This window comes from Lygodium microphyllum, chromosome 26 (genome assembly GCF_053477565.2).
Source record: "Lygodium microphyllum isolate KBCC chromosome 26, Lygodium_microphyllum_v1.1.10, whole genome shotgun sequence".
In the NCBI taxonomy this organism is placed as follows: domain Eukaryota; kingdom Viridiplantae; phylum Streptophyta; class Polypodiopsida; order Schizaeales; family Lygodiaceae; genus Lygodium; species Lygodium microphyllum.
This window is the reverse complement of record NC_141160.1, coordinates 110,887,887-110,959,975: the sequence shown is the minus strand read 5'-3', so window position 1 is coordinate 110,959,975 and position 72,089 is coordinate 110,887,887. Positions and strand designations below refer to the sequence as shown.

The 72,089-nt window shown below is 40.6% G+C and overlaps 1 protein-coding gene across 1 annotated transcript; it reads left to right on the top strand.

Annotated features, from left to right (window-relative positions):
* The first annotated feature begins 31,993 nt into the window (after positions 1 to 31,993).
* LOC148013677 (putative adenylate kinase 6, chloroplastic) lies at positions 31,994 to 62,843 on the top strand. The gene is made up of 4 exons (XM_087668131.1): positions 31,994 to 32,444; positions 32,871 to 33,011; positions 62,006 to 62,278; positions 62,398 to 62,843. The coding sequence occupies exons 1-4, from the start codon at positions 32,094 to 32,096 to the stop codon at positions 62,539 to 62,541; spliced, it is 909 nt and encodes a 302-aa protein (XP_087524257.1). The 5' UTR covers positions 31,994 to 32,093; the 3' UTR covers positions 62,542 to 62,843.
* Positions 62,844 to 72,089: the final 9,246 nt, after the last annotated feature.

Sequence of the window (72,089 nt, the reverse complement as noted above, 5' to 3'; positions counted from 1 at the left end):
AGTCCCGAACCCTAGATCGCCACTAGGAGAGAGAACTAACATGAAAAGCCAGACGTATGGAAGGATCAACACCGTTGGAGGCACAACACTACCTGACTTGATCAACCTCATCAACAACTTGGTGGAGCAAAAGGCCATAGACATGGCAGAAGCCAGTACGAACCACAGAAGCGACGAGCTCGACTTGGGAGATTTCCCAATTGAAATCTAGCATTCCAATCTCTTCTGCATGCCACCATTTCCAAAATTTGGCTTTATTGGAAGACTAAATTCTGTTGCATGCATTTTTCCATCTTTCCAAAAGACTAACCTTTTCGCTTCTGCTTCACGGTAGGTTGTACAGTCTCGCTTTTCATGCTGTAAACTATCACACCAAATGCATCTCCTCTTGTATCATTCTTTGTATGGTCTTTGCGTTATTGCTGACCCTTCTCTTCTACCTTGACATCCAAATTTTTGACATTTGCATAGATTTCTGTCAAATTCAGCCTCAAATTGCGCATGCCTTTGATTATTTCATCCACAACATCACCTTTAAGACCTAGACCAACAGGTATGATCGGTTGTTCTGCCATAGCCACAAGCACATTGGCTACAATTTCATACCCCTTCTAAGCATTGGCAAGTTGGTGCATGTACCTTATCTTAATTTCATATGTGCTCTCTTTACCAACATATGCACTGCTTGAGTTACATTAGCCCAATTTGATTTCAGCCTTGATTCAAAAGAGGCATCTTCTAAACGATTAGTCAGCTTCTCCTGCAAGACAAGATTTGCAGCCTTCAGAAACAAATTCATTTTTTGACTCTCTAATGACTGTTGCTCATTGGCATCCAATTGCACGTACTGACTGTCAAATTCACAAAGCAAAGCTGTAGCAGCCAACCCTTTATTGGGCTTTTCAATCCAATCTGTAAATGTCTTTTTAGTTACTAATCCTACATCTTCCAAGAAAAACTCTTCTCTCAAATCTTTCTTAAAAGCTGCCCAATTAGCATCTCTTCTATGTAACTCATCAATCCGATCATGCAATGCATGCATGGCCAAACGAGAGAAATACCGACTCCATGCATAATGCAATACCTTATGAAACAACATCTTTTCTTCATACAACCGGATGAAGGTTGAAACGTTTTGACCCTTAAACTGCTTCAATTCCTGTCCCACTGTGCCTGCAATGCATTCATAGCTAAGGAATCAATTCTTTCTATTTCTTGTAGAGTTTGCATCTATTGTTGTAACAACAACTGCTGATGTTGTTGTTGCTGCAACAAATCAATCATCTGTTGTAAAGCATTACCACTACTTGAACCTATAGAATCCCCCATCTTTACACCCTGCTTGTCGACTTTCACGTCGGGTTCACCACCATTGTCGGAGCATTTGGGGTCGAAAGTCTACCACATGGGTAAGAGACAGTAGGGTGAAGGGAGATTCGAGGAGAGCAATTGATGAAAGAGAAGGGGTTCGAAGAAATATAAGATGTAGAAGAATACTCATGGAGGTGAAGCCTATCAATTTATTTCTATATCTTGAAAAGATAAATCCCTTACAGACCAAAAACATGCATCAAATAGTAGCTTCTTCTCTGCTACTCGGACTACCAATTTGCTGCTTTCGTTAGCTCCGAAAGGGGGTAAAATACAAGGACATCTGGTCAGAATTCTCCCATATCACTCCTTCTTCTTCTCCCAGTTCGAAGTGTTGTTTGCTGCTTGTAAATTGCGATCGCACGTTGCGCGATTTCGCCAATCCTTATTTTTGTATAAAATCCCCCAAAAATGGCTAAAAGCCGCTTACTTTTTTTTTTACATGTCATCCTATTCTAGAAGTTGTCTACATCTTTTGGATATTTACAATAAATAATATCAATAATATCAAAAATATGCTAAACTTGTCCAAAATTCTAGTAATTTTGAACCATCCACACTACGGACACTGACATTAATAACTAATATGGCATTTACTCTCTAGATCAATAAGAAAGTCGAACGACGATGCACTCTAGAGTTTTTCACATTGTATTCGCGTAGCAGGACGATGACAACTCTTGTGAGCCTTCGCATTTTTTCACTTCTCAAAGTTGATGCTTTGTAAATCTGCCAAAGAATCTATTTGCATATGCTTTTTTAAGGCTAAATAAGGGAGGTACCTCCTCCCATAACATTGACCTTGGATACATCTATAATCTCACTAATAGAACTATGGGACTTTGCAAGCCAATTAGATAGTCCTAGCTCATTAGATCTTCTCTTCATATGGGATTCCCTTCTCGGGGAGGATGTGTTGAGTATTGAAATGACTTGTTTTTTGGCTGATTTTTGTTGTTTTTGAGAGCTGAATGGTTGATTTTATGGGATGATTGATTGATTTGGAAGAGGATTGAGAGTGTTTTGGATGATATTGATTGTGTTTTGGAAGTTCATGATGTTTGTTGGTGGTTTTGTGATGTTCTGATAGGTTCTGAATGGTTCTGTATACCTTCTGTTTTGTTCTGTTTTGGTCTGTTTTATTCTGATTGTCTTCTGTAAGGAGGGAAGGAGTATTGATTGATGAAGAATGAGATATTGTGAAAGCTTATTGAATGGTTTGTGAGAGTTTTGGAATGGTTTGAGAATGAGTTATGTGATTTTGATGACCTTCTGTAACCTTCTGTAGGTCTTCTGTAGAGCTTCTGTTCTGTTCTGTACTGTAACTGTTCTGGTACTGTTCTGTAGACTGTTCTGTAAGTGTTCTGTGGAATGTATGTGTGACTTTTGGGAAAGTTTTCTAGCCTTGGAAAGAGGTGAATACAAGTGCAAAAGAGCTGAAGGAAGTGGAAGAAGTAGCTGCTGAAGACTCAAGAGAAGACTAGAGTGAAGTGACAGTAGTGAGCTGTGAAGAGACACTGTAGTGGCTCTGGTGACCTTTCATATCAGACATACCTCTTGGGAGGGGTATCCACGACCTAAGAGTGATTATTGAGAGTAATTTTTGAGAGATTGTAGTGAGGATATGATGTATTATTGATGGAGTGTGTGAGAGAGAGTCAGAGATAGCCAATTCTACTCAAACAGAGTGATTGTATATGAGAGATTGAGAGAGAAGACTATGAAGATATTGAAGATGAATACTATGCGATGTATTTCCATTCAAAGATGGTGTATTCTTTTGCTTTCTTTGTTCTATTGATAGATTTTGTGAAGATGTTGAAGAATATGGTTGATTCTATTAAAAACCGTGGGAGATTTACATGATGCTGCATGAAGATTTGTTGTGCCTGGTGTTCTTTTCTTCATTGTGATCATATGAAATATGATAAACAAGCTTGTTGATGTTACAAGATAGATTTTCTTGCAAGAGAATTCCCTTTTCCTTAGTGTTCCTCTTGGGGCTCCATGTTTTTGGTGCGCAGCCGGGGAACCTTGCCATCAACAAGCACCGGAAGAGGCTGAAAATGAAGGAAATGGCATTGCCAAGAAGAGAAGAATTCAATGGATGTTTGTAAAGTTCCTTCTTCCACTGAAGAGTTGGAATTTCTCATAATCAAAGCCACTTTCCACAAGAAGTTCATCCCACAATGGCGGAAACACATCACCATTATGATGCATGCTCTATGTAGTGGACAGTTTCCTCTTCCTGTTGAAGCAGCAGAAACTTGCATCTTGGTGGCAAACTGTTTGGGAACAAACTGAAGAGCAGAAACAGAGAGGATGACCATCCATGGAAGATTTGGCATTCATTGAAAAGTTTCCAGACAACATCAAGTGGGAGATTGTGAAGAAGCTTCAGGAGTCTTGGTCTGTAGAGGTTCACAGGGACAAGAAGGAAAAGAGTTGGAATTTGTTCGTGGATGCTCAACAGCAAGATACATGGGATGCTTGGTGTACTGATAATCTCCTGTTTGTTCAATTAGCAACCCACTGGAAGTTGGTAGACAGAGTGTTTTTCACAACATACACTATTGAAACCATTAGAAGCTGGCATTACTATGATGATGGCACCACCACAATGCTCAGACGTATGCATTTTGACACCTTCAGAACCAAATACCTTCCTCTGTGCAGTGGCATGAAAGCAGAATTTAGGGACGTTGAGAGGAAAGAAGTAGAAGAAATGTTGGCAAGAGAGTCCTCCAGAGACTGAAGCCTTCTGTTAACCCTCTGTGGAGCACTAACAACATAGTGGAGTCAACCCCCTGATGAATGACCAATAAAAAGGCAAGCGTTAGAACGAGTCCAAAGGTACGTGAGAAGAGAGAAAGCAAGAATCAGAGCCGAGAGCGAGCTCGCAGCAGAAGCTGCCTTTGACGCCCTTGCGGAACTCTTTACAGAAGTCCCAATGGCACATCAAGCCCTTCCTCCTCCTGCTGGAGGTCCACTTCCAAGCCAAATCCGTCCTGGAAATATTGATGACAGACCAGCGAATGTAGTCCCATTGCCAGTTTTTAAGGGAGAGTACAATGAAGACCCCGATCTTCATGTAGCAGAGTTTATGGTAGCGTGTGTGGCTAACAATGCCAGAACCCCTGAGCATTGGTTAGCAATATTCCCCGCCACTTTCAAGGGCGCGGCGTTTCAGTGGTATGAAAGACAAGCAGCAGGAACTTTTGGCACATGGGACGACCTGAAGTTGGCCTTCCTCACTAAATTCAGGCGTGAAGGTTTTGAAGAGCGGATGAGAGAGGAATTTATGAACCTAAGTCAGTCCTCTGGAGAAAGAGTGGAAGCATATGTCTCACGAATGGAATCCATCCTGAAGAGGTGGACTAACCATAATCTAGATGATGGCATTCAGAAGGGAGTGTTTCTCAGAGGATTACAACCAGAAGTCCGTAAGTTTGTGGAGCTGCAAAGACCAGCCACCCTGCAAGCTGCAACAGAAGGTGCCAGACTGTATGATGAAGTGGAAGCTAGATTAGCAATGAATACAGGAAGAGGAGTCCTACCTCCTTTGATGCCAGGAATGATGTATCCACCAAATGCAGTCCCAGGGACTGTTCCCTATCCCTACCAACAGATGCCCCCGGTATCACAGTACAGTGCACCAAATCCACAATGGCCACAATCCATGCCTCAAATGGTGGTTCCACCACAACAACCATGGTCTCAACCAATTTCCTCAATGCCAAATCAACAGCAACAGTGGAATCCTACCAACTGGAGCCAACAGCCAACAGTTCAAACAGGAGCACTGAATCAGAACCAGAACAGAGACCCCTCTGTACCAACCCAACCAGTTTATGCAGTGATTACAGAAACTCCTCAAAACCCTCCTGCCAGTACGTCCGGAGGAGAAAGCTTGAAGGATTATTTATCCAACTCAGTTGCAAACATCAAAAAGAAGTTGATGGATGTGATTACAGAGCAACTACAGACGCTGAAAGTGAACACAGCGAGCATATCCAACGTTGCAGAGTAGGAAGAGATGTGATGCGGTCAAATACTTGGTGTGGTAAGTGTCATCAAGCAGGCCATTTAGCCACTAAATGTACACAGAAACCAACCATCCCTGGAGCCTTCTGTTCCTACTGTTTGCGGAAGAATCATACAGAGGACATTTGCTCCCTGAAGGGGATGCATGATAGGAGAAGAAAGGAAGAAGACGCAAGATTTAACTTGTTGGAATCCAAAATGACAACACAAGATATTGGACCCAAGCCTAGAGAGTTTGGTCCTAATTTCGGACCCAGAAGATTTCCTTCTCAAAGTTACAGAGGAAGACAGTCCGGCGGTGGTCAGAGATCAGAAGTGGAGTGTTACAGATGCGAGGAAAAGGGCCACATCTCACCAAATTGTCCAAATCCTCGAAGGTCAGTGGATTACAAGCCCTTATGCAGTCGATGCAAAGGAGAAGGCCACACTGCAAAAGACTGTCCAAGCCCAGCCCCAGTGAAAGACAGTGCTACTGATAGTCCGTCCAAGGCCCAAGAGCCTACCTCCAATTTGGTAGAATTGGAAGTTGCTGCCATCACGCGTGCAAAGCAGAAGGAACCACCTTTCCAGAAAGAAAATAACCCTCCTGCCAGAACAGTGAAGTTCAATCTTCCACCAGAAGAACAGAACAGAACAGAGCCTAACAGTGCCGTACAGAGCACTACAGTGCCACAGAGAGTTACAGAGACAGTTACAGAGGCAGGACCAGAGGTCCAGGATACAGAAGAGGAGGAAGTGCCACAAGTGGCAGAAGAAGCTCCTGTAATTCCTCTGATGGAAGAAAGAGGGAAAATGAAAATGGGTGTTGCCCCATTCCCTAATCGGTTAGAGAAGCCAATGGATCCTATTAAGGAATACGATCTGGTTAGAGATCTAGATACCTTTAAACCAAACCTCACATTCCGACAATTATTGATGTTGTCTCCCAGTTGCCGGAAAAGGTTCAAAAGTATACTGACAAAAAGACGTGGCTTAAGGATTGCTCCCTCAACAGTAACAAAGTCCAACAAGGCTCCAGAGCCTGTAAAAGAAGTGGATGTGGCTAACGCTTTCCTAGATCCAGGTACTCCAGAGACTGGCGTATGGATAGAAGGTTGCTTCATTTCAAACGCACTGATTGATGGTGGTTCGTCAGTGAACATTATGACGGATGTGACAATGAAGGATCTAGGCCTACAAGGTGTGCAACCAACCCAATGGCTCATCAGACTGGCGGATCAGAGTAGAATCAAGCCTTTGGGCATTCTCCCATATGTGAAGACTACTGTGGCTGGAAAAGATTATTGGCTAACCTATTTGGTGGTGAAGCCAAACTCTTATGGTACATCCTATCCTCTGTTACTGGGCAGACCATGGCTTTTTGAAGCCCGAGCAAGGACGGATTGGTTTAAAGGAACCTTGACCTTGGGCAGAGGACCCAACAAAGTGGTGCTGAAACTGTATGGTTCTCAAAAAGGACATGGATCCACCTCCTTGGAATTATCTTCTGACTCCCCTAACGAGGCTACGGATGGAACATCAGCAGACGAAGATGCTGTCAAACAGATCCTTCCCAAGAAAACAGTGGCACATTCCTTAACAGTGGATACTGTAAGCCGACTTCCAAAAGATGCAAAGCCATTATCAATGGGTGAATACTTTCTGCCTGAATCAGGAATGCCGTCTGAAATCACTTCTGACAGTGAGATAGAAGCATGGATGTACTGCTCTCCCTGTTATATGGCCACAGCAGAAGCAGAAGCAGAAGCAGAGACAGAGGCAGGAGAGGAACCAGAGAATCTGTTCTTCTGTTACAGAGCTCCTACAGAGACAGAAGCAGAAGCAGAAGCAGCAACAGGAACAGAAACAGAGACAGAAGCAGAAGCAGAAGCAGAGACAGAGACAGAAGAGGATGAATATGAAATGGACGAAGAAGATTATGAAAGTGAGCCAGAAGAATCTATCCCACTTGAAGAGGATACATTTGAGGAAGAAGTTCCAGAAGCATCAGAAGCCGATGAGCTCATGCTATGGGACAGAATGGCAATGGTACCATTTGGTTTGGTAAATGGATCATCTCATATGCAAAACCTTTATAAGAAATGGATTAAGAAGAGCAAGCCGTCTTTTAAGTGTGGCTCCTGCCGTCCTACCCCATCCTTGCCAAAGAAAGATGATGATGATGCACCGTGCCAACAAGCACCAGTCCGACAAACCCAACAGGAATCAGAGGGTCCCTGTTATGTGACGTTCTTGGATGTGTCATCTTCAGAAGATGAGTCTTCAAGCCAAGAGGTAATTAATCTTGAAACCAAACCCGAAATGGCTCTTATCCCATTCCAACATCTCAAGGAGCAACCTAAGTCTCCACCAAAAGAAGAAATCGGTTCTAATGGGACATCCGAAGAGGATACTACTCCCTTGAAGGAGTCGGATCTGTATCCAGAAGCAGTCCGCGGGACCTTTATTCGTGAAGTAGAAGGTGAAAGGCAGTTAACCTTTGTGGATGCAGAAGGCACTGAACGCCACTTGAAGGTGGGTAGCAGCCTCCCAGACGAGGAGTTGTCAACCTTGTACAACTTGTTGAAAGAAAATTTGGACGTGTTTGCATGGTCTTACAAAGACCTAAAGGGGATTGATCCCACAATATGTCAACATCATATTGACTTGGAGCCTGATGCCAAGCCAGTACGGCAACGACAGAGGCGAATGAACCCGAATTATTCCACATTGGTGAAAGCGGAGCTGCTGAAGCTTCTGGAAGCCGAGTTCATCTATCCAGTGGCAAACAGTGAATGGGTTTCACCCATCGTGGTTGTACCCAAGAAGAATGGCAAATTGCGAATATGTGTGGATTTCCGAAAGCTTAATTCCAAGACGAAGAAGGATCACTTTCCAATCCCTTTCACAGACCAACTGTTGGACACGGTGGCAGGACATGAGCTTTATTCCCTTTTGGATGGATTCAGCGGATACAACCAAGTCCAAATCGCAGAAGAAGACCAGTCCAAAACAACCTTCACCACAGAATGGGGGACTTACGCTTATCAAGTGATGCCATTTGGGCTCTGCAATGCCCCTGCTACTTTCCAACGAGTCATGATGGCTGCATTTCAAAATCATCTGCATGACTTTATTGAGGTATATTTGGATGACTTCTGTGTCTATAGTTTGATCAGTGAACACTGGGGACATTTGGAACAATGCTTTGACCGATGCCGGGAGTATGGGATTTCCCTCAACCCCGACAAATGCATTTTTGGGGTCTCTTCTGGAGTCTTGTTGGGCCACATTGTCTCTGCACAAGGGATATCAACAGACCCTGCAAAGATCGAAAAGATTGCAGCTCTGACAGCACCCACCAACCTCAAACAGTTGAGGGGATTCCTAGGCCATGTGGGTTACTACAGAAGGTTCATAGCCCATTTTGCAACAAAGGCAACCTCCTTGCACAAGCTTCTGAGGAAAGATGCAGAGTTTACTTGGACGGAAGAATGTGACAAAGCCTTCCACACTCTGAAGCAGTGTCTGATAGAGGCGCCCATCCTGCAACCTCCTGATTGGACGAAAGAGTTCCACGTACACACTGATGCATCAATTGAAGGCTTAGGCGCTGTCCTCTGCCAAAAGGGCTCCTCGAAGCTGGATCAACCGATCTATTATGCAAGCCGAAAAGTCACTGATAGGGAACGGAACTATACAGTGACCGAGCTGGAGTGCTTGGCAATGGTGTTTGCCCTGGAGAAGTTTCGCCATTACCTCCTATCTACTCACTTTAAATTTTATGTGGATCATGAGGCCCTATCCTTCTTAATGAACAAAGCAGATGTGAAAGGACGATTGATGAGATGGCTCCTTTTATTCCAGGAGTTCGACTTTGAGGTGATTACTAAGCCTGGTCGTTCCCATGTTCTGGTTGATCATCTGTCGCGTATCCCACAAACTGCAGACGAGGAGCAGGATGATCCAGACCTCCCTGATGCTTCCCTATTCTTGGTGGAAACTGTAACTCCTTGGTATGCAGACATTGCCAATCTGCTGGCAACCCAACAGTACCCTCCTGGTATTTCTAGTCGGGAAAGGAAGAAGCTTATGCTAGAATCAGCCCCCTACACCCTGCTCGGCGGTGCACTGTACAAGAAAGGCAAAGATGAAATGCTCAGACGATGTGTTGCAGGAGATGAGATTGGGATTGTTCTGAAGGCTTGCCACGACGAGCCATGTGGAGGTCACTTTGCAGGAGAAGCTACAGCCAGGAAGGCTCTGCTAGCAGGATATTGGTGGCCTACCATTCATAAGGATGCCTATGATTACTGTAAAAGATGTGATGCTTGTCAAAGAATGGGAAAACCCACGAAGACAAGTGCCATGCCACTGCAACCTATCCTTCCTTTGAAGCCGTTTGAGAAGTGGGGCATTGACTTCGTAGGTCCAATCGATCCTCCTACCAGAAGGAAACAGAACAGATACATCCTCGTATGTACGGATTATGTCACAAAGTGGTGTGAAGCTAAAGCCCTTAAGCGGGACGATGGTAACAGCATGGCCCTGTTCATGTACGAGAATATCATCACCCGTTTTGGCAGTCCCTTAGAGCTGGTAAGTGACAGAGGCACTCATTTCCTTAACAAAGTCATGGAAGAGTTGACAGAGTTGTATAAGATCCGCCATCGCAAGTCCACTCCTTATTACCCTAGAGCCAACAGCCAAGTCGAAGTCACCAATCGCATCCTCTGCTCGGTTCTGACAAGAACAATTGCTGCACATCGTCGTGATTGGGACGATCGACTTACAGAGGCCCTCTGGGCGTACAGAACCTCCCATAAAGCAGCAACAGGACAGACACCCTTCCAGCTGGTGTATGGAACAGAAGCTGTTTTTCCTGTTGAACTAGAATTACCCTCTTTGAGAGTGGCCATCAAAGAGCGTTTGGGGGAGGATGATTCACTGCAACACCGTCTCCTGCACTTAGAATGTTTGGACGAAATTCGTAGGATGGCTCTACAGTGCATGGAAGCCACGCAAGCTCGACGCAATGCTTACCATGACAGTTTCATCAAGCACAAGGAGTTCAAAGAAGGTGATTTGGTCCTAGCCTATGATTCACGCTTTGGCAAGTTTCCTGGCAAGCTCCAGCAGCGGTGGATGGGCCCCTATAAGGTACTTGCCGTCAACCCGAATGGTTCTATTCAAGTGCAGACCGTGGATGCCTCTAATGATCCCTTTCTGATCAATGGATATCGCCTGAAGAAATACTTCCCTCCTTGGGGATCTTGACAATTACGGTCCCTTGATCTTTTCCCTCGTTGGTGCGGCACTGTACTTCTTATGATGCTACTTCTGATAGCCGTTCTTCAATCACTCCTGCTGAAGTGGATGCAACCCTCTGTCCCCTCACACCCCCCTTTCAGCCTTGATCTCTTATCTTCTATTTTCCACCAGCGACAGTGGCGAGGTGGGTTCTGACACATGGTAGTTCTGCCATTCCCTTGCTCAATATTGAAAAAAAAAAGAAGAAAAAAAAAACAAAAAAACAAAACATATCGGTTATGGGAGAAAAGGACTTAGGTCCTTGTCATGCCGACCTATTCTTCGAGAAAATGTGGAAACACCCTCGGGAATAGGGAAAAAAGAAAAGAAGAAAAAAAAAAACAAGAAAAAAAAAAACAACAAAACAAATCTGTTATGAGAGAAAAGGAAGCAATTCCCTGTCATAGCGGGCCTCGTTCCAAGAAAAGGTGGTAAACACCCTTGGGCGAGAAGCTGGCTGTGGAAAAGGTGGTAACACCCAGCAGTCCAGAAAGTGGATTCATTAATTGATATCCCTAGGATCCAATTCCGACGCTGCCTCCCTTGGTACGCTATGTCCTGGGTCTCTTTGCAAAGTGACTACCTGTCCTCTAGCAGACGACATGTTCCTGTCCAATACAACATTCGATTTGATGGCTACCTCCCTGGGTACGCCTCTTCAACAACTGATGACGCGATCTTCATCGACAACCCCTTGAGTGATGTGAGCTTTCATCCTAACCGGATGGGGAAGTGAGTATGGTTGCCCTCTGTAATTATCAACAGAGAGTGAGACAGAGGGTGGGTTGAGTGTGACTGGAGTTTCTTCAATCAATTACCGAGAGGTGAGATTGAGGGACGTTACGACATTTGGAGTCAGGTATGTTCTCGTTTCCCTATGTACCCACGGGATGGGTTTTTACCGTCATCACAAGACACGTCACCCTGTTCTGTACACGGCACCATAAGGCTCCCTTGCCTTCCTCCTTGCACCTATGCCAGCCGGGTTGGACGCACAACTGCACCATCAACTGTGCACCCTGGCATACTCTTTCTGCACCATTCCCCCTTGTTGATTCCTCAACCGGGTATGAGATATGGGTTTCAATCATTCTTCTGCGAGTGATATTAGTCATGGGGCGAATGACTGTTCTTTCATTTCGTTTGAGTGACTGTGAGTTGAGTGCAATATCCCTCATCATCGACGAATTTCCTGGGATTCCTTCCATCAGTTACCTCCCTGGGTGCTGCCGCGTGGTCCCTTCCATGACGGACGTGTGTGCTGTAGAGATGCCTTGGTTCCTCCAGCGCCAACAACCACATTGGACGTGCCATCGATACTCAACCTTGATTCTTGACGAAACGGGCCAAGTTTTTCTAACCCTACACCTTTTGTTTCTTAGTGATGGTCATGTTTTAAGTGTGGGGACGTTAGTGGATGGTCTATGGCGTGGTCCTAGGTCCCTGTTGTTCGGTTAACCCTATCCGTTAAGGTCTTAAGTGTGGGGACGCGTCCCTGCGCGTCTACCGTGCATATCCTTTGCATATGCCTTATCTTGCTCATGCATGAATGCCATGCCTTGCTTTTACCCTAATGGGGACCCTTCCCACCCACCCGGTTATGTTCCACCCACCCTTGGGGCTGTTCCCTTGCAGTTTTCCTTCATTCCCTGATTTTGAGGTCCTCCATGTGAATGCATCCTACGTTCACCAAAATCCAAATCCAACCTTATAACCCTGTTCCTCCCATTGAACTGATCATTTTTCCTTTTTACTTTCCCCTGTTCCGGTGCACGGTTTTTGAGTTATTAATTTTTGAAGCATTTTATGAAATTTAGACGGTTTTCCGTGTGAACGCGCTTTCTTTGCTTCGAAACCGTGATCTGACGTCATAGCCCTGACAACCGCTTTTCCCCTAACATTTTTCCTTTTTATTCTACATCATTCCGCTACATGGTTTGTCCGTTATTAATTTTCCGGGTTTTGACGACTTTTTCATGCGTATTTTTGACATTTTTCCATGTGAACCTGCCCTATTTGCATCGGAATTCCAATTTGACTTGACAGCCGTGTTCCCTGTGCCTTCCCCTACCTTTTTCCTTTTTCCTCCACCCTTTTTCGACTTCCAGATTTTTACTTATTAAATTTTAAATGAGTTTTCGAGCATATTTTTGGAGTTTTTCACATGTGAACCCCTCCTATTTCCGTCGGAACTGCGGTTTAACGTGATAACCCTGTGCCACTCCTTCCTGCGGACATTTTTTCCTTCTTACTGCATGTCATTCCGGTGACCGGTTTGTCCGATATTAATTTACGATCCCATTTTCGGGTTTGTTTTTTGGGTTTTTCCCATGTGAACGCGTCTTATCTCAGTCGGAATTATGTTTTGACGTGATAGGATTGTCGGACACATCTTTTTGTAAAGTTTTCCTTTTTTCTGCACTTCATTCCGATGCACGGATTTTTCGATATTAATTTTTAAATTGCGTTTTTGGTTCATTTTTTGTGTTTTTTGCACGTGAACGCCCTTTACCCCTCCTGGAACCCCCGTCCCGTATTTTTCTTGTTTCCCCCCTGTCGTCCTGCCCACTTTTCGATTTTACGATATTTCGTTTTGACATCCGGATTGGGAGTTATTAATTTTTCTTTATTTTTTCCATTTTTCTTGCGCTCGTTTTACGCGTGAACGCGCCCGTTTTCGATTTAACGCGTCTCCACGCGCCCCGGTCGTGTCCGTGTAACTCGTACCGTCATCCCAGCGTCGTTTCAATCCCGTCACGGCAAATTTTTTTACCCCGCCCCGCGCACGTGCGCGGGACGAGGATACGTCCGCCATTGCCCCTACCCATCCATCTTCCCCCCCGCCCATTGCGATTACCTCAGATGAAAAAAAACTATAATAAAAATAAATACAAAAATTTTCCCCAACGGCCACCCTTCCCCCCCCGACTCTCAACCACCTCAGTTGGTTAGTGACTGTGCCGGTTTTGATACTCAGATTTCCAGAAGAAGGGGATGGAGTTCGGATGATTGCCTTACAGGACCGCAGATTAATTGGCCAGTAATTCCAGGGGAATGGACAGTTTCAAGTCACGCTTATCAAAACTATGTTCATTTTGCCCAACAATATTCACAGTCTGCAGATCCCTCAGTGAGATTAACTGCTCACTTTGCTTGGTACCTGGCGTATATGCATAGGCACTCTCATACTGATTCAAAGCCTATCCCAAAGTTGTGCATGAATGTCAATGTTAGCATTGATTCCCAACAGCTGGAGATACTGTATTTTCATGCCCTCTGTTTGCCTAGCAGATACTTGGTCCTGTTGGAAAGGATGTGTTGTCTCCAATTTTTCCAAAATCCTCCTAAAAACTTTGTAGATGAATCCTTATCTATGGATCGATTCCGACAACATCAATCTTTTAAGAGGGATCATCTTCATTGATGCCTTTCCAATGTATGGTGCAAGCTATTTAATGCCAAACTCTTCTTAATGAGGAAGTCATTCAGATGGTTGTGTTGTGTATTTGTGTTGTGAGTTCATGTATGTCAAACGAACGTGGTGGTTTCCTATTGGATTTTGTGTACGAGCTATGTTTTGGAGATTTGTAGAGATGGGGTCATGGATGGAGTATTGAAGATGAAGATGAAGAAGAAGAAGCAAACTCTTATATCCTTTATAAATTTGTTGTGATTTTTAGTTTGATAAGAGGTGTTAATGTCAAAAGAGTTTTCCTTTCTTTGTATTTTCATATCAGAAACAGGTTATAAGATGGGGTCGTGTTGGATGGATTCTTTTTGAAAAGATATTGAAGATCAAAGTTGAGCTTTTTCTTGAACTTGTATTCCCTTTTTCCTGGGTCGCGAGGACGCTTCCTTATTAAGTGTGGGGATATGTTGAGTGTTGAAATGACTTGTTTTTTGGCTGATTTTTGTTGTTTTTGAGAGCTGAATGGTTGATTTTATGGGATGATTGATTGATTTGGAAGAGGATTGAGAGTGTTTTGGATGATATTGATTGTGTTTTGGAAGTTCATGATGTTTGTTGGTGGTTTTGTGATGTTCTGATAGGTTCTGAATGGTTCTGTATACCTTCTGTTTTGTTCTGTTTTGGTCTGTTTTGTTCTGATTGTCTTTTGTAAGGAGGGAAGGAGTATTGATTGATGAAGAATGAGATATTGTGAAAGCTTATTGAATGGTTTGTGAGAGTTTTGGAATGGTTTGAGAATGAGTTATGTGATTTTGATGACATTCTGTAGGTCTTCTGTAGAGCTTCTGTTCTGTTCTGTACTGTAACTGTTCTGGTACTGTTCTGTAGACTGTTCTGTAAGTGTTCTGTGGAATGTATGTGTGACTTTTGGGAAAGTTTTCTAGCCTTGGAAAGAGGTGAATACAAGTGCAAAAGAGCTGAAGGAAGTGGAAGAAGTAGCTGCTGAAGACTCAAGAGAAGACTAGAGTGAAGTGACAGTAGTGAGTTGTGAAGAGACACTGTAGTGGCTCTGGTGACCTTTCATATCAGACATACCTCTTGGGAGGGGTATCCACGACCTAAGAGTGATTATTGAGAGTAATTTTTGAGAGATTGTAGTGAGGATATGATGTATTATTGATGGAGTGTGTGAGAGAGAGTCAGAGATAGCCAATTCTACTCAAACAGAGTGATTGTATACGAGAGATTGAGAGAGAAGACTATGAAGATATTGAAGATGAATACTATGTGATGTATTTCCATTCAAAGATGGTGTATTCTTTTGCTTTCTTTGTTCTATTGATGGATTTTGTGAAGATGTTGAAGAATATGGTTGATTCTATTAAAAACCGTGGGAGATTTACATGATGCTGCATGAAGATTTGTTGTGCCTGGTGTTCTTTTCTTCATTGTGATCATATGAAATATGATAAACAAGCTTGTTGATGTTACAAGATAGATTTTCTTGCAAGAGAATTCCCTTTTCCTTGGTGTTCCTCTCGGGGCTCCAGGATGGGAGTCTATAGATGCAGTTCATGGCAATGTGACATTAGGATCTAAGGGGTTATCCTGCTATTCAATGCTTATTCCAACAAAAGTAGTAGAGCTATGACCTTCACTTGATCTATTTGGAGGAGGATTACTATTCAATATGCTAATCAAGTAGTAGAAGTGAAAAAGGCTTTCTCCTCTCGCCATTCTCTCTCTCTCTACTTCTATTTCAACTAGCAAGCCAAATGGTTTATCATTTTTTATTTATTCATAGGGAATCCTTTTGTATAATATTTGCTATATAATTTTCTCTCGAGGGTAGCACCTCCTCACTATCAAATGAGAGGGGACGCTCCTCCTTGAGAGCTAAATGTGAATTTTTAAATGTATAATATTAGTGTTGCTGAATTGAAATTGTTCTCAACCATATCTAAGCAAAATGAAATGCTTTTTTCAAAGTATAAATTAGATGAACAACACTCATAAGTTTTTGAACCTAATTAGATTTCACTAGAAGCTTGTCATATGGTCCGAGATGTAATGTTGATGAAGTGTACTTTGCAAAACATAAAACCAAAAACTAAAAAGTTGCTTGGTCAAATATTGAGATATGGTGGCATTCACTTTTCACTATTTTTTTGGGTTAATAATTAACTTATTACTTCATAAAAGCATGACAATAACACCAAAAGGAATAATACAAGTAGGATGTTGAGGAGTTAGCACATGCCTCTTCATTGTTTTAAATTTATGGTGGAAGGTGCCATTCCCTTGACTTTGAAGAAGATATTCACTTTTCTTTACTATTGATTATGATAAAAGGGAAAAATGTTGATTCTAACCTTGTGAAAGATTGTATGTATCAAGATTGTAGTTGTCTTTGCCAAAATCAACCTACAATGATGACATAAAATCAAATGAGAAAAGTACATGTAATTACAACACAATATATTCTCAAAACCCTAGTCCTAGTGCAAGACATTCTCCTCTTAACAATCTTTCTTTCATGAATAGCCTTGTTCTTGGCTCTGTGAGCTTCAAACTGATCAACAAGAGTCTTCTTACAATCTTTCTCATCCTTTGATTTGTGAATACTCTCCATAAGCACATGTTTATTTTTGAAACACTACCCTTAATCTTCATATATATCTCACGATACATGTGCTTACCAATCTTTTTCACTTCTCTATACTTTATTAATAGATGTTGAAGGACATGCATATGCCTCAACTAGAGTATTTTTCAATAACAACCTGGCCATATTGTACCATGCCCTTAACCATATGCACAATGATGACTTTTCCTTTTGGCAAAATCATAAGGTAGAAAAGCTTTATAAAACAAGGCTCGTTGACTAATTCATGACCCTTTCCAGCATGGCTAAGGAGACCAAACATCATCAAATAGGAGCTCGCATTGATGTGGAATCCAATGCCATAAAGAAAAGATAATTGATATGTTGTGACAGCCACATTGTGGCTAGAGATTGGTGGAGCATGTGACTTGAGGAGACTAAGCTTCTAAAGGCAATGATCTAGCTAGCATTAGTTGAAGAGTTGCAAGATAGATGGCACTATTGAGGTACTAGCTTCGTGAGAAGGTAGTGCTATAAACCATCATTAGAAGGTACTTGTTGTCCTTTGAGGAGGATATGATACTTGAGAATGTTGACTACACAAGGTACTTCTACAACACTTCTACATAGCCACATAGCTCCAGTGACACCATCACTCCCTCCCATTGATGCCGTTAAGTTCCAAATTTTTACATCAACTTCCTTAGTGACTTGTCAATTTTGAACTATCCATAGTAGTCTGCCAATTTTGAACTCTTCATGTTCTATCCAACAAGGCATCGCAAATGGAAGGGAGCATCAATGATATGATACTTGAGAACATTGACTACACAAGGTACTTCTACAACACTTCCACATAGCCACATAGCTTCAGTGACACCATCACTCCCTCGTATTGATGCTCTTAAGTTCCAAATTTTTACATCACCTTCCGTTAGTGACTTGCCAATTTTGAACTATCCATAGTAGTTTGCCAATTTTGAATTCTTTGTGTTCTAGCCAACAAGGCATCGCAAATGGAAGGGAGCATCAGTGATGGAACCTAGGAAAGAGTAGAAGAGTAGCATGGCATTTATTGTTTCACTAGAAGGGGGAAGAGACAACCAACATGACAATTGTCATTTCAATTGCTAGCTCCTAATTTCTGCTCTATAGCTTAGACACAAAAGAGAAGACCATTGCTCCCTCCTATTGCACAAGCCCTCAATAACCCTACACACACTCTCTCTCTCCACAGAGTGACTAAAGTTTCTTGTGTTGACGTTGGATGGTGCTTTTGCTTGATATCCTTGCTTGAGGATGGCAGAGATTCCAACACATCACCATAACTCCCTCCTACCATACAAGCCCCCCCCCTCTCTCTCTCTCTCCAATGCCTATAGCTAATAGGACCTGTGAGTTTTGGATATATTCTTAGAAAAAACAAAGCACAAGAAAAAACAAAAGTAATACAAGTTTTGTATTGAATAATTTTGTTTCAAGAAAAGGAGAGAAAACACAAATAAAAATTGGTCATTAGCTGCATGTGTAAACACAAGAGACGACTATGTTCATGAGAGAGAGAGAGAGAGAGAGAGAGAGAGAGAGAGAAAGAGAGAGAGAGAGAGAGAAAGAGAGAGAGAGAGAGAGAGAGAGAAAGAGAGAGAGAGACATGCAATAGTGCCAGTGAGCCAAGTTCCAAGTTGAGCAATGTTGGTTTGCTAGTCGAGTTGAGGAATACAAGTGCACTATGATATCTACTTGTCAATGCTCGTGCATTGTGAACAACATGACCCGCGAATGACGTGATATGTGTAGTGCATCATGGGTTCAAGGTTCATGTGTTGTGGGCTCAGAGTTCAGTGGGTTTAGAGTTCAATTCAATGATGTGCTTGGAGTGAGTTTGATGATGTGATGTTTGCCATGAGTATAGTCCTCACTGTTTACGAGATGATGTCCTTTGATGGCCTACCATGGTGGTCCATCTAGGTTTGTAGATCATATTTACTTACCAGATGGCAGCAAGGATAGCATTTGTTGCCATAGATGTAGCCACATATGGGTTGAGAATTGAAAGGACCGAAGAAGCTCGTAAAGGAGGCATGGCTGAAGCAAAATCTCGTGTTTGGATGCATGCATTAGATTGCATGGAAAAAGACAAAACAACAAAGTCTGAATTGGCTTATGCAAGTCAAAATATACGAGGGAGAAGAGGATGGAGTGCACCAGTGGCTCGGGGGGGTCACTTATAGAAGCCCTCTATATAACGTGCGTTCAAAAGATAGTTTTAAAACCCCTTTTTAAAGAAATTTTCACCATTTTATGTACCCCTTTTGTGAATTTTGAAGGTAATAGTTATATCCCTTCTATAAATCTAAAATTTGAATGGAATGTGCATTTTCATGGCTCCTTCTATATAATTCAAATTAAAACATTATACTACAGTATTTTAGCCATGGAATTCTCACAATGATCCAAGATGGATATCCAGACACAATGTTAATATTATGAAACTTTCACAATAGCACTACAACATAGAGCTATACGTAAAAGACTCTAAGATCCACATATCCAAAGTATATCTTATACATTTGGATTGTGTAGCATGATAAAGGTTGTATACTATAAAAAATAATAATACATAAGTATGTTGACTTCATTGCTTCCATCACTAGCGATCTCCATGCATTATACTGCTTGAGAATCCCAAAAGATCGAAACGCCACAAAATTGGTCTGAAATCAAAACAAAAACAAATTCATTGCGTCAAGCACTCACACATCAACAAGTAAGTTTATTTCACATATGAAGGGGCTCATGGCACAAGTGGCCTTCGTTCAAGCACCAATTCATGATGAAGATGCCATTGCCATCCTTCTGAAGTCTGTAAAGAAGGTCTTCCCAACCCTTGTTACTACCCTTACCAATATCCCTAATCCAACTTTTGCAAGTACCATCCAGCCATGTTTGGATGAAGAGAAGAGGAACCATAACGAAGACACTTCAGCATCTACTTTCCGTGAGCAAGTGTTAGTCCATACAGTTTCTACAAAGTGCTCCTTTTGTCATAAAAAAGGGCATATTGTAAGTAATTGCTAGAAGAGGTACCCGGAAAAAATGAAGTGCAATAAATGCAAAAAGACTGGGCATGAGCAAAGTATATAGCATAACTAAAATCAAAAGAAAAAGATTGGATATTACTTACAATATATGCACCATATTTCAAGCATGATGCAATAGTGATACATCACCTTAATACTTCAGCTACAAAAATATACTTCTATCAATGTAGCATGTTGCCGTATGACTAGTTTGAAGAGATCTCAAAAGAACTCTTCGGTTGCAATACTTCAATTGCAAAAAGTATACCCCAACCTTGCCAAGTTCTAGCTTGAACGCCATTACCTACAAGAAAGAAGACACTACAATAAAGGTAATGACCTTATTTAGAAAGTCAATAGAAAGCTTATCATAGATTAAAAGCACTTACTTTAAGCATGAAAATGATTACTCAGTGCACTTGAGAAAGTCATTAAGTATCTTATAATCATTCTCATCTAGTTGGTATCTATCATTTGATGCATTGCATGCTAAATTTGCCAATGCGATGGACTGACTCTATAGCAATCATATTCAAGTTAGTTAAGTTATACATGAACATGCATTGTCCTTTCACCCTCTAGTACCAACCAAGTTGAACTTCTATTCCTTGTGGTCGATCTGTCAAATCAAAGCCCCGTTTATAATCCGCATATCTACGTCCTACTTTCTTCCTCATCTTTTGGACTTGGCCAAGATACCATGTGCCACGAGACTTATCCATTTTATTTAAGTTTGTGGCTTTTCCATCTCTCTTTGGATGCTTGCTACTACCTTGATCTTGCATGTTCAATTCCGATGACTAACACAAAATTTGTGCTTAATGCAAGCCCTCTTTCAAGGCATCAACTATTACATCATTTGAAGACACACATTCATAGTTACCTAAATCTACTTCTACAATTCCATATTTTTTATTCAAGAATTTCCATATATTCTCTTTTTTTAATGATCCCTTGAGAAAATCAGCCCATTTGAACTACATTGATGCATGGCAATCTTATTCAAAGTACCAACACTATGCATCAAATATCCAAAGTCAAAGGCTCTCTCTTGTCCCACCATACCTCCAATTTTACTGAAATAAATTTCAACTGCATTCAATCTAGTGAGATGTAATGGACACTTGAGAGTAGGATAAAAGTCACGAAAAACCTTTATGAGAAGCACAACAAAATGGCATGAGAGTTGAATATCTATGTAGGCCTCTCTACTTGTGATCCTTGCCATTGATTAGTTGCTCAATCTGAAGTATGTTCATGTGCGCACTTCATTGATCATGGTGGCCTCCAGATCAACAAACACAACCCATGGTGTATGCTTTCTTGCCCAAAACATCGTTTAAAGAATTGTTAAATAAGGTTAAGAAAGTATCACAAACTTACAAGGCACTTACAAGTCACTTGCTAGACTTGAAAGAAGTTTAGCAAGCCCCTCGCTGTACGAACTCCAATCCTATGCCTTTTCACTCTTCTTCTTTTTCACTTTTCATGAATTCCTCATGGAGTCCTCATGCTACATGATAGTTTTGGTTTTACAAAACTTTTATATTCAACAACCTAGTCAACAACCCTAGGGATCACATAGACTATATCTTGCACTACATCCTACACAAGATGTTCATCAAACACTTCCTGTGCTTTTGTAAATATGCCACACTTAGCATACATATCCACTAGAGTATTTCTAAGCACAACATTTCCCTCCAACAACCTCGTCCTAACAATCTCTTCATGAATTTCTTCATCCTTGTCAATGGCTCTTATGTCAGCACACATGCTTTCAAGGTGCTCAAGAAGGTGATTGCATTAGGAATGTGACCCTCCCATTGTGGCTTGTCAAAACATTTTAGTGCTTCCTTACATTGTCATGTTGTGCATTACCTACGATAAGTGAACTCCAAGAAACATCCCCAATAGGGAGCTACTCACTCTGCTTTTGCAAATGCACTACACTTGGCATACACATATTCACCACAGAATCGCTAGGCACACACTCTCTCTCCAACCACCCTAGTTATCTCATCATGAATTTCTTCACCCTTTACTCACCACCCTTTACAATTGTTTTTACATCTCCACATGCTTTCAAGGCACAAGTAAAGGGAACTATAGTGGGGTAGTGCCCCTCATATCGCAACTTATTGAAGCATTTCAATGCCTCCTTCCCTTGCCCGTGTTGTGCATACCCTACACTCACCCTACAATTCATGCACTCCAAGACCCTACATAGTGCACATGAAGCTTGTCTAAGAGATCGTGCACTTCTAAAAGTGTACCACATTTGGCATACATGTCCACCAAAGAATTGCCAAAGCACAGCATTTTGCCCCAGTCACCCCAATCTAATGATTAAATCACAAATTTGTTCGCCCTTGTCAAGTGCTCCTACATTGGCACATGCTCTTAAGGCACAAATAAAGGTGACTAAAGTGGGGGATTGTCCCTCATATTGCATCTTATTGAAACATTCCAATGATTCCTTGCCTTGCCCATGTTGTGCATATATTGCAACTATTGCATTCCAAGTGACTACATCTTGGATAGGAAGTTCATCCAACACTCCGCGTTTTTCCCAATGCACCACAAGTGGCACACATGTTCACCAAAGCATTACTGATGAGTACAACATATTTATTCTCCAACAACTTTGATCTGACAATCTCATCACAAATTCATTCACCCTTATCGAGTGCTTCTACACAAGTATAGGCTTTCAATGCACATGTAAAGGTGACTAAATGTGGAAAGTGACCTTCATGCTGCATCTTATTAAAGTATTTTACAGCTTCATCATCATGGCCATTTTGTGCATATCTTGCAATCAGTGCAGGTCATGAGAATCTATCCATGAACAATACCTTCATTAGGTACTTGTTGTGCTTTTGCAAGAGCACCACATTTAGCGAGCATTTAGCATACATAGTTATTAAAGTGCTTGTAGCTTAGGGGCTTCTTTCAAGTAAGCGTCATTTGCAAGTGTCCTCAAGTAGCCTTGTTCCCTTGAATAGATTGGTTTGCTTTGCACAAGCCTTCAAAAGTCCCACAATATGAGCAGTCTTCTCTCAAAAGATAGCTCATTTCTCCTCTTGAGGCTCCACTTCGTTCAATTCAAGTATCGACGTTGATTCCTTTTTCTAAGCTCTTCAAAAACCTAGGTTGGATTGTATTGGCAATCCAACCACAAGGCCTCTACTCTCACTTTGTGCTTGAAATCTAGAGACCTTTGCACTGACCTTCGATTGCAATGGGGTGAGAGAAAAAGCCATGTCTCTATTATAGCTCATAAGATTTCATGTTTTGCAGAGGTTGAATATGTCATGATGAAATATATTGGGGCAAACTAACTTACTATTGCAATTGTCCTGCCACAGCAAGGGATCTTTAAAGTATGACATCCATAACAACCCCGACTTCACTTTCTTGATATTTGATTGAATGCAAAGGGGAGCTACTGATTGCGAGACCATCTCTCTTACTAAGACTTAAAGAAATGCTATTGATAAGAATGATGATCTGATTGATGATAATGGTGAATCATAATGATGATGATACCTCCTCTCCTACATCTCTAATTGCAAGAAAGGATGGAGAGAATTTGTCTAGTATCAAGCCATGAGGCGGCCATTTGATGGTATAATATGCATTAACCTAAAATCAATGACTCCTTTTTTGGAGGTGACTAAGTATTGTATTATTATCAATGGTGTCAAAAAAGAATCTTTGGGCTACAAAATTGGAAGCCATTTGGCTAGCTAACTTAGCTCATTATTGCTAAAGCAATTCTCTTTACAAAGTCCCCTAAGATATCACCAAACTTTTGGCCATATTGCAGCTTAAACAACTTGCCCGTCTCCTTCTCCTAAGACGAGTTTGACACATGGCTACCATATCTCATGTAGTGTAAATCACCTAGTTATGTTAACACCAAAAGTTTGTGGACTATGGTATAAAATTTAGGGTTGTGAATAGTTAATCCCCATTGAGTCAATTTGGGAAGAACCTCCCTCCAAATTGAGGGGGCATGGAAACCATCCTAGAACAAGTATGAAGGTGTTTCCACTCCTCTATAGACACATAAGCCATCTAAAATACCTCTCCTCTTTAATTTTTGACGTATAAAAAGAGCACTTGACATGAGTTTCCAGCCAAATACTCTATCTTTGAGAGGAGCACTAATGTTCCAAAGATGAACAAGTGCCCCCTCAATCTCAACATCTGACAATTCAATGCCCCAGATTTTGCAAATGTAGCTAAAGCCAGGTCTGCACCTTAACAATAGCTTCCTGACATGAGTGGAAGACAATGATTGGTTGATCTTCTTGCCTTCTATGCAGAGGGGGGGGTGCTATCCATACTAAGATGTGATTTGCTACTACACCATTATACCACTTCTATTTTGACCACTATCCATGATAGTTTACAAGGTTGAGTGAGTTGAGAAACCTCTTGATATAAAACTCTTAATCTGCTTGATGTAGCCAATGCCTAATTTTAAGGACTCCTTTTTTTCCAAGATCCACAACTCTTAACTCATAAAGTGGGCCACGTTACTTAAGATAGTGAGCCACTTAACTTGAGTAAAGTGTGGCTAATTTTTTGGAGCCATGCACCACCCTCGCACCACCTTGCCATGCACCATATGCCTAAAGGGAAATGCTAATAAAATTGTAAGAATAGGGAACAACTATGGATGCTTTGCCTCACCCAACAAAAGCACCTGTGCTGTCTATAATCCTCAAACTTGGAAGTTGTCTAGATTTTAATGTGAACACAAGGTAAATTCATATTGATGAAAAGCTATAATAGAATCCACCCCCTTTCCCCATGCTAGTTGTAGATATTTGTCTCATGAGAACATATATGCCTTTAAGTATTGATTTCCCTCCCCCCATCTTCCCCCCACCCCACCCCACCCCACATCCCCCCCTCTGCCTCCCTAAAAAAGTGTGCTTCTGAAAATTTTTGAATAAAAAGACCCCTAATGTAAATTTTACATGAGGTGCATTTATAAACCCCTTCTGTTTTTGGAAAACTGTAAGTCAACATAGTAAAAATACCCTTTCTTTTGAATTCACGTGATATATTACATGTTTTATAAGGTGAACCCCTCGAGACCAGTGGATTCATTTTCAACCTATGCTTATTTGGTTGGGGCTCATAATCAAGAAGCTCTTGTGGAAGAAAAGAGAAGAAGAGATGAGGACACTGCTAGTCCTTCCTCTTCGAGCCCATCTAAACGCATAACACGAAGTAGAATGGAGTAGTAGAAAGAGGCTGAAAAAGCCATACCTAAGAATGTTATGGAGGATGCATCTCAAGAGAAGAAACAAGAAGGAAAGAAAATGGGCAAGCAACTTGGTTACAAGTTATAATCAGATCTTGAGACTGTCGGTTTGATGGTTGCAAATGAAGGTATTTCAAGGTTGTTTTCAGGGCTAGTTGATGTTGATACAGTGGCTGAAATTTCTGCAGCAATTAATACTAAAAATAGGGTAGAAAAATAGGTTATTTATGTTGACACTTTAGAGATGTATGAAGTCATTCAAGAGTTTGTTGAGTATGAATGTTATGGTTTACAATATGGGTTGCAAAACAGGGCCGAAGCAAGGGTGGATACAAAGTACAAAACAATTGCAAAGAAGGTTAAGCATGTGGGTTTGCCTTTACCGTCTGAAAGTGATGGGTTGACTAAAAAAGTGACTCAATAGCCTAGTTTACAGGATCCACATGGATTAGGACATAAATTTACAATTGAAACTTTACAAGAGCTGAAAATTAGTGATACGAGCTTTCCTTTGCCTACAGAAAAAGCTTGTTTCTTGCATATGTTGGCAAGGCATGGAAAAGCCTTTGCATTTCTGTCAGATGAAATTGGATGTGTTGATCTGACCGTAGTTGCACCTATGGTGATCTTTACAGTACCTCATGTGCCATGGAGTTCAAAGCCTACTCCAGTGCCTCGGGCATATTCTCCTAAGCTGTTGGAGCTTTTGAACGAGAAGATCAGAATGCGAATTTTGGAGCCTTCTTTAGCTCCATATTTGAATCGATGGTTTACTATTTCAAAGAAGAATGGTTATTTGAAGTTTATACAAGATTTACAATCAATTAATAAGGCCACCATAAGGAATGTTGGATCAGGCCCGATAGTGGATGAATTTGGAGAAGTATTTGCAGGCAAGGCAATTTACTCTATGGGTGATTTATATTCAAGATATGATTAGTTCCAACTTGCATTGGAAAGCTGGGGTATCACTACCATGAAGACACTGCTTGGATTGGTTAGGATGTGTACACTTCCATAGGGAGCAACCAATTTAGTGGCGCATATGATGAATGCTATGTATAAGGTTTTGAGGGAGTATATCCCTTAGTTGACCTTACCCTTTCTTGATGATGTGTCAGTAAAATGGTGTGATATTCATGAGAAGAATGAAGAGCTAAATGAGCAAGGATGTAGAAGGTTTGTGGTTGATCATATTGTTGATTGTGACAAGATTTTAAGCCCTCTTGAAGAAGTGAATTTGACTCTGTCAGGAGAAAAATCAGTTATTGGAGTGAAGGAAGTATTAGTTGTTGGGCACATGTGGACCATATGGAAAAAAGCCCTTACCAGTAAAGATTGATGCCATAAGTAGGATGCGGGAAACATGTTCAAATGTATTCAAGGTAAGAAGATTTTTGGATGCATGTGTCTTTTACTTGATATGGATTCCACATTTTGCTCATGTGACTGAAAGTTTATATCAGCTCTTGAGAAAAGGGCAAAAGTTTTGGTGGGGTAAACAACATACAAAGTGAAAGGGAAGTGGAACCCAGGAGAAAGAAGCTTGGCGGTGAGAGCTATGGCAGATGGAGAGCAAGAGCCAAGAGAGAGAGAGACTCAAAAGTGGGAACTTCAGCAACCACAATGTGTGGCCGCGCCTTCCTTTATTCAAACTGTCACTAAAAGAATAAAGAATAAGTGATTGTGACGGGCGCCCACGACGTGCAATCCACCTGCAGTGTGCAGGCGGGTACTGTCAATGTGGTAATACACGAGCGGCTAGGTGGAGGCGCCTTTACCCCCAACACGAAGGTAGTTCAGAAGTTAAAGAGCTTATTGATTTCAGCCCCTACACTAAAGAGAGAATATTTTGAGAATGGGCAACCTATATATTCTCATTGTGGATACAAACCCAATTGGCATTGGTTGGGCAGTGGGTCAGGATAATGCTGATGATGGGAATAGGAATGTCATTGGGTTTGGAGCAAAGGTCCTTAATGAATGGCAACGGCGGTATTCTCAAGTCAAAATAGAGCTTTAGGGTGCAGTGACAACCCTTAAGTGTGATAGGGAGTATTTTATGGGAGCTCATGTAGTGGTAGAGACTGATTGTCTACCTCTATTGGGCATGGTAGTAAATTGCTCAACTCTCGATATTGCCATGTTATGGTGGATTACATATATAAAGTCACTTAACCTTGATTTTAAGCATATTGCAAGTAGAGAAAACCCCGTGGGACTGACATGCTTTCATGAGCAAGGTTTGAAGATGAAGAGGAGCTGATGGAAGATGAAGAGGACGATGTGATAGATATGAAAACGAATTTATGACAACAAGGAATGAGTATGCAAGTACTATTTGTGCAGATATAGATATGAAAACAACAAGTACAACTATCATTAATGCAAGTACAACTGCCATAACATCAAATACAGCATGTACAACTATTGTAACAGGGATTTCAGCAATAAGAAAAGAACTTACATCCATGGAGAAGAGATGGGCAGTAGAGAGAAAGCATCATCAGTGTTATGCTTAAGTGAGAACACAATTTTTGGAAGAGTTGTATGAGGATGATTGGCTAAAAATAGGCCAATAACTTAGCCTCATGACAAAGAAGGCTGAGTGGTCTGAAGCTGAATTCAAAATGATTAAAATAAAAGCTTATGGGCTTTTCTTGAAAGATTGATATTTATGGAAGCATGCAAAGAAAAAGAGAGGAGCTCTAGTACATGTATTAGGAGATAGGGCTTCTCAACAACAAGTGATATAGGAGTTTCATGAAAGTTTATGGATTAGACATAGAGAAGTTTGGGGCATATTTGACAAGATCAAAGATAAGTATTGGTGGCAGAACATGTATAAAGATGTGGAGCATTATGTAGAATTGTGCAATGACTGTCACATGTATTCCATGGTAAAGCATAGAGATGGGTTGCAACCGACCTATCCATTGTCTATGCATTACAAATGGGTAGTTGATTTGGTTACCATGCCTACAGGTTTACAGAATATAGGATATATTGTGCTTGTACGAGAAGACTTGACAAATCAAGTGGAAGGTTAAGCTCTTAGTACAAAAACTACTCAAGCAGTTTGTAGGTTCTTATTGGAAGAAGTCTTTTGCAAGTATGCTTGTGCTGGTAAAGTGGCTGCAAGATAGAGGAGAATTGGACATGTATGAGGCTCGTGACTTCATTTCATGATTGGGTATCAAGTTGGCTTTAACCTCAGCCTACAATCCTGAAGCAAATGGCAAAAGTAAAGAGATCATTAGCCTATCATTAAGGCATTAGCAAAGTCATGCAAGGGCAGAATGAAAGAGTGGCCAAGAATGTTACCCTTTGCTTTATGGGCTGATAGGACCACTCATAGTGCAGTTACAGGGTATATGCTCGTTGAATTAATGTATGGACAACAACCAATCATGCCTATTGAGGAGAATATTGCTACTTGGAGTGTTCTACCATGGGAAGAGGGTTGGAATAGAGAAGAGTTGCTCGTCCTATGCATTAGACAGTTAGAAAGAAGGCCTGAAGACATTGAGACAGCCATGAAAAAGCTGAAGACTACAAGGATCAAGAATAAGAAGAGATTTGACAAGTGATACTGACTTTGACTACGAGCTATACAAGAAGAAGACTAGGTGCTGGTTTATGATAGCAGCTTGGAAAATCAACACAGTGCCAATAGAAAGACGGCAAAGCGGTGGTTTGGTCTATATGTGGTAAGGTTTGTTTTTGACAATGCTACATATGCATTAAATGAGATGGATGGGATAGCTCTAAGGATTCTAGTGACTAGAAAATGTATCAAGCTCTTTAAACGTAGGGAGTCTTCAGCATATGAGTTGAAGGAGTTGGATATTGAGCATGAACGTGAGAATATGGAAGAAGAAGAGGTAGAAAATGAAGACATTAACATGGCAGAGGATACTTCTTTTGACACTGTGTCACTAAATTGATTGATTATTATGCATTCTCTATTTAATAAATTCATGTCAATAAATCAATGACTCACTTTTCTTTAAGTGTTAATGATGATCTAGCATGGCCATGAGACCATTTAGAGACTAGTATTCCTAGTGCATCACTTAACGGGGTGATCAAAGCACTATGACGGGGATATTTGGTATAGGCAGTACAAGTTATGAAGGGGAAAAGAAGGGTCTGTCAACTATGAGTGTACACAAGAACCAAGGAGTTACACATAAATGAAAATGGATTGAGTTCTAAGAAGAGGAAGTGCATTAGCATTGTGTATATGTATTTATGTGTGCATCCAGGGATGCTTGGGAATGTTTACTTGTGTGTAATGAGCATTGCATTCATTTGGGGTACCCCTCTCCCCTTCAAGTCAAGGTTTAAGTTAAGTGAGGAGGGAAGTGATTTTCTCTTTCTAAGATCTAAAATGACACAAGCTTTTGTATAGAATTCAATCTTAAGGTTGAGGCCCAAGGCAATCTAATGAACTCTCCTTATCTATGACTCAAGGTGGTTGCATGGACCACAAGTTAAGAGTATAGTTTAAAAAGTTGTTTTTTGGAAAATCTATTTTTAAAATATCTCGCAATAGAAAAACGATCTCTAAAAACGGGCCGTGTGGGTTATCGAAAACAACGAGATCTACAACTTTTGTGTTGCACATTTTTTCATCTAAACAACGCATAAAGAGATATCTCGAAATTAGTGTTGCAGAGTGGAACAACCACATCTTGCATGAAGATCAACTCAACTCTCTCTCCAAGAAGAGAAGCTCTTGAAAGCCTATAAAAGAGGAGGCTCTCCTTGGGTGTAAGGGAGATGTGAAGGAAGCATCACTTTGCATGTATCCAAGAGGAGAAGAGAAGGTGCAAGTGCTGCGGAAGCCCTGCTGAAATCAAGTGCTACGGAAGCTCTACTGAAATCAATTTCCAAGAGGAGAAGAGAAGATGCAAGTGCTGCGAAAGCTCTGCCGAAATCAAGTTCCAAGAGAACAAGAGAAGGTGCAAGTGCTACGGAAGCTCTACTGAAATCAAGCGCCAAGAGGAGAGCCCTACACATATTGTATAGGGGAGAAGGAGACTCAAGAAGGATCAAAAGGTGCCAACTTCCAAGTTGTGCAAGTGTTAGCCGGTTGTATACTGTGCAAGGAACCGTGATCTTGTTTCCAAGATCTATAAGTAAGAATTGGATTATGTGTAACGGAGGAGCTTGCTCCTTGTCAATAATATAACTCCACAAGGGGGGGACTGGCCCATCTTCCATTCCCTAGTGTGTTGCCAATTTCTCTACCTCTCTCTCTACATATTTCTTTTCTCTCATCTATTCTCCCTCTGTGTCAACATAATATTCACTATATAAATTTTAAGTATATAAGAAAGTCGACTGTGTATCTCAGATTCTATAACACAGTGCAAATCCATAAGACTTTGGCATATGTTGGAGGATGTGCAGGTTAAGAGGGTGTGGATGTTGTGTCACTATGGGAACATAGTGTGAAAAACTCTAGAGTGCATCGTCGTTCGGCTTTCTTATCAATCTAGAGAGTCAATGCCGTATTAGTCATTAGTGTTAATATGCGTAGTGTGGATGATTCAAAATTCCTAGATTTTTGGACAAGTTTAGCCTATTTTTGATATTATTTCTTGTAAATATCCAAAAGCTAAAGACAACTTCTAGAACAAGATGACATGTAGAAAAAAAGTAAGTGACTTTCAGTCATTTTTTGGGGATTTTATGCAAAAAGAAGGATTGGCGAAATCGCTTGACGCGCGATCACAGTTTACAGGTAGCAAACAACACTCTGAACTAGGAGAAGAAGAATGAGTGATCTGGGAGAATTTTGATTAGGTGTCCTGCTATTTTACCCCCCTTTCGGAGCCAATGGAAGCAACAGATTGGCGGTCTAAGCAGCAGAGAAGAAGCTACTGTTTGATGCACGTTTTTGGTCTACAAGAAGGGATTTATCTTCTCAGGATGCATAAATAAATTGATAGGCTTCACCTCTATGAGTTTTCTTCTACATCTTCTATTTCTTCTAATCCCTTCTCTTTTATCAATTGCTCTCCTTGAATCTCCCTTCACCCTACTATCTTTTACCCCTATGGTAGACTTTCGACCCCAAATGCTTCGACACCATAAGCCAAAGGCATATGGTCCCGCCTAAGTGGATCTCTTACGAGTCACGAGTCACATTGTTGTGCAACTATTTTTCACCCAAGTAGCATGGAATACATGCATTTTCCTCAATCATGTGTATCATCATCTACTTGTGGGTACATAGAGTGAGAGGGATCTTACAAGTAATCTTGCATGCTTATAAGGAGAATTCAAAGAAAAATTGGATGGTGACCTATACACACATGATTTTTTTTACCCAAGAGATTACTAGATATAGTGGTAAAATTGTCATTTCAGAGCTCCCCGTTTCTCTACTTAATTGATTCTCCTTTGGCAAGGAACCTCAAAAAGGCAAGTGGAATTACCAATAGCCACTTCAAATATACTAATAAACAAAATTCCACTGAACTGCATGTCGCAACTAGTTTTTTTAAATTACCAGTGTCATGCGTTTTGTTTGCTTCCTTTTGCTTTACCATCTTTAGCGTTCCTCATGTTTCATAAAAAGATACATAAAAATATTTGTAACCCAAAAAATAACCAATAAGATAAATAAAGGATATCATATAGTTGCACATGTAAAATTCCTTTTAAAAAAAAAGTTTTTTGAGCTTATTCGCACACATGCCATGTCAACTTGTGTCACATCAAGTCTAGTAGTTGCCTTTTGGAAGATGTGAAAATAATAAGTTTAGATAGATATGGATATAGATCATTGAGTAAATTATACTTGTTACACTAAACCTTAAGTTTTTTTCCATCAAAAAATCTCACTACAAGGAAGAACACGTCATCAGCTTTTGTAAAATATTTTAGTGCGATGCCATTCCTAGCAGTTTACCACATACGGGAAAAGGCACGTCATGTTGGGCAGCTAACACCAAAACAAGGGAGAAAGAAGAAGAGCAGACAGACAGGGCCTGTGCTATGATGAGGCCCTTTTGCCGCCTCTCCTCCTCTCTCCTGCGTAGCCATAGCCATAGCCATGGCCGCCTCCTGCAGCCGCCCTGGATCTGCGGCCGCGGCCTCTCCTCGGAGGCTCTGCAGACCACCGATCTCTCCCCCGACGACGAGCAGTGGAGCTTCCGCCCCAAGAAAGAGTCTCCGGCTGCTGCCGGTGTAGCCGTGCGAGGCCCACAATGGATCTTTCTTGGGTGCCCTGGCGTCGGCAAAGGCACCTATGCCAGCCGCCTTGCGAAGCACGTTGGCATTCCTCATATTGCCATGGGAGACCTTGTACGTGAAGAGCTCTCTCAGGCCACGGCTTCTGGGAATAGGGTAATCCTCTGCCTGGTTTCATAGCTGTAAAGGTGTCCTCTTTTTATTTATTATTTTTGGCGGGGGGTTTAGTGAGTGCCTGTGTCGGAAGGCTAAGCCCTAATGATATACTAGGCCAGCTAGCCATTGTTACAGTGCTGCCTGGCAACACACCACAAATTGACGACTTGCAGGGACCAGAATGTGCCTGCACCAGAAGGTGTTCCACATCTGGACGGATGGTAAAGGCCAAGGATCAGCAGGTGCTGCCTGCCATACCGCCTTTCTAAAGCCTTTTCCCTCCCCGGGAAAGTCACCCATTGCACATCTTGTGTCTTGTGTTCGCCAGTGCCTTCTCTATTACCGTATCTTAGATGCAGGAACTGCAAAAGAGTATCACTTTATAAGGTTTTTGTTGTAAAAGAAAGCTTTTACGCCCTGTTGCAGCTCAAGAAGCTCATGAACGAAGGCAAATTGCTTCCAGATGACGTGATATTGGAACTGCTTGCCAGAAGGCTCGAGAAAGGGGTTTCCATGGGCGAGTCTGGTTTCATTTTGGATGGCTTTCCTCGAACTCAAAGCCAAGCCGTGAGTGTTTTCAATGCTCTCATGAACTTTGTTTGACACAAAATGAACATTGTATTCAGCCTTTCTAACCATAATTTCGCAATGTATGAACTGCTTACATGGAACATGTTTGTGTGCTAGCTTGAGTTAGAACAACAAATGATCTACAAGGCGGGGAACAGGGGTCATCATGTGCTGTTGTGTGTCATTACCATGTGCTGTGGTAGTTATACATGATGGAGATTCTTGCTGATGTAGTGGAAGGTATTGATACAAGGGGTAAATATTTGGTCAATCTTGATGGAAGACTTCTCGATGACATGTAAAATTTGATGAATTCTGCAAGCCTAGATTGATGAAGACTGTGCTTAAAATACCCTAAAACATAGCCGAATCTGATGGATTGTGATAATTCGGGCTGTTTTAAGTTGAACTACATGCAAAATGTATGGAGATATTCTTCTAATATCCTAGAGACTTCTTGAGAGGATAGTGGTTTCTGTTATTTCTTATCAATTTCTCTTAATCCTTGCTTCTTGTTGGCTTTGGTTACTCCTATCTCTATGCTGTCTAGAATAGGTGGTGCCATGCTTCTTCTGTGATGATCATGTTGACCAACCAATTGATAATGGTGATTGATGTAGAGAGGGTCATTGTGTTCTTTGGTGGCATGGCTGCTTTGGCTGATGGATAGATGGATGGTACATGGATTCTTGACCCCTTAGACTTAGTCAAGTATTGGTTTCATGTTCGAGAGAGAATTTAACTTTCCCTATGATACAACTAGCCTGGATTGGTGCTTGACGAGTTTGCCTGTGCAAGTTTTGGTATTCCTTGATCCCCTCCACTATGACACTTATCTCCTTCAATGTGTGACTTGGCATGGAGCAAAGACATACTTGTTCTTGTCAGAGTGCAGCGATGCGGAAGCGTAGGACAAAGATTGAGAGAGAGTGAATATAGAGAGAAGAGAGAAAGAGAAAAGGAGACAGTGTAAACGCAGGTTTGGAAATAAATCTGCAAGATTATCCTTCATCTTGTAGTACTCCGTATCAATAGTCCCATCTAGAAGCTTCTTCCGAATGAAGTGATACTAGATCTCAATGTGCTTCGTCCAGGCATGAAATACAGGATTCCGTACCAAGGCAATGCAACTCTCATTGTCACACTGAAGAAGAGTAGGACGAGTCTGGGGGCAGCCAAGCTTCTCCAATAATCTCCGAAGCCACACAACCTCACGTGGTGGAAGACGCAGCTCGATACTCCGCCTTAGTAGAAGAAAGGGCTACCGTGGGCTGCTTCTTGCTACTCCAAGAGATAATACTTGTACCTAAGGTAAAACAATAGCCTGTAGTAGACCGTCGGTGGTCCATATCGCCAGCCCAATCCGAGTCACTCCAACGTGCAATAACCAGATCTGAAGCATCTGTACCTGCGGGATAAGAAATCCCTAAGTCAGAGGTCCCCCTTAAATACCAAAGAATCCTCAGGGTAGCCTGCCAATGCACCTATTTGGGTTCAGTCATGACCCTTGCCAAAAGATTCATGGCAAAACAAAGATCAATACGAGTGTTGAGAAGCCAAATCATGGATCCAATCAATTGACGGTAGCGGGAAGCATCCATCATGGGAGAATTTGAGTGTAAAGTGGCCTTCTAGTTCAGATCCATAGGAGTAGTAATGGGCTGATAACTCTCCGTCTCAAAAGTCACCAAGAGCTTCTGAATGTATTTCTATTGAGAGATGAAAATTCCCCTTTGAGATTGATAAATCTCGTGATCCAAGAAGAAATGAAGAAGCCCTAAATCCATCATCTCGAATGCTTGATGTAAAGCTGTCTTGGTCTCTCGGACCTTCTATGCATGATCCCCTATCAGAATCAAATCATCAACATACAACACAAACAACACACGACCAATCTCAAAAGTGTGTACATAAAGTTGTAGATTAGCCTTGGAGCGCTGATATCCCAACTTTGACTAGAGACGAGTCAATCTTCTCGTTCCATGCACGGGAGCCTGCTAAAGGCCATACAAGGCCTTCTTCAACCTGTAAACTTTCCCATCCGAGGATCCAAAGCTAGGAGGCTGCTCAACATAGATCTTCTTCTGCAAGTCACCATTCAGAAAGACCGACTTCACATCCAATTGATAGACAGGCCATCTCCTATGGTTAGCCAAGGCAAGAACAACTCGAATAGTTGCCATACGAGCAGTGGGGGACAAAAGTATCATGGAAATCAATGCCTGGATATTGAGCAAAACTTTTAGCAGCAAGGCGAGCCTTGTGCTTGTCCAAAGAACCATCGCTAAGGTACTTGGTCTCGGAGACCCACTTAACACCAATCACCTTTTTGTAAGAGGGACGAGGCACAAGAGACCAAGTGGCATTCCTCTCAATAGCCTCCAACTCGGCTTCCATGGCCTTCCGCCAGTGATCAAACTGCAAAGCCTCCTTTACGAAAGTGGGCTTACGATACTGCATAACACGGGTCAACAAATAATAGTTGGAGAAAACAAGCTCCGAAGAATGTGCTTGGTTCCTCCGTGACCTCCGCGGTCCATCCTGCGGTTCCCATTCCTTAGGGACCCCCTCAATCCTTGAATCTCGGAGCGTGTCACGGGCCCAACGAGGAGGAGGCCGAATCTCTCCTCGTCGCTCTCCATCTGCTGAAGACTCAAGAACATCCACCGGCGGAAGCTCCTCGGAGGTGGCCGGTGGAAGTGAAGACTCGGAATTAGAAGAAGAATCTCCATCAAAAGACTTTGGTTTCAAAGGAATTGTCTCGAGAGCCCAACTCTCCCCTGGATCTCCAAGAACGGGGTGCTTCTCACCCCCCTCTGTGGCCGAAACTTCCACGAATCGCATATCTCGACTCATGTAGACATCCCGCTTAACGAGATCAAACAGACAATAACCTTGGGATCGGGAGTTGTAACCAACAAAAACATGTCGTTGGGAAGCTGCCTCAAACTTGTCACGTTGCGTCTTCGGAGTGTGCACATAAGTGTTACACCCAAAGATCCTAAAATAAGAGACATCAAGCTTAGTCCCGAAGTAAGCCTCAAAAGGTGTCATGCTGTCAATGGGAGAAGTGGAAGATCAGAGGATGTGAACTGCGGTAGCCACGGCCTCGGTCCATAGAAACTGAGGTGTCTGTTGGTGCTCCATCATGGTGGGCGCCATCTCGATCACACTTCGGTTCTTCCGCTCCATTCTCTTGGGGAGTGTTTGTGTTAGCAAACTCCTGGTGAATGCCTCTATCTGTACAAAAACGAGCAAACTCATTAGACATAAATTTACCTCCCTTGTTTGAACGCAAGGTCTTCAGTCGTCGGCCAGAACGGTTCTCCTCAAAGAGAAGCCAATCCTTGAAGTGAGAGAAAGCCTCTGACTTCAAAGTCAAGAAATAGGCCCAAGTCATCCTGCTATAGTCATCTATGATCAACATGAAGTACAAGCTCCCCTTCAGGGACTCTGTCCTCATTGGGTCTCAAAGATCTGTAGATACTCCATGGGTGAAGTAGACCACCTAGAAGCTTTGTTGGGAATCGCATCCCGATGTAGTTTCCCATGAATGTAGGAGACACATGGCTGATGGCTCACCACTATGTCCGGCAATCCTCGGATAAACGACCCTTGCGATACTTTCGAAGGTACTCGTAGTTCAGGTGGCCAGATCGAGTATGCCAAAGCTCGGACTGTGTCTGGGAGGTAAGAAGAAGAGAGGTAAGAGCTAGGGAAGACTTCAACTTGTAGATACCATCCTCCTCATACTCTGCTGAGAGAACCTTTCTCGATCCACGATCAAGGACGCGAACAATATCATTGTCAAACTCCACCAAGAGACCAAGAGCATAAATCTTATGGACCGAAAGCAAATGATACCCCAAGCCTGGCACATGCAATGAGAATTTGCCCAGGCAAAGGTCGCAAATGGGCAACACTATCGGAAGGAGTCACGTACCGTGAGGCACCACTGTCCACATTCCACTCTCGAGCCTGGGGAGCTGTTATCGCAGCATCAGAAGTCTTCGATATAGAGTCCTCAATGATTGCTGAGTGTAGAAAAGTAGTTGATGAGGTTGTAGCCACCGCTCCAGAATCCTTCGTGTCCTTTTTCTTGGTGTCCTTGTCGTTGTTGGGGCAATCCTTCTTCCAGTGACCAATCTTACCACAAATATGACAAGTCCATTCTTTCTCCTTGTCCTTCTTGGATTTGTTGTCCTTCTTCTTCTTTTGGTCCTTCACCTTATTCTGAGAGGCTTGACCAACCAATGCCTCCGATTTGGAAGCATTCTGTCCCTTCAATTGTTCCTATTGGCTCAAGACTATAGGAACCAACTCTTTCCACCGAAGAGTCCACTCTCGCCCTGATGCAATAAGGGCGGAATAAAAAGTACCGAATCGTAGTGGCAAGTGGGACAGTAATGTGATCGCCATGTCTTCGGAGGAAATAGGCTTCCCTGCATTTTGAACCTGCATTTGAAGCTACCGAAGCTTGTTGATGTGTTCCCGAAGTGAAGAAGACTTATTCATGGACAAGGTCCGCATCTGCATCTCCAAAGAAACCCTCTTCATCAGGGTCATCTGGTTGTGCATCTGGTTGAGCTCCAGCCATATCTCTCGAGCCACTGTCAAGTGCTCGATGTGAGCTATCACGGTTGTAGTGCAAGACAGAAACAGAAAAGATCGAATCCTGGCATTCAGTTTGTCCCAATGAGACTGGGCCTTGGTCAACTCCGTACGAGCATTGGAAGAGAGTTTGGACTCATCCCTCATTGAGGGCCTGTCAATCCCCTCCATCACCAGTTCCACCAAATCATAAGACTCCTAAATGGCCATCATCATCACTCGCCAGATGCGGTAATTGTTACCATTAAGCTTTTGATCCGATGGAAGAGCTGGTAGGACAAGCACCTTCCTGTCCATTATCGCTTGGAACTCCAAATCAGTCTTTGTAGACATGTTAACCTGCAATACCTTCACAAAACGCAAAATCAGCCCCCTTTGACTATGTAAACGCAGCCTTCTAGGGCTGGTTCCTCCGCTGCCCAAACCTTCTTCACCCGCCGGAGGCGATGAAAAGTAAAATCTGCAATGGAAGGCCTCAAACGCAGCCTTCCTCCCCTTCGAACAGCAATAACCTGCAGCAAATTCACCTATTAGACTTCTTTCTTGCACGGCCATGCTCGCTTCAGCCTTGAACCGATGCGCAGCCCTCCCACTCGCCCTCGAATCCTGGAAACGCAGCCTTGTGTCGCGCTGAAATCTCCTCTTCAGATAGGTTCAGCCCTCAGTCAGTCTATCTTCACCACTCTGATACCATGTCAGAGTGCCGCGATGCGGAAGCGTAGGACAAAGACTGAGAGAATGAACATAGAGAGAAGAGAGAGAAAAGGAGACAGTGTAAATGTAGAAAATCTGCAGTGTAGTATGCTATATAAGAGTGCAGAAATATACATGGGGGTGGAGGAAATATCTGCGTATGTCTTTGACTTGATGACCTCGATCTCCGTCAGCCCGAGCACAATTTGTCTCAGCCAACAGATCTCAAGACCAGAATTTGAAGTGAATAGATGCTAGAGTGTGCCACAAACTAGCTATAAATAGCCAAAAAGATAGGAAATAACTGCACCAGGTCGACTGCATTAAATGCAGCCGACTGTAGTAAACTAGCCGACTATGCAGTCCGATTGGACAGAACTGCTGTCCGACTGCCCAGTGCCACGTGGCATCCTGTTGTACTGCTGACGTGTCCTCTGTGCTGATGTGGAGCTTGCTGTACTCTGCTGCCCAGGAAATGATTGTCTAACAGTTCCATAGTAATGGAGTGGTGCTTCTTACACATCCTCGGCCAAGAGAGGGATGATTGTGAGTGAGCAGAGGTAGGGCATTGTTGATGTGTGCCATACATTCATATGATGCAGTGGACCCTAAGGGAGGCTTCCTATATACATCAACATAGTTTGTTGGTTCAAAATTTGGAGTTCGTTTGACTTTCAAGTCCATGATGGGATGTTTGGACGCCAAGTGATTTTTGCTCCTACTTTGCGTACACTTTGGTGGTTCGGCTAAAGGTGAGGCTCTTCCCTTAGTTTTAGAGGGGGACTCTTAGGATCGTGGGTTCTTTCAAAGATGTGCATTATTTCAAGGCTTTTATTAGATGCACCATCTTCTTTTCCTCATCTTTGAGCCACCCTTCCTTATTGCTACTCTCTCCTTGGTATTTCTATTTGATAGGAGTGCTTTATGACACCGTCAATAGCTCATGTTTGTTGTCCTTTGGTCATGTAGTGACATGGTTCATCCAATCCGGGCTTTATGCATATGGTCCGACTTGTCACTCATTCAAAGCCCTTTGGATTCCAATTGGCATCTTTGTGCCACCTCAAGCAAGGGGGGTTCGCTTTGGAGAGGGGTCATGATTCTTGGTTAGATTTCATTGATGGATATTATCCACATGCATATAGTTTGATCTTTTGTTGGATTTTTGGCTTTTCGTGGCATTGCTGTAATGCACTTGAAACTTGAACCAATAAGTGACCACAAACTATTGGAAATGCACCTCCAAAGCTGGGTCAAACTAATCAATGTGAATAGGCTGGAGCAAAACTAGTGCAAATGCTCTCTAATCTCCACCCAATGTGTATGTAATGAACAAGACTAACACATGAAAATGAGCAAGACAAAGACAATGATAGAGCTCCCAACCAGTCTTCCACCAACTAACTAGAGTTGGGTTTATGTTACTCTAGAGCCTAGTGTCACTAAGTTTCTAAGACACTAGGTGTACACACCTTAGATTGACACTTTAACAAGTGTCTACACCACACAAATTACATTGGGCATTGCCCATAGAATCGGCAAATCTAACACCCCCTTGGAGTGCCAATGTGATGAAGTACAAGGATGATCAATCACCAAAGGGTAACAAGTTTAAGGACTTTCGAAAAGCCTTAAACTTCTCGCGTGGTAGTGCCTTGGTGAAAATGTATGCAACATTTTTCTGTGTGGATACATACATCAAGCTGATCTCTCCTGCATAGCATCTCTCTCTCTGACATAATGGTAATGCACCTTATGTGTTTCATGCGAGCATGAAACACAGGATTTCGAGCCATTGCAATAGCACCATAGTTACCTGGAACGGGGAACGAGACCCCTTGGAACGGGGGAAACGTCCAAGGTGGGCGAACGGGAACGGGGCCCCAAACATGCCTTGCATAACCCAAGTTGCCCCAAGGAATGTCCCTCTAATTGCCCCAATACTCCTCAATGCTCCAAATTGACCCAAATGTCCCAAAATTGACTGATTACCCCCATAGCTCCAAATTGCTCTTAATTGCCCCAATTATCTCATTTTTCCTTGAAATTAGACAATATAAATGGATGATTACCTTGGAATTGAGAATAGGCTAAAATTTAATTGTGATTTGCAAGAGTTCATAATGCATCAAATTTGAACTTTGCATGGACTCTTGATTGGCTTGTGGGTTGTCTTGACACTTTGAATATTCAATGAGAGAGAGAGAGAGAGAGAGAGAGAGAGAGAGAGAGAGAGAGAGAGAGAGAGAGAGAGAGAGAGAGAGAGAGAGAGAGAGATTAGTGTGTGCACATTAGGCGATGGAGATGGGTGAACATGTGGTAGAAGGAGTGTGATACAAGCCTAAAGAAAAAACGTGAAAAAATGAAAATTTTTGGTCAATAGGCTTGGAATGGCTGTTCCAAACAGGGAACGGCCTAGGGAACAGTAGGGAATTTTTCTTGGCCGCTTCACTTCCTCCAAGGGTTTGGAACGTGTTAGGCCGTTCCTACAAGCCGGAACGACTGTTCCTTGTTTCTATGAATAGCACTTTGACTATCAGAAAGAATGGTTGTAGGACCCTCCAATGGTAAATGTAGATCAGCCAACAATTTGTGCAACCATATACATTCCACTGTTGCTGTGAAGGCTGCCTTGTACTCAGCCTCACAAGACGAGGTAGCCATTGTAGGTTGTTTCTTGCTTAGCCATGAAATGCATGAATGGCCTAGAAAGAAACAATGTCCACTAGTAGATTGCCTAGTGTTTGTATCACCAGCCCAGTTTGAATCACTGTAAGCCTGTAAGTGCAAGTCTCTCCCCCTAGAAAATAATAATGCATGTAATTGAGTACGTTGCAAATATTGGAAGATCCATTTAACATCTTGCCAATGTATGGTCCGTGGGCTATGCATATACCTGCTCACTTGAGATACTGCATATTGAATGTCAGGGTGTGTGTTGCAAAGATAAATAAGACAGCCAACAGCTTGCTGGTTGTAAATTGCAACATCAGACATCTCTTCACCATCATGCATGGATAGCTTTAAGCCTGGCTCCATAGGAGTGCACATAGGTTTGCAATCTTTCATAGTAAACCTATGTAACAGCTTATCCACATATTGTGACTGTGACATGATGGTACCATGCTGATTTTGGGTGAATTGAATCCCCAAAGTTCAAACAATAGTGTAGGCATCCCATATTTGACATAGCAAATTCATGTTCTAATTCAGCCTTAAAATCTACAATTTTTTCTTCTGTAGGTCCAACGAGCAGCATGTCATCTACATAAAGAATGATAATGAGCAAGTTCCCCCCCCTCATTCTTAATGTATAGAGTGGGAGCGTTGGACTATTTTTGAACCCTTTGCTAGCCAAATAAGCATCAATTTTGGAGTACCATGCACGAGGAGTCTGTTTGAGACCATAAAGAGCTTTATGCAGCTTGCATACCATGTGCTCTTTCCCTTTAACCACAAACCCTAGAGGTTGTGACACATAAACATCCATGCAAATCCCCATTTAAGAATGCTGTCTTAATGTCCAACTGATGTACTTTGCAGCCATAGCAATCACACATCTCACCGTACTCATACGGGATGTAGGAGCAAAAGTTTCTTCATAATCTATTTCCTTCTTTTATGCATAGCCTTTTGCTACCAACCATGCTTTATACTTGTCAATTGTACCATCAGCCTTGCTTTGAGTTTAAAAACCCATTTTGTGCCAGTGGCCTTCTTGCCAGGTGGTAAATCCACAAGATCCCATGTAGAGTTACTGGCAATAGAGTCTAACTCATCCTGCATGGTCTGCATCCAATGTACATCTTGCTGAGCTTTGTCCAAGGAAGTAGGCTCATCATCATCCAATAGTGAGCTCATAAACGCATGCTCATCACAATCATCTCCTTTCGTAAAATCAATCAAATGTGTTTCCCCTGTATCATTTGTTGCATTTCTGGCAGCCCTTCTAGTGCGTTGAGGTATAGGGGCATCCATTTTACTCTCATGGAGAGTTTGTAACAGCCATCTTGGGACTGTTTTGGCTGCATTTACAACAGCCCTTTCATGCTGTACTACTTCTTCCACTGCATGTGGCAAACCATCATTGATACCCTGCTGTTCGGGAGCATATGGTGCAGCAACAGCTTGTTGTATTGAGTCTGTCGTGCCATTTACAGTAGGCACAGACCCCAAAGTAAGTGGCAAAAGACCCTCAAAGACATCACCAATGTTATGGGTGACTGGCATTTGAAACTGATAATGTGAAAATGCAGCTTTTTCAGCAAATAGGACATCCCTATTGACAAAGACTTTCTTTGTATGTGGGTCATACAAGCGATAGCCCTTGCTCTACGAACTATAGCCAATAAATATGCATTTTATAGCCTTGTCATCAAGCTTCCCATGAAGCTCTTTCAGAACATGTGCATAGGCTATGCAACCAAACACCCGAAAGTAGTCTACTTTGGGTTTCTTGCCATGCCAAGCTTCGAACGGTGTGATCGTCTTCGGTGCCTTAGTGGGTGCATGATTCAACACATGATTTGCACACTGAGGCCTTCTAGCCAAATTTATGAGGTAGCCCCTTACTTTTTAGCATATAACGAGTCATCTCCATAAGAGTCCAATTCTTCCTTTAAGCAACACCATTTTGCTGAGGAGTCATTCTAATAGTGGCTTGATGTGTAATGCCATGATCAAGCAAATGTGTCTCAAAAGCACAAGACATGTACTCCCCCCCCTCTATTTGTGTGAAGTGTTTGCACTTTTAAGTTAGTTTCAGCTTCAAGCTTTGCAACAGGATGTTTGAAATGTATGAACACAACAGATTTTGCCTTCAGCCCGTACACCCAGGTATACTGAGAGTAGTCATCAATAAATGTAACAAAGTATTGATGACCTCCAAGTGCACGTGTCCTCATGGGACCTCAAACATCAGAGTGAATAAGCTGCATTTTTCGGACAGCATGCACTGCACCATCCTTTTTGAAGGCAAACCTATGCATCTTACCCAAAATACATCCCTCATATGCATGAGGAGGTGGAGTCTCCATTGGAGGCAATGCATCTACCATATGACACCTCTGAAGGGTCATCAAACTCCCAAAGCTCATGTGTCCATAGTGGGCATGCCATAGCTCCGCATTTTGCATAGCGGGTGAAAGAGTAGTGACTGCCAAAGTATCGTGAGACTGTCTGTCATATGTATCCAACAAAAATAGACCCTTATGTAGGGTGCCGGATAGCCTAAGTACATAATCTATCTCTCTGTCTCTAACAATACATTTGTCATCCTCAAAGATAACCTGAAAGCCATGCTTATTAAAAGTAGAGATTGACAACAAGTTCTTTGTAATGCTAGGTACAAACAAGACATTTGGAAGCATGAAATCACAACCATCTGCAGCAGTAATAGTGACTGTCCCAATCCCACATACATCATAACCGTTGCTGTTTGCACATGTAATACATTTCCCAGTAAATGCAAAAAGAGGTAAATAAACACTTACTGGAAGTGATGTGCTTTGACGCCCCACTATCAAAATACCATGTTTGCTGTGTTTCGGTAGCATTAAATGCTGAATCAGCCATTGAAGAGTCATAACTGCATGTTAGAAATGCATAATCCTCCTCTACAAAGTTGACTGAAGTATCATCATTAGTAGATTTGCTGGTTGACATTTCTTGGACAGCCAAACCGGAGTTGTTTTTCTTCTCTTTGGCCAATCTCTTTCTACATTCATCGATATAGTGACCGGGCTTCTCGCAATTATGGCATTTCCCCTTTCTTTTAGTCTTTTCTGTGTCTTGGACAACCTTATTTGATGGCTGTTCAGCATCACCCTTTTGCTGATTTTTTACGTTTTGCTTGACTTTTCCTTTGCCTTTGAACTTGGAAAGCATAGCCACATCACTTGAACACAATGCCACATTCTTCCGAGTCTATTCCTCTTGCAACAAGAGGCTTTCCAACTCCACAAATGTAAGGCGTTACGCTGAGGTGTCTGAGGTGCGACCTCCTGGTCGCTACAAATCACCTGTAACATAGTCCCACAAGTCCTTCGCCACAAGAAAGTTTGAGCCATCAAGTTTGTCCTCCTAAGTGAGGACACCAAGGATGTTGCTCTGATCATTATTCCCTTGATGTGCCATGCTGTCAATGATAGACAAAAATTTGCAGCCGAATATTTCAGTGCTGAAGTATAGAGTACACTCCTCAAAATACCAAAATCCCCCATGGGATTAAGAAACAAGTACCAAACTGTCACTCAAATGCCAAATGTGCACAATGCCACCCAAATCAGCACTCATCCAGTAAATTACATCACTATACTGTTGTACCACACCTGCCTCGAAATGTGTGCTCACAAAAGTACAAAAGACAACAACTTAATGCTGATTCTTACCAAAATTTATTGAATTTTCCCAAAATTATTTGCCCAATCTGATTATAACAGCAATTAAATGCTGCTGTACTGCTTGTTGCTTGCCTTGAAGTGCGTGTCGGGCAAAAGCCTCAAATTTCTTTCTAAAATTTCAAAGAAATTGAAGAAATTTGTACCTTACAGTTGGAATTTTTGCAGAAATGTCACCTCGGGATGCGTGTCAGCAGTGAGCAACAGCTGAAATCTGCCTCTGATGCATGCCGGATCCAAAAAACTGAAAAGCCCCAAATTTTCTTGAGCCAATGTGGAAGAAATTGCACAATGTCTATGAGTTTGGTAACAATTTGCGCAAAGGGCCTCTAATTGGGCAAAAGCTCCAAATTTTTGGTAGGAATGTCCAAGAAATTGAGAAATTTCTTTGAATTGGTTGTTAATTCGAACTCCGCGAGCAAAAATTCGCAAAAGCCCCAAATTTTTGGGCAGCACGGGCAGAGATTCGAGAAGAGATGACTGAAATAGACTTGAAATTCCAGAAATTTCGAGAAAACCCCAAAATTTGAAAATCAGGGCTTTGCACTTTTTAGGGTTTGCAGAAATTGGCGGGCAGGACTGAGAAAATGGCGGGCAGAGCTGAAAACAACAGCAGCTCCTTGGGCTGCGTGTGGGACTGCGCATTGGATGGCGTGTAGGGCTGTGTGCAGACTGAAAACAGTAGATCTGGAGCAGATGACTGAGCTGGACAGATATCGAGCAAAGGGACAGATTTGGACTGATGGCTGAACTAGACAGATCTGGAGTAGATAAGAGATGGCTCAGCTGCAGCTCCTCCTCCACTTTAGCAATACCTCACAGCAGCTGAAAACTCTTCCTCGATCTGAGAACCAAGCTGGCAGCAATAGGACCTTGGGTGGGATGGCACCAGCTGACGGAATCTGTGCGTACGAGCTACTCTGATACCGAATGTTGGAAAATGGCAGCCAGCTATGGAGAGAGAGAGGAGAGAGAATGACAACAAGAGAGTGAGTTGAAGAAAAAAGAGAAGAGTGTACTTGCTAGAATGAAAGATAGAGTGAAAGTACAACTTATGTTTGGGTCAAGGGTTGATCTAACCAGCCTTCCATCAACTAACTAGAGTTAGGTTTATTTTACTCTAGAGCCTAGTGTCACTACTTTAAGTTTCTAAGACACTAGGTGTACACACCTTACATTGACACTTCAATAAGTGTCCATACCACACAAATTACATTGGGCACTGCCCGTAGAATTGGCAAATTCTAATAGCTGTAATAGATTGCACAATTCTAGAGAAGAGAAACAAAAAATACGAAAAAACATTGTAAAGGGTGAACTTAGAGATATGCTCGGGAGATGGAATCGATATACTAAATTTGAGACGATTGTGTACAATAGTGAGTCATTGGTTGCGTGGATACTATCACCGACTTTCTCTTTCCAATAGGACCTATACTGGAATCTACAAGTGATAAATAAATGATTGTGGAGGAGGGAGCTTGAATATATAGGCTAAAAATATGTCATGAATGTGATTAGGTTTGTGAGTAATAAATGCTAAAATCACCATAATAATGACACATAAAAAACACCTAAATCACTAGAATGTCTTGCCCGCTAAACCACATGTTCAAAGTCGCTCATGATTTGATAAAATTGCTAACACCCTCTCTCAGATCATAGGTTATTTGATACAATACAATGACACAATGATAATGACTCATCATAGTTCATACAACAAAGACCACTAGAATAGCATCATGGATACTCAAGTAGTGGGTGATTAAGCCACCACAAGGTGCCTTTGAGAGGAGAACTTGATGTCGATGTCGATCATACTGGAACTTGAAACTAGAAAAGAATCATAGCAGCTATCATGATAATGTGAAATTTTGAGATGCTTCAATCTTGCTGATAACATTTGATTAAGTTATTAATCAAATGTGCAAGGTTTAGTACATGTGATGTACATGGCAATTATTTCATGGTGATAGGCCAAGAACCCGGAGGATGCAATGGTTGTTAAAGGTAAAAGCTGTGATAAGTTATGCTAGCTGGGCTTTGGAGGTTAGCTGGTGTCATTTTTAACCTTAGGATAGTTATTTGACCAATAAGTGTTGGTGGTGACACTAGGAACTAGCATTAATTAATTAATTAATATCAATCTAAGGGTCAACAGAGATTAGAGACCACTTGAGGTTGCAAACCGCCTAGCCAATTTTATTATTGATGTGCACACTTAATTTTGGGAAGGTCAGAAGGATTGAAATTAATTTTTAGGATTATTTAATTTTGAAAGTTAATTAAATGGTCGAATAATATTGAAAAATGGGTTTAGAAGGTTGTCACTTGGCAAAAAGGCCCATATAATTGAGAAATCGTTTTTGAGGGTTGGTTCCTAGCAATTCAAGGAGTTTACAGTTTGAGAGAGAGAGAGAGAGAGAGAGAGAGAGAGAGAGAGAGAGAGAGAGAGTTGTTGGTCCATTTTTTGATTAGAGAATAGTAGTTTGCTGTAGAAGACAACCATTTGGGGGCCTCAGCAGATAGGGGATAATAGGGAGTCACATTCCAGGGGTTGGCAGCAGCATTGCTGATTAGGTGACAACATTTTGAAGGCGCTTGGCAGTAGATGACTACATTAAATGCAAGGTGGAGCAAGCAGTAGGCAGAGGTTAGGGTTTTCTTGCGAAGAAAGTTAGATTTCTCTTTTATCTTGGCTTTCTCTCACCTTCTCCAACCCATTCTCAAGAGATCTCAGCAATTCTCAACCATTTTGAGGAGATCTCCACCAAATTTGGTAGACAGTATAGAGATCTCTGTTGTAAGCCTTAAATTCTTACAAAAATTAGGGTTTAGTAGCCACATCGGGACTTGCGCCAACAAGAGAAGGCATTATACAATGGAATCAACACCTGAAATTCATGGAATTGATAGGGATTTTAGATGCTAGGCCTTACATTGTAAATTCTTGGGTGAAAATCAAGGGGCAATTGACCCAAATTGCTTTTTGATTGTATGTACATCAAGGGTCTTTGGATCAGCAAAGGAGATCGTGGAATCTCAATTTGTACTCTATCCATTACTTATTAAAGTTAAAGAAATACCAAAAGGGGTGTCAGTTTTGGGGCCAACCACGTGTCCAATGTTCAAGATTAAAGTAGTAAAGTGTGCATTTTCAGTTTACGTGAATTTTGTATTTGTTGTAATTAGTACTTAAAAAGGTTATTTACCATCCTATCCATGGAGAAAGATTGGTTTCATGGTTTCATCACCGGGATACCATCAATTTCCTTGAATTGGTGGGCTCGAGGTACCGGTTAGAAGCTTTGCTCTAGTGTTGAAATTGTATTCAGCTGAGCATTACAGCAATAATGTCTTCAGATAGTGAGATGGGATCAAGAGATATCTCTCAATGTGAAAATTCACAGTGTCAGGAAAAATGTAGTGCTTGATCTTGGACAAGGTGCACAGCATGGACAACAAGCTGATAATGTTGGCTTAGACCAAAATGTGGGTCCTTCTAGATAGCTTTAGAAGCCGATGACGAGCAAGAGCAAGATGAATTTGATGACCTGTTTAAAGATCAGTTGAGGACAACAGCTAAAATGTTTATGCAATTGGCAAACGATCCTCAGTTTATGCATATTTGAACCCTTGAAGGAGAGCAACAAAGGCAAGAAGAGGAAATAATTTCGTGAGCTTCGAGACTTCAAGATGCATTGCAGGAAGAGCCAATACAACAGTATGATTTTTCAAATGTGAGTAGTGAGCATAAACAAATGGTGCGAGTGGGGCAATTGATGCATATGCAAAGCCAACTTGAAAGTGCCTATCCAATGCTTTTTGAACAGCAAGGTATGCATGCAATGATGCGGCAACCAAGGTACTTTGGTGGTGGCACTAGTTTCCATGCTATAGGATCGCATATAAGGATGTATGGCATAACTTCTTATGGTATTCAGCAACCAATGCACGGCGTGCAAGGCCTAGTGTATCTGGGTATGGCTAGTAATAGACATAACCCCATGCATAACAATGTTTGCATGATGCTAGGACACAAAGTGGTAAGTTTGGCAATGCATATATACAATCCACTATGTTTGAAACTCATGGTATTAATCCTGGTCATGCAAATGCTCCATATAGTGGTGGTCATGAGGAAATATGCAACTAGTAATATATGCAATGTATGGGAAAATGTATCTTAGTATGGCTAGTAGTATGCAAATTCACATGCAGAGTCACATTGCAATGGTCTAAAGTATGTAAACTAGAATGTTTCCTTATGTATTTGATGCTCCTAGCATGTCAAGTATACATGAGGGGCTAGTCAATTGGATGTAATGTTGCATATTAGTTAAGTTGGAATTGCAGTAATGTGAAAGTATTTTAAAGCATTGCAATGCTTAAGGAAAAGAAAAAGCCTACAACCTAGTGAAGGTTTCGAGGCAAGTAAAGTTAGAGGTAAAGTTTCCACATGCTTCTTGGTTTTAGCATTGTTTCACCAATAGGTGCAAAGTGGATGGAATAAGATGACTTGGTAGACCATCTTTAATTGTTGTAGCTTTATCTAGATGCCTTTCTGTTATAGCCCCACAACTTTAGTTCGAGCTCAATCAGGTTTAGAAGAGCAAGAGTTCGGAGTATTGCATGGTGCTCAAGAATGAGGTAGAACTTCCACTTCGCTAGTTGTGGATAGCTCTCATATGTAGTGGATCTCGCATGTATTCAGTATGTATCCAAGGTATTGTGTTGATAGTATGTTTGCCATGCGGTCACTACTCAGTGTTTTAGTCACTATGAGATGTATGCCGATGAGTATGAGTTTCATCTCGGTACTGAAACCATTCTTTTGCATCAGTTTATGATCAGTTTGACATGAGTTTTTGCCTCAAATTGAAGACAAAAAATTTAATATGTTTCATCTCAAATTTTGATTAGTTTGAGAACCGTTTATAGTTACTTTTGGGATTAGTTTTGCATCAGTTTTTGTATTAGTTATTGATTAGTTTTTGCAATGAGTTTGTGATCAATTTGGAATCATATTTGCAACAGTTTGTGATTAGTTTTCAAATCAACAAGTGATTAATTTATGATTAGTTTATGCTCAGATTTCGATGGTTTACAGCTGGTCCATGGACAACAGCATATTAGTAAATGCCATTGATAGTTTTAGCCATGGTTTACATTGAGAATATGCTTTGCCGTGGTTCTGAAGTTATAACAATTGAGAAACATGAGTTGTGGATGTATCCAATGGATTTCTAGCAATGGTTTTGGACTAATTTTCAATTTTATGTTATGTATATGTTGGCTAGAAATTTTCAAGGATATATGGCATGGTTGGAAAATGGTGGCGAATGTTGTGGTTGTGATATCTTATGGAAATTCTAGTGTAGTATGCTTTTTCTTTGGCACAATGCAGTGCAATCGAGGACGATTGTAAGGTTTTCAAGGGAAAGGTTTGCCACGGGGATGTAAAATTTTAATATGCTCTAATCTTGCCGATAATATTTGATTAAGATATTAATCAAATGTGCAAGGTTATTTAACACATGTGATGCACATGGTGGTTATTTCATGGTAACAGGCCAGGCCTAGCCAATTTAATTATTGGTTGGTAAAATTAGTTTTTTGAGTACTAGAATAACTATTAAATTAATTTTTAAAATTAATATTCTGAAAATTAATTTAATAAGATGGATAATGGGATTAGAAGATTGTCACTTGGCAAAACTTGCCCATGCAAGTGGGAAAAACGTTTTTAGGGGTTGGAGTCTATTGCAACCATTGTGACAGAGAAAAAGGTTGTAAGAGAGCAAGGAGAGGCTACTGATGGGATTTGTAGCCACCAAGGATTGGTCCTACAGCATGTGACAGCGGTTTGGAGCCCTCCAAGAGCAGGTGACAGCATCCCAAGGTTCTTCTAGTGTAGATGATAGCACATAGGATGGGGCGACAGTCTTTCTGGCGGTTCTAAGCTATAGATGACAACTTAGAGCAAGGGAGCAACAGTTTTTCAGTATTTCCCGCAATGAAACTCTGAAATTTCTCTCTCTATAGCATTCTCTCTCATCCCCCAGCTATCTCTCAAATTACCTTAGCATTTTCCAACAGTTTGAGCCATCAAAAGAAGGGATTTCGGTTAATCTTTGTTGTAAATCCTAATTTACAGTAAAAATTAGGATTTTGACAGCCGCCTTAAGGTGGTGCTCAGAATTGAGAAGGTAGGATTTGAAATCCAATAGCTAAAATTGAAAAATTTTAGGGAGATTCAAGGGGCTAGCTAGCCAATATTAAATTTGGGATTGAATTTCTCTTTCAAGGAGTAGAGTGAAGGCCTTCATATTTGTAGGATGAATGTTAGTCTTGAGAGCAAGAGGCACTTGGATCAACGGAGAAGATTAGAGGATCTCAGCTGGACTCCTTTCATTTGCAATATAAGATAAAAAGTACTGTAAGGGGTATACAAGGGGTGCTAATTTTGGGGCTAACAGGGTGTCCAATGTCCAAGATTAAAGTGGTAAAGTGTGCATTTTCATTTTACGTGAATTTTATGTTTGCTATAATTAGTGCTTATTCAGGTTATTTACCATGCGATCCAAAGACGAAGGCTGGTTTCAGTAGCTCTCTATGTCTGTTAAACAATGCCTCATAGTAGCATATCTGACCATCCAACCAAAAATGCCGCAAAGAATACATGATCATGGATTTCTTAGATTGCTAGAGTGTCTCCTCATGTGAGCTCGGACTAGGAGCCCATCTTACTCTCTCTCATAAAATGGTTATGAACTTGGATGTCAATCTCGGCTTTAGGATTTTAAAATTGTTAGACTTCAATTGATGTGTCGGGGACGTCCCTCTCTGGAACCTGTGCAGTTGTATACTTGTGTAGATGAGGTTTACCTACTCCACCTCACCACTTTCTCTTTCTCTCTCTCTCTCTCTCTGTGTGTGGCATTGGAGAGTCGTGAGGGATTATTGCATCACTTGTACTAGAAAGTAGTAGGAGGGGTTGCCAAGCCCTTTCTGCGATTTGAAAAAGATGTTCCCTTTCGTGCCTTGGTTGGAGGAGAAGAATGACCCAACGGAGTTCGTATCCTATTTCTTCTTCTCATTTTTCTTTCTCAAAGTTGCTAACTTCTTACAATGCTTGCAAAAATGTCCCTTCTTACCACAGTGATAGCACTGGGCCTTTGACTTCTTTTTTCTGTTACATGTCTTTGCAGCTGCTAATGCCTCATTGGAGCCACCATACTGAGGTGGAAGTCTCCCTTGTAACCGCAAAGATGCCTCATACTCAAGTAGCATTGATGGCAAACCTAGTGTCGTTGATGTTTGGGCTTGTTGAAACTAGCCTTCCTCCTCGGATGGGGTGGTAATGGTTAGATTTGATAATAATTACAGCAAGCAAACATTTCTTAGAAATTGAATGTGCACTTTATCGCTTAAATCTTGGACAATGGACAACCCATTGGTCCCTAAATTGGTGCCCCTTGGGATTTCTTTATCTTCTATTGCAAATGGATGGAGTATAACTTAGATTCACTGATCTACTCTGCTAATCCAAGTGCTACTTGCTGTCATTAATGATTAGTAAGCCTTCAAATCAATTGGCCCATGGTTTACTTGGGAAATTTGCCTTCATCCTAATTCTTGTGAGACAAGTTTAGCCCCAAATTGCAATCGATTGGTTGGTTTCTTGAATCTCCTTGAAAATTTTCAATTTCAATTACTAGAATTCAAGTCTTAAGCCTTTGATTTTGAGCACACATCTCCGGTAGCTATCAAACCCTAATTTCTATTGTAAATTGGGGTTTACAATAGTAGAGATTAGTCCAAATTTCCACCTCCAATGATTGATTTTGTTGGAGATTGGTGAGGAGAATGAGAATAGATTGGAGGATGAGAGAAAATGTTAAAGAGAGAGGAAATTCACACCTTTACGGTAAGAAAATGAAAGAAATTAGCTATTGCTGCTTTGTTTTCGATAGCCATGAAGTTGTCTCCACTAATGAGACAACTTGAATATGATGTTGCTTGGCTGAAATTGCCCTAAAAAATGTTGGCACCTACTGCTATAGACCCTTCTGGCATGTCACCAACTCTTGGAAGGTCTCCGACTGGCTGAAAATGGCCGGTCATTGTCATAGCAACAAAATCAGCCTTCTCTCTTTCTTTCTCTTAGCTTGCATAAGACTGGAATAATGCTCTCTTTCTCTCTCTCTCTCTCTCTCTCTCTCTCTCTCTCTCTCTCCTAGCCTCAAAAACATAATTTCCACTTGTATGGGCAAGTTTTACCAAATGTCAACCTTCTCATTCATTTTTAAAGCATTATTTAGCTTATTAAATTAATTTTTAAAATATTATTTTTAAAAATTAATTTAAATATTATCGCAATCTTGAAAAAATTAATTTCACCAGTCAATAATTAAATTGGCTAAGCTAGTTTGTCTCTTAAGTAACCTTAAGTAGTTATTGACTGTTAGACTGGCATTAATTAATTAATTAATACCTAGTCTCTAATGTCAGCACTAACATTAGCGGCCAATAAATTGGTCTAGACCCAAATCTAATACCAGGTATTGCCTAGTGCATGTCATACATAACTTATTACAACTTTTGTCTCTGGTAACATTGATATCTCAAGGTCTTGGGCCCCACATTGTGAAATATTTAACTTGCAGCTTACATGTGCGAGTTACATTTGCACATTTGATTAAATTTTAATCAAAAGCTAAGCAAAGTAATAAAATTTCAGGTTCTCGTGAGATAGGTGACCCCCTTGAAATCCTTGTAATCATCCTCGGTTGCATTGCAATGTGCCAAAGCAAAACATTCTGCACTAGAGTTGCCCAAAAGGCATAATAGTGTGAACAACTTTGAGCATTGTTGCTTAACTATGTTAAAGTCAAACACTTGTTGAAAATTTCCAGTCAGTAAGACTCATAAAGATTCCAATATTACTGCCAGGAACCCATAGAATGCATTTCTGTGGCTGAATTTGAGCAGATACATCCTTAGGCACATCACCATGAAAAGGCCTCAACAAGCTCACTCGAAAGGCATTGTGTAAGGGTGTAAACATCTCTTGTGACCTAATCATAGGCTTTGGTGTCGTGGCCTTCTATTACAAATATCCCAACTAATTACGGTTGCTTCCCACTAGGTCCCATCTTTTACTCATAATGCATCACTTATTCATCTCTTTCTCACTTGACCCCCTTGACACCCCTGAACCTATCTACATCATGCATCGCCTTACATACACTTGGTCAAGCGAAAACAGTTGCAATGCGTCAGTGTATACAAGATGTAACATGTAATGCATCAAGTGTATGCCATGTGCTCAAACAAAATGTTCAAGAATTAGTGTGAACGTGAAAAGACATCCCTTATACTTTTCATGCGTAAGCTCTCCTATCTCGCAATATCTTAAGTAAAATATACCACACATGTATTCTAAGCATACCAAAGAACTAAAAAATACAATATTTTAGTATGCAAAGATTGATTCATTGTGTTCCTTCTTACTTTGGCACAATGGATGGCACCGAGGCTACCCGTGCTACCTAACCATCCGTTTCTCATTGTGACTTGATATTTTTTCACATTTTACTAGTGTCTAGGCAATTTCAGTCTATATGCAACGTGATCCTCTCCAACACTTGAAAGGGCCCATAGTATCTCATACTCAGCTTTGGATACTTGGCTTTCACCCAAGCGACCTAGGTTCAAATTGCGGCAATGGAAACATGAAACCAACCTTCCTCCTTGGATAGGGTGGTAATAGCTTGATTTAATAATAATTACAGCAAGTAAACAATTCACATAAATTGAAATGAACACTTATCACTTAAATCCTGGACAATGGACAGCTTGTTGGCCTCAAAACTGGTGTTTCTTTTGGTATTTCTTTATCTTTTGTTGAAATGGATGGAGTACAATTGAGATTCATTAATCTCCTCCACTAATTCAAGTGCTACTTGCTGCCATTAATGATCAACAAACCTTCAAACCAATTTGCCCCTTGGTTTGCTTGGGGAATTGGTGTCACCTTGCTCTGTGTGAGACAAATTTAGTGCGAAATTGAAATTGGTTGGCTGGGCTCTTGAATCTCCCTAAAATTCTTCAATTTCAGTTGTTGGAATTCAAGTCTTAGGCCTTCAATTCCTAGTGCAGATATTTGAGGTAGCCGTAAAACCCTAATTTCTCTATACATTAGCGTTTACAATAGAGATTAGTCAAACTCTCCACCCCTAATGGCTGATTTTGTTGGAGATTGTTGAGGGAGGATGAGAATAGGATGGAGGATAAGAGAGAATGCTAAAAAGAGAGAAAATTCACACTTCTATTGTGAGAAACTGGAAGAAATCAGCTGTTGCCTTTTCTAGACAGCCACGAAAGTTGTCTCCATTGATGAAACAATCCGAATATGATGTTACTTTGCTGAAACAGCCCTCAAATTGCTGTCACCTATTGTTGTAGACTCTTGGAGAGCCTCTTGCTTGCTGGAAATGGCTTGTCAACTGTTGTAGTAGCAATAATAGCCTTCTTTCTTTCTCCCTCTCAGCTTGCACAAGGCTGGCATGACCCCCCCTCCCCCCTCCCCCCCCCCCCCCCCCCCCCCCCTCCTCTGTGTGTGTCCCTCTCTCTCCTTCACCCCCAAAAGCCTAAAAAAATGTATTTCCCACTTGTATGGGCAAATTTTGCCAAGTGGTAGCTTTCTCATCCCGATTTTCAGCATTATTCGGCTTATTAAACCAGTTTTTAGAATGTTAATTTTGAAAATTAATTAATTTTATAATTACTCTAGTGCTCAAAAAAATTAATTTCACCAGTCAATAAATAAATTGGTTGCCAAATTCTCTTCCCAGTATCGGTGAGCAGTTATTGATCCTTAGGCCGGCATTAATTAATTAATTAGTATTTAGTCTTTAATGTTACCATTTACATTAGTTGCCAATAAATTGGTCTAGGCCCAAATTTGACATTGGGTACTATCTACTACTTATTAGGTATCACTTACTAGAACATTTGCCTTTGGTACCAACAACGGATATCTCGGGCTCCTCGGTCCCATGTGAAATAATGAACTTGCATCTCACATGTGCAAGTCACATTTGCATGTGGTTAACTTTTAATCAAATGCTAAGCAAAGCAATAAGATTTCATGTCCTTGTGAAAGCTTTCTAAGCATTGGTGGCTCCATCAAACTCTGAATCCAACTTATGGAGCACAGTCTCTACAAGATTAGTCTTTGGAAGGGTGGATTGCATGTCAGGAAGCTGATCTTGTACTTGTGTAACACGAAACTGATCTCGTACCTGTGTAACATGAAGCAAGAATGATTGGATGGTATCCTTAGGCTCAAACTGCATTTGTTGGAGCTATCCATAGAGAGTAATTGCACGCATGGTTGAGGGAGCCTTATACAACTTTTGAAGCTTCGCCCATAGCGCCGAAGTTGTCGTACAGGAGGTGACTGCCGATAGCACCTCTTTAGAGATGCAATGAAGAAGAGCAAGATATGCACGAGCATCATTGGGATCCCTTGTAAGCACGATTTCCTTGTGGTTGTCTGGTCCCAAGCATTAGGAAGAGGAGTGGGAGGTTGAGGATGCCCGATAGCTCCAAAAACTATTTACCACAAACAGTAGTCCAAGTTAAGTAACTAGGGTCGTGAAATTTGTCATAAGTAGAACAACAAGGAGGAGCCATTTGGAGAGGAGAGGAAGAGAAGATAAAGTGTGTGTGTGTGTGTGTGTGTGTGTGTATAGAGAGAGAGAGAGAGAGAGAGAGAGAGAGAGAGAGAGAGAGAGTGTGTGTGTGTGTGTGTGTGTGTGTGCAGTCAAGCACAACACAAACAACACGAAGTATGAGTTCACACAGTGTCAAGGGGAGCTGATCACAACATGTTTGCAAAATCTTGGAAAATCAAAGTGACTACAGACAATCAAAGATTGATAGAGGCTGAAAACACTGTTGCCAAGCCTGCAGGAGCACAAAATCCTGAAAACGCAAATATTGAGCACAAAAACACAGACAATAGAAGCATTATATGCAGTGTGGAATTAAAATATCGTGGAAAATGAAAATTCAGATTGCTGCATAAAAGCACAGAGAATTGAAGGCTGAAAACAGGCTGAAAGCTCCTAGAAACCGGTTGCCTAGGCTGCAGTAGACAGATGAACACTGATCAGCATCAGAAAACTGAGGGCAGACTGTCCACAACACAAAACAGCACCTAGAGCCTGAACACAGATGTTTGATAAGTGTGTGCAGCAATGGAAGTGTAGAAGACTGCTGTAATGGTCTGCACAACATGAGAGAGAAGAGAAAACATAAGGAAACGAAAGAACATTGCAAAGGGAGAACTCACGAAAGAACACTGCAAAGGGAGAAGTTAGAACTCTAGAGATACGTTAACTAGCTTAAATGGAGCCTTTCCAATTGAGCTTTGAGACACGACACTTAGCAGATTTAGAAAAGTAGAATTTGCCTTTTTCGATTGTGCATCTTTTTTGCATGAAATGAAGATGTGAACCTCAAAAAGCCCTCTGCAAAATAAACTTGTGATTCTTGGATCTCTATCTTTGTTGATGCTATATGACATACCATCATCCATGATACTTCAAGGTGGTATACATAAACTTATTTGCTGTATTATATGCTTTTATCTTCTTTCTCATGGAATAAATGGGTAGGCTTAGAGAATCTCTATATGATTGTCCAAGTCTCATGATTCCTTGCTCCAAGGAAGATCAAAGGTAAAATTCATAGCTTTGCTTCCCATGGTCTATTTGGAATAGACAATGTATGTAGCAATCTTGGAACTTGCATATGATAGTCCAAATCTCATTATTCCTTCTAGATGCAATGCCAAGGATGGAGCATGACTTTATCATCACATTTGACCTCATCAGCTTTGTTACACACATGTAGGTAAACTGTGCATCTTAAGAAAACCATCTGTGGGAGCATAGTGCTCAATTGATGCTAACTATTAGTCAATTAATATACATGCTTCCAAAATATTCATCTTGCACATGCTGTGTTTTCATTTCATCAATTCTTGATGATAGGCGATAGACACAATTGAAACATGTGGTTTCCGAGATAAAGCATTGGCCATGATATTCTTCTTTCCTTGCGATGAACAATTTGGAATTGGAACATTGGATAAGAAGCTGGTTCATCTCATATGATTCTTAGACAGAGGCCGATGGCTTTGTGTGAGAAGATATCGTGAAGCTGATGATCAGTTTGAACAACTAAATCAGTACCTAGTAGTTAGTACTTACACTCGGAAAGAGCATGAATGACAACTAGAAACTCCTCCTTGCAGATTTACAAATTTGTCCTTCTTCTTGTGGGATGATGTGGTTGACTGTTGCCTCTTCTTTCTGATTCCTCTTGCTCCCTACTTCAGTCTCTTTCTTCACTAGGATTCATAATGTTTTTCATGTGAATCAGCATTTGAAGCACCTTGCAAAACTCTACTCTCTATGGCCACCACACAGCCATCTTGCATGAGAATTGCACTAGTGCTATTGTCACATGGATCACGTACCACAAAAGCTTTTGAAGGATCAAGGAAAATCTAAACTTGATTTAAAGTAAGCTTTTCCTTCACACAATCTCTTTTTCAGCTCATTGGAAGGGCACTCCCATTCCGCTCTTCTACAAAGCATGAAGGTGTGAAGCAATCTTTCCAAAATGGCGGATGTACCTCTTGTAGGAAGAACATAATCTGAGAAAACTGTAAACATCAAGTAGATTCCATAGGTCTGGCCAAGTACAGATGGTCCTCATTTCAGCTAGATCCATCCTAATACCATTCTCAGAAACTAAATGCTTCCTATGCCCCATCCCATTCTTTGGAATAAGTGATGTTCCACAGAGGATCTACATTGACGAAAGATCTTGTTCCATAAACTGGTTGATGTTGTCGGAGCATTAATAAGCCCAAGGAGCATCATTGGAAGCTCTTACCAGCCAAAGTTGTCTTGAAAGCTGTCTTTTGCACATCTCTTTGAATGCGTGTCTGATGATTCCCACTTTCAGATCTATCCATATGAGAAGATTGTAGGTCCTTCCAAATTGTCAATGATTTTATCTATCCTTGGAATAGGAAAATGATTCTCGATGGTAATCTTGTTCATCGCACAATATTGAACACACATGCTTCATGAACCATCCTTTTCTAGATCAGAAGGACAAGTAAGTAAAAGGGGTTGACTAGGAGGAATCAGCCCCTTGTCCAATGAGTCCTTCACTTGTGTCATAATCTGTTCTTGTTGGGCTGTATTCACATTGTATGGCGGTTGGTTCAATGAACTAATGCTTAACACTTGATCAATGGGATGATCCTTAGGCCTCTCAGGTAGAAGTTCTGCAGGCATAGACTTGGAGAATCACTACTTGAACTTGTGCAAGAGATCTAGGGAGTCTAATCAGCTTATTGCATGCAAATTTTTAAAAGTCATAGAGACCTATCAAATGAATCCTAATTATGTTATGAATTCTACACACAAGCACTCTTCTTTTGTGCATGAACAGAATTTGGGGGATGTTATAGCCAATTATTAGGCTGCACTTAAAATAGAGACCTGTAGCAGCTGCATTTTTTCCTCAAAATCTTTCATACCTGCCTATTTCTCAGCTTTGTAAGCTGGTTTTCAGTAAGATGTAGCTAGTGCGGGCCTCCTAATGCAGCAGTGACCTCTTTAGACTTTGTGCTTGGCTGGATTTCAGCCTGATGCACTATCATTCTAGAAATGCTGTTGCTCTTCAATGGCTGCTCATTTTGGAGGGCTCGCCATTGGTGTCAACATTTGTTTGTTTGGTAATCTTTGCTCAATGTTTTGCTGAGTTTAGACTACCTTTAGAATTGGGAGATCATTAATGTGGTGATGTTTACATAATGGCCGACTTGTGTGGTTTGCTAAGCTTCTGGAGTGGTTGGATTGGTGTTTTGCAATAGTTCAATAGCATTATCAGGGGTGGTTGCTCTAGGTCAGTGGGCTTTTGCCAAGACAAATAAACTATAAGCAATTCTTAATCAGTGGATGTGGTTTGATTGCTTGGTAGACACTCAAGTTTTCCCCATCTAACTCATGTCACATGTATTTTTGTTCTTTAGCATGGTTGGTTAATTACTCCATTTTCCTTAAAACAGTTGCGGAGCTTGTCTTACATCTCTAATTTCCAAGTGGTGGAAGGCATTTCATAACCTAGTCAATGGCCGATGTCAAGGTCTTGTCTTATAGGACTCGTGGGTTTCGAGGGTGTTTTCTCTTCAAGCATCTCTTGATGACATTATTTGTCATCTATATGGGCCAGGATTATGTTGTAAGAGGCTAAGGCTTCCTTTCCATCAGACAATGATGGGTTTCATACTCAAGTCATGGGTGATGTTTAGGTCTTCTATGGTTGAGTATCAGATTTTAGATGCTAAGGCTTTTCTCTCCACTGGACAACATAGGGTTTGGTTCAACAGTGTGGTCACTCTTCAGCGATTGCTGTTGTAGAGTTACCGACCTCTCATGATCATAATGTTTGTGCCACTTCTACCACCATTTGGTTCAAATGTGGATATAGAAGCTTGAGGGGTCAATATTCTTGTCTATGTGGATGAGTTTTCTGATAACTCAAAGTTAGCATAAGGCTAAAGTGATTTGAGGTTTCTTGGTTGCTCATATCAATGATTGTTGATTTGCCAGTGTTGCATGTTTTCAATTCACATCTTGGTTTTTTAGTTACTCATACCACGAGATTGTTTGATAAACATGATTAGATAATTGTTGTGTAGATATGAAGTTGCTTGGCCATTTCAACCCATGAAATTTGCAGTTCCATGCTGATTCAATTTGAAATACCATTGTGAACACGAGTTTCATCCCTTTCTTTCAATACATGGTAGCCTTGGTGATGCCAAGCACAGCTTGATGGCATGATGTGCAAGTTTGATTGAAGGGTACCATCAATTTATTTATAGAATAACTGCATATGATTACGATCATAATTTCCCAAACATCAGAGAGGTTAGGTATGCATACCTTTCAAATACTTGACGATGGTGTGCTATATGCTAGAGCCTTCACTGCCCTCCTAAATGTGCCATTGCGAGCATCCTTCTTGTGCTTGCGAAGACATAAATTGAAACAGAAGAACATAGAGACGAAGAGACAACAGCAAACACCAAATGAGAAAGTGCTCATGATCAGGTGCACCTTTGAAGCGCTTGACGATGGCCTACTTTATGCTGGAGCCTTTCATTCTGTTCGATGAATTTGCTGATGGTTCACTTGTAAGTGATGGTTTTTGAAAGACCATTTAATGCTGGTAAATGAGAGGACCATGGAGTTACATAAGGAGGGCCTTTTTCTAAGAACAGAATGAGAGGACATGTCAATTATTGAACTTGCAATGAGAAGGATAATTTTCTAGGAATGGGAAATGAGAAGCTTCAATGATTGGTTCTTGAGTGCAATACATTCATTGATTGCTTTTGGATAAGTAGAGAACATGGCTTCAGCAATTAAACTTGCGCTATGGATATAATTAAGATGCTGAATGGCAGATTCTCAACCTGCATGATATGTAGCTATTATACATTGTGACAACATTTGAGCCTTGCTTTTTTCAAGATGAGCTTCGCAAAATCCTGAAATGAAAGCTGACAGATGCTTGAAAAGCTGAAACATAGTAGAATGTGTCATTTTGCTGATTTCAGCTTTCTCAGTCCCTTCTTGCCTAGGAGTTTTTCCAAGCTGTAATGATATCATCTGCTACTTTTGCCTTCTTTTAATCACAGACAATGGGTCCACAAATATCACTATACATAAGCTGTAATTGTTGTGTCTTCAAGTTGTCACTGTGACAAACTGACCTCATTGACATGATCCATGTGATCTTGGCAATGTGTAAATGACATGGAACTTGGGGACTTGGCAGAGATGTTGAGTCATACCATCAAGGATTTTGAAGTCTCTTTGAAGTTTTTGGCTGTTTTAAGTATACAGGAGGTTGATTTCATAGCATATTTCCTTCATAGGATTGTTAAGTAGGAGTTTGTTGTTACTACAAATGAAGACCTACATGTGTGCCACTTTACTGTATTGGGACTTACCTGTGGTTGTCTAATTTTACTTTGGTCTGTCGAAGGTCATCTAGTTTGTCAAGTGGTGAATTTTGTGCAATCCTTCCTGTACATCTCATCTCAACAGGAAATTTGACCCATATCATGGATTGCTTGTAACTTGCAAGTTCCATAAATGGATTTGCTTTTGTGGGTTTGTACAGGAAACTTTAGAGAAAGTGGCAGTTATAGATCTGGTTGTCAATCTACGTTTACAAGAAGATATTTTGATCACAAAATGCTTGGGAAGACGGATTTGTAGTGGCTGTGGGACTTCTTATAACATTGCGAAGATTGATGTGGAAAGTGAGGATGGAAAATCAAGAATTTTTATGCCACCACTGCTACCACCTCCAACGTGTGCCACAAAATTGACAGTTCGTGCAGATGATACAGAGGAGGTGGTAAAAGCTAGACTGCGAGTTTATGCAGAAGAGGTAAGATCACATTGAAGTCTTTGATGTGCTTGCATTGCTTACATAGGCATGTTATCACACCAGGACTAATATACTTGCAAAATGTTCATTAATAGCATTCACTTCTTTGTTTCCTTCAGTGCAAACCTGTGGAAGAATTCTATTCTGCACGAGATAAGTTATTGAACTTTAATGTGATTGGAGGCATACCTGAAACTTGGCCCAAACTCCTAGATGCTCTCAAAGATCATCTTCCAGAGCAATTACAATCAGCAGCTATTTAGACTTCCGCTCAAAGCTTGTTTTGAAATTGATTTGCCCTTGACAAATTGCAAGGGTTGTGCGATTCCTTTGAGGGTAGCTGAATAATGTGCTTACATTAAGCTCTGGTTCTTTGAATCAAAGTACCAAAAACGGCATAGCTTATGACTCTTTATTTGATGAGTGTTACAGAATAGTTATTATCATAAGAGGTCATACGTACAATTTTTAGAAGGTGGATACATTTTAAAGTCAATCATGTAGCTCCGTTCAGGTCCTTATCTTGGAGCTGGAAAGTGTTAAGAGCTTTTATGTCTCTTAACAAGTCAGAAGTTCACACTATTTTACTTCGTGGGCTTAGATTCTAGCCCTCCAAACAATAAGCTTTCCATGACATATAACTAATATAAAACTCATCATTAATGCTTTATGTTAGTAAATGTTTTGTTTTTTTGAGTAATGCGAAATCATTTCAATAAAACCACTGGTGGTCTACTCGAGATTCAAACTCACAACCCCAAGAAGCTCGACCCACACATCAACGATTGAGTAACAACTCCATTGGAAAATACATTCTTTTTATTATGCTTTCCTTGTCTAATTCTATTATGCGCAAACTTTCCTGAGATCACTTCTAGCTGATGAGGAGATTAAGCAAGTTGTTTATACTTGATAGGAATGCTAAGACAGATCAGCGGTGCAGGACATGTAGGTGCATGTCAGGCATCTGTATTTCAGGTTAAAGTCTGCTTGTTAATTGAGACATTTATCTTCATGGTAGAATGCACGCTAATTATGTTAAAAACAGTGAAGTGAGGGTCTCTTTGTCTGACTGGTTCCAGCAAGTCATTTAGGGATCAATGTCTATATGGGATTCCAAGCAGATTGTTTTACAAGCCATTGCAATTTGATTCTTAGAAAACATATCCTCTCATTGCTGGTGGTGTGCTTTGTGATTCCAAGCACTCCTTTTTACAAAGCCACATATGGCATTTGGGCCATCGTTGTTGGCCCTTCAGTAGTATGCATGAATGAAGGAGTTGGGACCTTATCCACATTGTATCAGTAGCTTGCATTCCCAAATACACTGATAGTCTTAGCCATGAAAGTCAAATCAACTCTGAAGGTACAGTTGCAATGAGTTTAGGCTACAAACACCTTGTTCAGAGACGGCCAAAAGAGTATATGCAATGGGACCTTTGGGAGTGATTTCATGTAATTTGTAATCAATAGTTGTGAATATAACCTCCCCATTGGAGGTTATACACAGCACGTCTATACCCTCTCCGATTGAAAAACTCCATCATACCTCAAAATCAAAAACTTAAGTTTACTAAGATTTGGCTTTAAAATACTCATGAATCGAAACTTGGCAATAACTTTTGTTACAAGAATAATATTGCAATGAGTGCTTGCACAATAACACAATAACTTGAAGGATATATATCTTTTGAGCACTTTGAAAGTTTGTAAATATATTCATTTTGGGACTTGCTTTTGGGGCTTTGCTATCCTATAGGGCATAAAATTAAACTAGAGAAAATAAAGTTGTCATTTTGTATCACACTAAACGAGGACTTTAAAGGCCTTTTCTAATCGTGCTAAGTAGCTTGAGGCAGTTGTTTGATTTAGGGTTACAAGGATGCACTTAACTTGAGATTATACAACACAAAGTGTATTGAGAAATCTTAAAATAAAAGGATAAAAGGAAGACTCAAGTTATCCTTAGAGATTGTGGCAATATAGACAAACTCTAGGGAAAATGAGCCTCTTAATGAGGGCCAAAAAGTGCTTTGGCAATCCAATGTGTGTGCACACATCACTATCCTAATATGGTAGAAAATTTCCCTTGAGAGAGAAAAATAAGAGAAATTGCCAAGCTTGGTGGACTATGATCTATTTGTTAGGGGATGAAAGGCCAAAGTTATACAAAACGCTTAAAATTCTCATAGGTAAAGCACTTTTGAAAGGATTTGTAGGTTATGTTCTGGGCTACGTAGGCCAAGTTGATTTCTCCTATAGACTCTCCTTGCACATAAGGATAATGCACCTCAATGAGCTAACCGTGAGCATGGAGCATTGTATTCCATGTAGGTGTAAGTGTGGTATTAAGTGGGTGATTTTTCAACACCCAAATCAGGCAAAAGGAATTTGATCCAAACACACTCAATCATAGTAGTAAAGTTGGTGTTTAATTAGCTTGGCAACTAGAAGTGCCCACAATAAGCTACTTCTTGTCAAGCACAATATTGATATACCAAGCATTAAGCAAAAACCCTTCTGGTGCATACATGAGTATTTTAACAACCAAGCTTGTGACAACATGAAAAAGCTTGTAAATTTGATTGGAATTATCCCTCTGGATGAAACAATCCTATGAGAGTCAAATAGTGAAACACATGGTTCATTGCTTGCAAATGTTTGGTATGTGAGCTTTAGTCATCTCTGAGATTGCAAATGGAATGTTAGATTTCATAGTGCATACCTAAATCAAGAATCTAACGTCTTATTGATAGAGAAATATATCAAAGCAATCTTTGGTATCATGAAGGTTTAACTTTAAACTTGTCTCCATGAAATGAGAAGTAATGGGCTTGCTATCCTCAAGAAAATGCTCAACAAAAATGTTTCAATATACTTCATTTGGTAGATACCAATGCCTCTTTACATTGCTTAAACTTAATGTCTAACTAATGATGTAATACATCCAAAATTGGCTTGTTGAATGCCAAATTCAAATTGACCTTAAAATTAGTAGTATGTATCTCATAAAGATGAGTGAATAGCATGTCATTGATATAAACTACATTTGATTAGAGGTATATTATTCTCATGTCTATTGTTTTGAAACCCATGTGTAGTCAAGTATATATATGTTTTCTCATACCAAGCCCAAGGTGTCAGTTTTATCTAATAACTTTTTCTTCGGTTTACATATTTTGCTTTCTCATCCTTTATGAATGAAACCAAAAGACTAAAATACATATACTTCCTCTTGCAAAGCACCATTGAAAAATTGTGGCTTTAATATCCAATTGATATACATTCCAATTGTTATGAGCTTTTAATGCAAAAATGCTATGAATTGTCATCATAAAGCAAGCACGAGCAAAAATTCCATCAAAGTCAATGCCTTTTACCGAGCATAAGCCATTGCCAACGGTCTAGCTTTATAGCAATAAACACCCTCATTTGGCTTTTCAACTTATAAATCCACTTACTGCTAATAGCCTTTTTATAGGAAGCATGTCACACAAGAACTAAGCATTGTTCTTGGGAATAGCATCATACATAGATTGTAGAGTAGCTATGTAATTTCTTGAATTTTCTCTCTCTTCAAAATGAGCAAGCTTATTCTCATCACATATACATAAAAGATTTCCATTGCATAACAATTTAATGCATGAGACACATTATGAGAGTTAAAATGAGTACTACTAAACAAAGGTGTATACAATTGACTATTATGTAATGTTTACACCAGTCACCAAAAAGATATCTTTTACAAGTCTCAAGCCATCTTTGTACTCGAAATTTGAGTTTAAAATAAACTCTCAATTATAATATGTCATTCAATATTAGACTTGATATTGTAAAATGCTATTTTTTTTTCTCACTTTTGTGTCTTTGGTTGTTGGGATTATGCATTCAATTTGGTACTTGTATAACATCATAAAAAATTAGATAATAGGGTTACGAAATGCAACCTTGTTGATTACAATTTTGAAAGAAAATACTACAACTTATAACATCCACAAACTAATAACTTTTTGGTAGTAGTGACATTTTTTTGAAAGACATTGTACATCCATTACTTCTATGGACCAAGACAAATATATGCTCACATGATATATATGACATTTTATTATCTCTTTTCAATAGTGGGTCATAAAATTTATCACCACACGAGGTAAATGTTTTAGCCTATATAAGCTTGCAATGAGTCCATGGATCAACCTATTTCTAATGGAGATGTAGATAATACATTTGTTAGTGAGAGAGCAGAGATTGGAGTTTTCCTAGATGCGTTTTGACGCCAGGAATCCAACACAAGTATCCACTCATCAATCGGAGTCTATTTGACGTCCCATCTAATGGCCACAAGGTTTGGCGTTATGAAGCAACTACTAGATCTGCAAGTCGGAAAGCATGTGATGGAGACCAAGCTGATAGATTTTGATACTAAAAAGCTGTCCGTCTAGTCGGATTGTGATTCCGAGGTCGTTTACCCCTCTATCCAAGCCGAAACCACTTATGGTCAGTTGCGAACCTGAAATTTGAACCAAATAATTTAAGGGTTAAAGCTTAAACATGATTAAAAGATCTCATAAGCTCAAATTTCACACGAATGGGGGAGGGGGTGTTTTTTTTGGATGCACCTTTTTCCCCATTAAAAAATTCATTTTTGTGCATGTTGCAATCATCTTCCTCCATCTTCGGGCATGAGATCTTGCATTTCTTTGCTCTCTAACGCACCAGATCGCAAGGAAAATGACGAGTAAATGAAAAGATCCAATTTTAATATTTCTCTGTGTACAAAGAGAAAGAGAGGGGGTTGATTTGATGAAGTGGGAATGGACGATGGTTTAGAAGCATAATAGTATATAGATTGGGTGATTTGGATGTGTCACAACTGGAAAATAGCCTCAACGGCTCCACTTTTCTGAAATACAAGGCATGAGTATGCAGATTTTTGAGTAAGCGACTTTTATTTAAATTTTATGATAAATCTTTAGTGCATATGATGGAAAGATGATTGAAAATGGTTGACATATGTTTGTTGATGTTTGCAATTTTAAAAATTCATTCATTTTTCTTTATGCGTATTAAAAATAACAAAACCACAAAACTTGAAACACAAGATTTGATGAGAAGTGGTATTATTTTTGGATTTTGGGAAATAAATGATGTTTGCACAGAACAAAAGTAAGCATGTTGATGGATCACACTTCACATAAGTCATACAAATTAAAAAACTTAGAAAAATCAATAATTAATGTTGAAAACAAACTTAAAAAAAATCATGAAAGATAGTTAAATGAAGGGAAAAAATTAAGAGAATGGATTTTGTGCATTAAAAACTACAAAAAAGTAGAAAAATATTTGTGATTGTGTAATGCAGGTAAAATATGAGGATTTACGTAAGTTGACCTTCATTTATATGTTAAAGTGAGTGTTTAGCGATTGTTTCTATGAAAAATTATCACAAAATCTTCCTACGTTTGTGCAAGTAAGCAAAATGTAAATGATAGGGGATGTGGGACTGAAATAAAAAGATACTTGATTAAGTTGTTGATTTCTTTGCATATCTTAGCATATAGGCCATGGTTTATATAAGTTTTAAGAGATTCAGTAGCACGAGTTAGCCTGGTGTTGTTAGCAACACAACACGATGCTAGTAGAAAAAAATCATGAAAAGATTGTTTGTGCACTTCACATTGGCTAGTTTTTAGTTAAGTTGTTTGAACATAGAGTGTTATACACTTTGTATATGCAATCTAAATATGGTATCTGAAGAAAAATTCTTGGATGTATTGCAATTGTATGTCTAGGTGACGAGACCAATGTTGAGAGTGTAAGATTCCCTTTGTTGATAGGATAGTATGATATCTTGGAAAACTGATTAAGTGAGAAATATATAAAGTTTCCTGGATCATTACATTTATATTATGAGAGGACTATGTTACGATTGTATTTTAAGTTAGAGATGACGCATCTGGGGGCCAATCCTTAGGGTATAGGAGAATCGTAGAAGCCACAACACTCTGTTGGGGGGATCTCTTTACGTATGTGACACGAGGTGACACATCTTGGGGCCAATCCTTAGGGTATAGGAGAGTCGTATAAGCCACAATACTCTATTGGGGGGAGCTCTTTATGTATGTGACACGAGGTGCTAGCCACCTAAATGTTTGGATAACCCCTTTGTTAGAGTTGGGAAAAATCATTGGACTACAAATCAATACAAACACGTGATTTATTTATAGTAGTGTATGACCTTCAAATCTCTTGGTTGCGAGGTCTTGAGGGTGGTTTCATGAGCATAGGAGGCTTGTTAGACCCCTAGAGCCAGTGTCGGGTAGGTCTCAATAATAGACAGTGCGGTTATCGAAAGCCACCGATAAGTGGCAGTTTCTAAATCTTGGTTAATAGGGACCAATTGTTCAGTGTATACCAACAAAGAGCATTGAAATAGATCCATTATTCCATGATAGACACCATCAAGGCGAGATTCAACAACAAGAAAGAGATGAAAGGACTAGATAGTGAGCAAAAATCTTTAGGAGGTATTCTCCTAAGTGTAGTAGTTTGATATCCTTAAGAAAGAGAGGTCTTGTTGACCCAATTAATATCCTAGTCAGCAGTTTGGGCAGGAGGAAGCCCTAGCATTCCCCTTTCCCCCAAAAGACAATCTACTTTGAGTGGGAGTATAAAGCGGCCTACGCATCTAGGGCAAACCTATGCATCGAGTCTAGGTCTCGAAAATAATTTGGCATTAATTGGTGGAAGTCAAGGTGCAATTAGTACACCTATGACCAATTCGAATGGAAGAGGAAGCATAATGTAGAATGTGCCCATATTATTGGCTCCTCTTAATGATGCTATGCCAATGACTAGCCAAATGGTTCCACTAAATAATGGAAGCCAAATGATAAACCCTAATGTCATGCCAATTAATCAACAATTGACCCTAATCAGGTGGTTAGGTTGACTGAATGGCAAGCAAATGATCACGATTATAAGCCTAGTGCATCAAATGTTCTTGGCGAAGTCAAGGACATGCTAAAGCATGATACTGATATGATAACGGAACAATATAGACAAATAGCCATAGATGTTCATTTCATAAAGAAACAACAAAACTTGATAGAAAGTTGATGTCTTGAACAGGGTGGTCCATCAAGATTTAGCTGTAAGTAGTGTGGTAATTAGCACTTTCCAAGAAATGACCTAATGTCAAATGTGACATATGTGGGAAGTTCGACCATCTAACTAGTACTTGTTGGAGTAAAATCAACTCTCTTCAGCAAAGGAGTAAGCAGCTAGGTCCAATCAATCATTGAGCACAAGCGAATAATCTTGGCATGATGAGGGACCAAAGAAAATATTGCACAGAGAGGAAAAGCTATCATAGAAGAGCTGCTTAGTGATAGTGGTGTCAACCTTATCAAAGCTGTGCGCATCAACACCACTTAGGCTTCCAATTTACGAGCCATTACAAGAGGATAGAAGGTTAATGAAGGTGATAGAACACTATATTAGGGAAGTTTTATATACTTTGAAAATTTATAGAATGGTCAATATCTGGTCACATGGTCAAATTGTTACCCCCTTCCTTGAAGATGAAACTTTTTCTAGATACTATATAGATGATAGTACCAAGTTCCATATTCAAAAAAGAGATTAAGATTTAACCACATCGTCAAATCTTTATTTCCAATTTGATAGTGGAACTTGGGAGATTCCCGAATTCTCTAATGTATTGTTATAGGGATAGTGTAAAAACCTGTTGAGGCAAACCCTAAACATGATGATAAGGGGACATAAGTCCTTAACCCTAATGTGGAAGCCGATTCTCTAAAAGCTGCTCATGGCAAAGTTGACTCCAATAAGGCATTACCACAAATAAGAAGATAAAAGCCAACAAAGAGGCATCTAAGTCTATTCAACAACTAAGATAAAGAATGGTCTAACAAGAGAAGAGAACCATTGTTACTTATTATGAATTTGACTTAGCTGATTCTCTTTGTGAGGTAAATCATGATGTGAATCTCCTACAACTGATCAAGTTATCTCCAAGAGTGTGTAAAGAGTTTAAAAATTTCCTTCTCATGCATTGGGTATATCATTGAACCCTTGGGAATGGTCCTTGTGGAAGATGATTGGTTTGAACATGCTGAAAAGCATTACCCAAGGGTAGCAACATATATTGATGGTATATTATTGGATCATACCATTGTGGATACAAGGTCCTCCGTCAACATCATGAGTTTAGAATTGATGGAATGGTTGGGACTTGAAATCCAAAAGGATGCTTCCACAATTCTCCAGATGGCCGATGACAATTGAATGATGATAGTTTAATGCAACCGAAAGGTTGCATTATCAAAGTACACGTGACTTGCTAATGTGGAATGCATTTTGGACTTTATGGTTATTAAGTTTGCATGGCAGCCAAGCTATCAAGTATTATTAGGAAGACCATGGATCTTGCAATTCGACTGCCAAGTTGATATAACCACTAGTTGTTTGATTTTTGATAGAGGTGCCATATGCGTAATAGTGGATGCATATCCTGAATCTCCTCAAAGTGAGAGAGTATCCTTATCTTTGACATAATTAGATGCATTAGAGGATCCTTCTGGTAGTGAGACTTCATCAAGCTATGAATCAAGAGAGGGATCCACTATAGAAGATGTCTACCAGGTGACTCTGAATGAGCTAATAGAAGCTCAAGACAAAATTAGATATACGAATTTGATTGAGTTAGATCTCAGTACACTGAATGATCCATGATCAATTAAATTAGGGTCTATACTTAGTTTGGGAGAGAGAAAAGACTACATGTCCTTGATCCAATAATTTCATGATATTTTTGCTTGGATTTATGATGAGTTGAGGGGTATTCCTCCCAGTTTGTTTGGCTGTGCATACTACTCCTTTAAAGGAGGGTAACTGTCATGTTCGACAAAAAGTGAGATGTATGCCCTTTGAGTTAAGGAATGGACTATTTGAGAAGCTATAAAAATTGCGTAAGGTTGGTATGATATTTTCTATACAACACTGAGGAGTGTTTGACAGTAGTTATCAAGAAAAAGAAAAATAATAAAATCCAGCTTTGCATAGATTTTAGGGAGCTCATTAAACATATGGCCATTTAAAGATTACTATCCATTGCCATTTACTGATCATATTCTAGATCAATTAGTGGGTAGGAAAATCTATTTGTTTATCGACTACTTTGCTGGTTATAACCAAATGGCCATCACAAAGAAAGACAAATTGAAAACTATATTTCGTATCTTTGCATATCATGTTATGGATTTTGGATTATGTAATGCATCGGGGTCTTGGCAACGTATGACTGATAAAGCTTTCAGTGATATTTTTTCCCAGAGAAGCTAAATGTCTTCATTGATGACCTGGGGGTAGCTACCACAAGGAGAGAGAGTTGATCATTTTGAGAAAATGTTTCTAGTGGTGTAGGGAGTTTTGCATTGCTCTCAACCCAAGGAAATGTGTCTTTGGAGTTTATGGATTGTTGTTGGGTCATGTGGTTAGCTCAATTGGTATTGCGACCGATCCTGAAAAGATAAAGGTTATCATCGCTATGAGTCTGCCACATACTCCTAAAGAAGTGCATAACTTTTTGTTGTCAGATTGAATATTATCAACCATTCATTAATGCAGTGACTGAGAGGACATTGCCATTGACGAATCTATTATCCTTTTACTATCTATTTGTCTAGAGTGATTTGCATCAAGTATCCTGTGCATCAAGTATCCTCCATCGAGGATATGAAGTGTCCTCCTTCGAGGATATGAAGTATCCTCCTTCGAGGATATGAAG

What these genes read in the sequence shown, in the direction of transcription:
- LOC148013677 (XM_087668131.1), top strand. Translation starts at nt 32,094, where the DNA reads ATGATGAGGCCCTTTTGCCGCCTCTCCTCCTCTCTCCTGCGTAGCCAT. An exon ending in CTCGAACTCAAAGCCAAGCC is followed by an intron (nt 33,012 to 62,005) that starts GTGAGTGTTTTC and finishes GGGTTTGTACAG; the next exon opens with GAAACTTTAGAGAAAGTGGC. An exon ending in TGCGAGTTTATGCAGAAGAG is followed by an intron (nt 62,279 to 62,397) that starts GTAAGATCACAT and finishes TGTTTCCTTCAG; the next exon opens with TGCAAACCTGTGGAAGAATT.